The 52514-nt window shown below is 41.1% G+C and overlaps 3 protein-coding genes across 8 annotated transcripts; 2 read left to right on the top strand and 1 right to left on the bottom strand.

Moving 5' to 3' along the window:
* The first annotated feature begins 6847 nt into the window (after nt 1-6847).
* Nucleotides 6848-21625, top strand: GLT8D2 (glycosyltransferase 8 domain containing 2). Its single transcript, XM_077807542.1, has 9 exons — nt 6848-6866; nt 9992-10087; nt 11244-11412; nt 12806-12923; nt 15189-15273; nt 17529-17641; nt 18365-18531; nt 20102-20214; nt 21453-21625. Exons 1-9 carry the CDS (start codon nt 6848-6850, stop codon nt 21623-21625), a joined length of 1053 nt encoding a protein of 350 aa, XP_077663668.1.
* A 641-nt stretch (nt 21626-22266) lies between these two features.
* On the bottom strand, nt 22267-43158 carry TDG (thymine DNA glycosylase). 5 transcript variants are annotated; one of them, XM_077828569.1, is made up of 10 exons: nt 43080-43158; nt 38283-38431; nt 33494-33711; nt 32901-32970; nt 28923-29058; nt 28753-28835; nt 28577-28671; nt 26653-26824; nt 26174-26302; nt 22267-24525 (listed from the first exon to the last, which is right to left on the bottom strand). In XM_077828569.1, exons 2-10 carry the CDS (start codon nt 38374-38376, stop codon nt 24386-24388), a joined length of 1137 nt encoding a protein of 378 aa, XP_077684695.1. In that variant the 5' UTR covers nt 38377-38431; nt 43080-43158; the 3' UTR covers nt 22267-24385. The 5 variants fall into 5 exon arrangements, with proteins under 5 accessions (XP_077684695.1, XP_077684661.1, XP_077684677.1 ...); XM_077828535.1 differs by lacking the exon at nt 43080-43158 and adding an exon at nt 42906-43068; XM_077828551.1 differs by lacking the exon at nt 43080-43158 and adding an exon at nt 42782-43037.
* Nucleotides 43156-47246, top strand: UQCC6 (ubiquinol-cytochrome c reductase complex assembly factor 6). Of its 2 annotated transcripts, none has more exons than XM_077828582.1 (3): nt 43156-43295; nt 43673-43819; nt 46702-47246. In XM_077828582.1, exons 1-3 carry the CDS (start codon nt 43290-43292, stop codon nt 46795-46797), a joined length of 249 nt encoding a protein of 82 aa, XP_077684708.1. In that variant the 5' UTR covers nt 43156-43289; the 3' UTR covers nt 46798-47246. The 2 variants fall into 2 exon arrangements, with proteins under 2 accessions (XP_077684708.1, XP_077684716.1); XM_077828590.1 differs by having other exon boundaries at nt 43184-43295; nt 43669-43819.
* Nucleotides 47247-52514: the final 5268 nt, after the last annotated feature.

Genomic DNA, 52514 nt, shown 5'->3' with positions numbered 1-52514 from the left:
GACACCAAACTCTGTGAGGTGGTGGGGCTTAGCACACACCTCTCTAGGCAGCATCTCCAATTGGCTGGCTTAGGCAGCTCCCCACCTAGAGTGTTGGCTTTTGTGGATCCAACTCTGAGGTCTCTCTCTCTCCCCATTCATTGTATAGGGAGCTTAGGTACCTAACTCATGATTTGTGAATCACAGAGGTGTTCCTGTGACTTTCCTGGTGCTTAAAAGCTAGGCATTATGAAACTGGGCATTGCAATGCCTAAGTCCCTTTGTGAATCTAGCCCTTAGGCTTTTTTCTCCCTGCTAAGAAAGGTGAAATTTGTTTTGTTCAGTATGGGCTAACACTAATGTGTGGATCTCTGTTGAGGTTAAAAACACAGTGAGGGCAGGGCACTTTGATTTTAGAGCAGTGAGGAAAAGGCATAAGAAAACAGAATAAAATCAGGGGGCAATATGCTTATATGTTTGTGCCAAAGTAGAGAAGTGCAAATTTTGTTCTGAAAACTTGATCAATGTGTGTAACAGTGACAATGGGGGCAGAGGCGAAGTTTGTATAAGGAACAATAGTGGATTTTCCACCTGATAGCTTGTGTTTAAAATGTATTCGTTAAGTATTTCAAATACTGTTCACAATGTTTTACAATAGTTTAAATGTTTTGTGTACATTAAATGTTTGTTTACTGTAAGCCATTCAGTTTCTAATCTACACTGGAAAGAGACTAATAAAGAAAATACAATACCTTCATTCAAGATTTAACATATAATAGACTTGTGGTTTAACTCTGTAGAATGCTTTTCCAAATTATAAAAATACCTTTCTTTATTTGTGTCCAAATGTAAAATAGAGATTTCACAATTGCAGTAAATTGTGATGGGTGTCCCCCTAACCATCACAATTTACTACCCCCGATCAGGAGATGGGGAAGGGTAAGAGTTAGCAAATTGTATCAGGTGTATCCCCATTCATCACAATTTTCTATCTCTAGAGCAGAGGATGGGCAAAGATAGAGAGAGCAATTTCTGACAAGTGTACCCCTGTCCATCATAATTTTCTACCCATGGACCAAAGGACAGGGAAGGGTGAGAGGTAGCAAATTGTGCCAAGTGTAACCACATCCATTAATTTGCTACCACTGGATTTGAGGATGGGAAAGGTGGGAAGTAACAAATTATGACTGTAGCAGTTTGTAACATTATACTAAACCTGCGGTGGCCAACCTGAGCCTGAGAAGGAGCTAGAATTTACCAATGTACATTGCCAAAGAGCAACAGTAATACGTCAGCAGCCCTCCATCAGCTCTCACCCACCCCCGCTCCCAGCACCTCCCACCCGATCATCGCCTCCCCCTCCCGCCCCACACCTCCTGATCAGCTGTTTTGTGGCATGCAGGAGGCTCTGGGGGGGAGGGGGGAGGAGCGAGGGCATGGCAGGCTCGGGACGGGGTGGGAAGGGGTGGAGTGGGGGCAGGGCCTGTGGCAGAGCCAGGGGTTGAGCAGTGAGCATCCCCGGCACGTTGGAAAGTTGGTGTCTGTAGCTCCAGCCTGGAGTCGGTGCCTCTACGAGGAGCCGCATATTAACTTCTGAAGAGCCGCATGTGGCTCTGGAGCCACTGGTTGGCCACCCCTGCGCTAAATTGCTGTCTGACGGATTGTGCTACCAGTAGAGATGTTCTTTTGATGCTCTGTAACAATTTGCTACATCTTGCCTTTCTCGTTGGTGGAGAGGTAGCAAATTCTGACGTGGGTTTTTTTGGGGGGGATACTACGCTGGCCATGAGGGGATATGGGTGACGTGATCCTGGGGGCTCCTCAGCAGCCCCTCCCACTAAGTGAGGGTCAGACATCACAGGGGGGACCTGAACACTTGGTCATTGGGAGGAGGGGGCCTGGGACTCCCCAGCTGCCTGCTGTCCCCAGGTGTGGGGCAGAGCTCCGGCTGCTGTTCCCCTTGCAGGCAGTGTCGGGGGAGGCTTTTCCCTGTGTGCTCAGCTCCCTTGCCCCGCCTGGGAAGGAGCCTGGCCACAGATCAGTCAGGGCAGGGAGGGGTGTTTTGAGTCAGGGGAATATTCTGTCCCCAACTGCAAGCGCTTCTGGTGAGTGGGGAAGGGGCTCAGAGACCAGCTTCTCTGTGGCATGGATTGGTCCCCTCTGGCTCTGCCATGCTCTGCCCTCCCATTGGAAAGGCCCAAGTGCCTGACCTCATGACCCTCTCCTGTTTGGCCCAAATGGCTGAAGTTTTTCACCCACTCCGGATACATTTCCTCAAAAAACTTCCAGGTCAGGGCAAATGCTTGAAGCAGAGCAGGGCCCAGCCTTCCTGCCCTGCTGCCCAATGTGCTCACTTCATGGGCAATCAGCCACCTAGGGCTGATCTACATGAGAAATTTATAGGGGCATAGCTACCTCTCTCAGGGGTGTGAAAAATCCACTCCCCTGAGAGGTGTAGTTAAGCCGACCTAACCCCTGATGTAAACAGCACTAGGTTGAATTCTTCTGTTGACCTAGCTACTGCCTCTCAGGGATCTGGGTTATTTACACTGACTGGAGAACCCCTCCCGTCAGCATAGGTAGCGTCTACATCTACGGGCTACAGCTGTGCCTCTGTAGTGCTTTAAGTTTACATATACCTTTAGTTTGTTGCCTGGAAATTAAAAAATTCTATCTTCAGAGGCTCCCTAAAATCTTGCGTTTTGTCTCAAGCTGTATTCGTACTTTAAAAAGAGTTTAAAATAGTATGTACAGTATGATGCTACTGCTATAGAATAGTAGTATAGTATGATACTTCTTTCAATACTTCCTCCTGAAAGCCCCATGGTTTTATTGTAAAGAAAATATTTTAATGGGGAAAGGGCATTTGACTGGTACAAGGGGAGGGAGGAAATTCTAAGCACAAGAGGTGGCATGGAAATAGACATGGAAAAAAAAGTAAGAAAAGGTTCAAAGAGGGTGTCAGGAGGGAAGGTATATCCACATATAGTAATCACTTTTGACATTCCAAATTCCCTTTTTGTTCAAACCAAACCCCCATTCCATAACTTCCCCAAGATTTGGGAGGGACAGAGTTCAAAATCACAACCCTCATTCAGAGCTGAATTTTGTAAATGTCCCCTAGTTTTATAAAGAGACAAACCAACATCATGGATGTGAACGCTTTTGAAAATGTTAGCACGTTTGAAATCCACATTACATTTTTACATCTTGAGCTTGACTGTAATAGAAACTGTGATAAAACAATAGAAAAAATCCGTAATCCAAAAAATAAAAATAAATTGTTTCTGTTACAGTAGTCCAGTGGCAAAGTATCAGTACTAAAGATTCCAGCAAAATTCCAAGGGTAAAAGCCTGGCCCTGTTGAAGTCAATAAGATTTTTGCCATTGATTTCATTGGCGGGAGGCGAGGGAGAGATTTCACTGCAAATGTTCAGGCTTTGCTGTTATTGAGATTACAATTGGTTTATTTTTCTTTTTAAATGTAACCTGTCAATAAGGATGCTAAGAAAAAAGCCAGCCTAATACCTTTAATCCACAGCGATTGTTAAAGACACATGTCATGCTGTCCTTAATTGTGAGTATTTTCTAAGAATTAATATACTTATTGATGTCATATTAGTGTTCACAATAGTCATGTATTATGTTAATACCTTGGATTTGTGCCCATTCTTCTTACTTGATTCTTGCTTACCAATAGTTATCTCTTCATGATTACCAAAAATAACAATTAAATAAAGATATAACTTGAGACCATGTGATTGTTGAAGTTGCTTCTGGAGGTATTTGCTTTTTCCCCCATCTGGACTTTTGTTTCCTATGGGATTTATTTGCAATCTGCCGGAGGAGGATCTGAGGGGAGTTTGCCAGATCTGGGGCTGCATCATTCAGCACATCTGGAAGTGGTTTATGGGGCTCTTTCACTCCGTCAGTGCAATGTCTGGATTCTGAGCAGCTTCTCAGAGGCAGAAAAAGGAAAGAAAAACCAGCACCTCTCCAAAGTACACTTGAAGGATTTGAAAAAGGATTCCCAATTTAAAAGCATTACTGTGGCCCTTTAAGGCTCATGTACCTAGGATTTCCAAGGGGAGTCATGGGCACGGCAGTTTTGGCATGAGTACTTGCAGTTTTGGGTGAGCTAGGAACCGAGTGTTGTCGTCTTGTAATTCTTCTGGAGAAAGAAGCCGTGAGTGCTGTGCTGCGTTTGAAAGGTAAAGACTAATTAAACAGGAAATATCTAAACAGTAATGTCACTGTTTCATGTGCAGCTTTCCCTGCTGCCGCCCCTCATTTTGTTATATGATCTGGCAATTGTGTCTAGAGACGTCAGATTCCAGTAATCCGCGTTTAGGAAAACTAGGGGTAAATGTTTGCAGAGTAACAAATCGTGTTCATTTCTTTCTTCAAAAGCTACAAAATGCAGGCCACTGATATTAAGAATCTTTTCAAATATTGAACTAAAACTTTTATTATATGTGAGTCTTTCTAGGTTTGGATTTTAAAGATTAAAAACTTGGAGTGATTCGGAGTGCTTTAATTATTTCTGGAGCTAGTGTAGGGTTCTGACAGGCCAGCTGCACATCGTAGTGACTGCAAGTTACATTTACAGTTTGGGACAAATTCTAATTGCAAGAGTGACATCCTGGTCCTATTGAAATCAATGTCAAAACTGCCATTGATTTCAGTGAGGCCAGGATTTCACCCCAGGAGTGAGAATTTTGTCCACTTACAAAAATTACTGATTCAAATTTCCAGACTAGAAAGGAAAAAAATATTTTGTGTTCTGTGCTCAAGAGAGGAGATTTCTAAAGGCAAAGCTCTTCTCTTACATATGTAAATCAAGGGGGTTCTGTGCATATGGAGAGAGCAGAATATTGGAGTCTAGATAAACCGTGCAGATCTGATAAGAATTTAGCCCTAAGATAACAATTACCTTACACTATGTTTATTAATCTGTTTTTTTCAAACCAGTCACAATATTTACATGCATACAGACTGTTCTGTTTGTGTTCTGTTTAGAATTTAACTTGTCAATCAAAATTGGAGACTGACTCGAGATCTTTCGTAAACTCAGAATTAACCAATAAGACATAACTGTATTTTGTGACTCAGCTTTCAAGAATTCATACCACTCTAGCCTCCTCTCCCTTCTCAATTAATCAAAATGAATTATATTTAAAAATAACAAACATAATATCTGTATCTCCAGACATGAAAATATGGAAAAAGGGGGTTGAGATGCCATAAATAGCTACATTGCTAGAGGGAGAAATGTCACAAGCGTACATTGTTTTCTTTTTAGCCTGTGGTGCTGTGTAGTTCTTGTTGGTTTTAATTTTTGATATCTCATCTCATGTCTTCAATAACTTGTTTCCTGACATTTCAGTTTGCTTTCATAGGTTTACCAGCCTCAGGAGATTGGAATGTAAAAAGAAATTCCCCTTAAACATATTGCTCCAGGTTATGACTGACCCTCCATAGGTGTAGTAGAGGGGCCAGAAGGCTAGCTGTGCTTGGGAGCACGAGGAATGTGGACTGGCTAGCACCAAAGGCAGCTCTTACTAGGGGCAGGAGAAAGGCCTTGGCTGTGCTCCTGGTACACAACAAACTGTTGTCATCAGAGCCCTTGCAGGAGTGTCAAACTAATTCATCCTTTTTGTTTCCAAATGTGTGCCTAGCGGGGTATTTTATTTTTAAAAAGAACGGTTTACAAGGGATTTTTTTAAAGGCCTATGTCCAGAGAAGAAACAAAATAAGTAATATTATGTTTTTTAAATGATGCAACACAACATCTGTATGATGAGCCCATCATTAAAATCAGTGGGAGTTGTGACAGGTCTGAATTTGGACCCATAAATTTAAAAATAAATCATAATATGATTTTTACTATTAAGATTTTCTAAATTTGTACTCCCTAAAGTACAAAGAAAAAGGTAATTTGGCTTCCAAAATATAAGTAAATGTGGGATTTTTCCATAAATGTCCATTAAGGGGATTTAATAATTTCCTCAGAGGCATCTGATACTGACCACTTTCAGCTCTTGACGACAATGACAGTTTTAAGGAAACTTCTAGTTGCTCCAGTGCTATAGATGATGTGGTTAAAACGCTAGTGGCCAGTCCACACAGCTCTCCCCTTGTTGCTAAGACCTGTTGAATTATGCTGTCCCCTGGTTGCTGTTACCTGTGAAATTACACTGATGTTATCGCAGTGCTGGAAGAGTTCCCTAAAATTGTCAGTGCAGACACAGCCCATGACAGAGACAGGATTCTAGGCTAGATAGATCCTTTATCTGATTTAATATGGCAATATCTATGTTGCTGTGTGTTTGATTATAACAAGATCTAGAAATGGCATTATGGTGTTTACATTTGTTGTTCTGCTGTATGAGGAGTCAAGGATAATTTCAACAGATTAAAATACCTACAGATGCATTTTGTAAACACATTGTATATTTGGATGTGTTTTATTTTCTGTTTTACATTAAGAAAAAAATCTGTGTTAGAAAATGTATGTATTGCTGATATAAGTGACTGTACTGAGTTTATCAAAACATTACTTGTTTCACTATAGTTATATAGCTTTGAAACTGGTTCACATATTTAAAACATTTTTGCATTTTAATTTCTGGATTATATAAAGTCATAAATTGTTGCCCAAACATTGCAAATGTAATATGTTTCCATGAAAAGCTTTTCAACGTTAGGATCCAATCTTGCTTCCATTCAAGTCAAAGGCAAAACTAATGGTGCAAAACTGAACCCATAAAATACTAAAGAAATATTCATCACTGTGTTTATAACTTCTCACTTTCTCTCTCTTTTTTTTTTTTTGATTACAGATCACAGTTCTTAACCAAAGGAACATATGGCTCTGTTAAGGAAAAGTAAGAAAGATTCAGAACATTTCAGTATCAATTTGATTCACATATTTTTTTGAACAGCTAGATAAAGATCATGTAAAAATTTTACAGGAGATTGTATAGGAGGGTTGCATGCTAATTTATTACTCCAATTCTGCAAAGCACTTAAACCATTCCTAACTTTATGATGAGTAACCCCTTCCCTGATCAGCAAAGCTTAAGCGTGTGCTTAACCCCATTGAAGTCAATGGGAATACTCATGTGCTTTGCTGTATTAAAGGCTATAATGACAGCATCTAATCCTGACACATGCTTAGCACCTGCACATTCCATTGAAGTTAATAGGCCAGATTCATAAATGAAGTGTAATGTGGTGTAAATCAGAAGTTAGTAAAAGTGGGTGAGTCTAAACTGATGTAATTTATATACTGAGTGTCTGGTAATAGATCTCAAGGGGAGTAAATTAAAATGTGTGGAAGAGGCTAGTTTAACATTTTCCTTTTATGTGTTTTCCTATGACTTGCCTCTCTTCCAGTCTTCGGTGTGGAAATTATACAAATGTAGACTGTCTTATATCTGCTCATCGATGTGTAACTTGCATCATCTTGCGCATCCGTTCTGAATTTGAATCAATGGAGAAAATCTTGAGAGGTGCCACTCTGTGTTGGCCTGATTGACACTGAGAACAGTGAGGCTGTAGAATGGCTTCTCATCAGGTTCACAGTTAGGTCCGGTGGAGTTATAGAAGCTCTTGCATGTAAGCAATTCCACCTCCTCCTATACCCGTTTGCAGAACCTGATCCTTCTGTCTTCCCCATGGAGGAGCCATGGAAGCTACTGCAGTGTTAAGGCAATATTAAACCGCATAAAGCAGTATGCAAGAGTGAGACAGAGCAATCCAGGGACTGGGGCTCACTCTGAGCCTTCCAAAAAGTGGATGGTTGGGAGTTTGAAGGGGCTATGCTAGCTCCCAAATTCCAGTTTTCTTGGAACATGGTGACCCTCAATGTGGACAAGTCCTTTGCTTGCTTGGCTAACAGCTCTGTTGTGATGCTATCAGTTGGTTCCATAGGCCACTTGCTTCCCTTGTTGTCAGTCAGCTGCTCTCCATCCTCAAGCAGGAACATCTTGAGAGGCACTGCCTCCCACTTGACATCACTTACCAATATAGCAGAGGGGACGGATTCCTGGAATTCTGCCTCTGGGGGAATGGATGGATCTTTTTGGCTATGGAGCAGCTCTGTGGCCACTACTGAGGAGGAGGGCTCCATATTCAAGGCACGATTAATGCCTTCGGGTGCTGAGCTTAGCTTTCCTGCAGAGCTCTGGTGGATGCTCAGCACCATAGTTAGGATTTGGCCCAATGGGATTCAGGGTTCTCAATACCCCTCAGGATCAAGCTAAAGTGGGTCAGATTGTGCCCTCACTAGATCCATGCAACCCCACTGAAGTCAATGGGTGAGATCCTCAGCTGGTGTAAACAAGGATACCTCCACTGACATTCTTGAGCTATGCTAATTTACACCAGCTGACGATCCCGCTCAAAAGATATTTACAGGTGTAACTGAGGGCAGAATTCTGTGTTCTATGTTTTTTGTATATTTTGCCCATTCTGAGAACATTTATGATGCTACATAACTAACAAAATAGAATTGAAGATGACGTTCAGCAAGTTCATTGATGATGATGATTTACCTTTAGCCTTTCCAGTAACATCCTACTCAGTCAGGGGTGATTTATGTTAGATTGCTTAAGCATTCAGTCCAAGACAGACTCTGGTAGAAGGTGAAAAATCCAAATATAGAGTAAGGCATTTGCTTTTTGCTTGCTTTGATTTTGCTAAGTAAAGTACTTGAATCAAAATATTTATACCTTTACAAATATTTGGAACATGCACAGTTTCTGTGGCATGCCGAGTTTATTTTTGTAATGCTTTTAGAGTTATCCTCAAATAGACCTTGAATAGCTGAACTAGTTCATTGACATGATCTAAAATGCTTCACTGTTTGAAGGTCTACCCAAAGAGGTTTGAGGTAAAGGAAAGGGACAGGTAGTGTTAATTCTGAAATCCTATGGCAACTGGAGGACCACAGGGTAGCCAGAAAAAAAGTTCCAAAATCAGTTTACGTCTTTTTATACGTCTTTTACACATTTTAAAATCAGTACATTCAGTTATACAAACAAAGAAAAATGGTGCACTTTTTCGTTACCCTCTAGATATGTGTATTAGACTTCCAAGTGACCTCATAATCATGTTCTCTTCCTCGTCCTTCCACTTTCATCCCCCTCCCTGTGTTGTCAGTTCCTCCTTAGCTTAGGACCTGATTCTGCAAGGAGTTATTACTGAATATAGTACTTATTACCACATATACGGCAGGCTGTATTACCTTTTCCAAGCAATGTCCGCTGGGGATGATGGACAGCATCCTCTCCCCCACCTGCCCACTGCTCCCTCTGCCCACCTAGCCCTACCCATGTTTGGGCCATAGAGTGTATTTTTTGAGGGGTAGAAGAACTGTGAGGTCAGAATCACAAAGGTGGCTGAACCAGCATTCTGTGTGGGACAGAGGATACTCATATTGGTATGAAGTAGATAATATCCCACTCTGGGGATGGAAACAGTTTGCAGCACCACTATAGAAAGTGTGTTTGAGACCATTCCCCACCAAGCCTGTATCTTGCTTTCTGTAACTATGATGAAAATGGATTTCTCTCATCTACAAAAGCAGTTAAAATCATTTTCAACAATAGTTAAGGAGAAAATCGGGATAGAACCTATGGCTGCCAACCATTTTCAGCAACAGGCAATTTTCCTAGGGTAAGTAGCCGTTGAATAAGAGGCTTAACAATTTCACAGTTTTCCTATTTTGGAAGTACTTGCAATCAGAACATCCTTGAAAACCAAAACATCTGGAAAGAACTGACTACAGAGTCCTGATTATACTGGACACAGGCTACAGTGCGAATTTCTAAATAAATGTTACAAGCAGTTTCTGTTTTTAATTCAGTCAAATGGCAAATGAGATGAGATTTTCAAAACAAATACAGAAATACAGTAAATGGCAGTCATGTAGCTGGTAAAATAAAAATACAGATATATGAACGATTAGCATTAATTTTTATACTAACCTTTGTCCTCTTTATTTCAGTTAATCAGATCTTATTATTCCTACTTGTTTTGACCATCTGTGTCATTCTGTATAATAAAGTTCACAAGGTGCCATCTACATTAAATAATGAAACAAGTAAGTAGCTCATTATTTTATTCTATTTAGGTTTCATGGTAACTGAGCACTGGTTTCTGTTCCTGCTGTAGGATAAATAGGAATTTATAACAGAATCGCTTGTGTTATTTTGATGTAATCTAGGACCCAGAACTGTTCATTTCTAGATCAGCTGATTTGAATAATACCAGGTCAGTAGTGGCTAAGAATATCCATTGTGATTCAGGGCTTGATCCAACTCTCCTTGAGGTCAATGAGAATTCTTCCATTGACGTCAATGGGAATTGGGTCACATTCTCAACTTTTGCAGAGACTAACGGAGAAGTCAATTGGTAACAACTGTGAGGATGTTTTTTAATGATGGGAATCTGCCTGCTTGGGAATAGACTGAGACCACTAGTTCATTTCAACAGGCTATCAAACAGCGGCAACAGGTAATAACCAACCTGAGCCAGCCAACCACTAACTAAGGACTTGTCTACACTAGAAAGTTTTTCTGCTTTAACTGTACTGAGTGCAGTTATCCTGGTGTAAAATGTAGGGAATAAACTGTTCCAGTATAAGTCACTTTTATAGGGTATAACTGCTTTCACACTAGGGATTTTACTAGTATAACTATGTTGATTAAAAAATCACACTCCTAAATGACATAGTTATACCAGTAAAACTTTTAAGTGCAGACCAGATGTTAGGGGTGAAAGGCTTCAGATCTTAATCCAGGTCTAAACTACAGACTTCTGCTGGCATAAGTCAGGGTGTGAAAAGGTGTGATTCTTGAGCAACATAGGTGTGTTGGCAGAAGCCCCTTGTGTGGACACAGTTATATTGGGAAACCCGTGTTTTTAGAAGTTATAGCTTGTTTAACTGGTGGGAGGTGATTATAATGTACAATGCACAGCTGCATCCACACAAGAAGAGCTTTGATGGTGGTGTATCTCGGTGCATTCCTATATCAGTAGAGCTCTTTTAGTGTAGACTTAGCCTTGGTGTTTATTTTGGTATTTATGTGCACCAATCGCAGTACTGCTAATCGCGTTCCCCAGCTCTTCACCCCTTAGCAGCTTCCTGAGTGTTGTCACACTTTTGCTCTGTTTCTAGTTTATACAATTCAGAGACTAGGTCTGGTATAAGATGGTGCTGAATTCCGTACAATAATTTGGGTTTTTGCTACATGCAGTTGATTTGGAGAGTCCCGAGGAGATGGAAGAAGAAATTCCAGTGGTGATATGTGCTGCTACGGGTAGAATGGGCGCAGCCGTAGCAGCAATCAGCAGCATCTACAGCAACACGGATGCTAATGTTTTGTTCTACATCGTTGGCCTAAAGAACACAATTCCACATATCCGGTAACGGGATTTACCAAAACCGATTCATTCTGCTGCTTAGTTAGGGCCAGATTGTTACTGGGCTTTGCATGGGTGCACAGGGATTGGGGCAGGGCCCAGGGAGTCATTCCTCCCTGCTGTGCAAAGGCCATCACAGTCACAGATCCTGCAGTCCCCTGGGTACAGGGACTGCTGCCTGCTAGGGGCACCAGCCACCTCAAAAGGGGACTAATCTAAGCCAGCCCTGCACCAACTAGTGGTAGAAGGGAGGCCATGCTGCAAGATGGTACAGTGTGTGTGTTTCTCCTGCACAATCCTTCCCTCTGGCTTTGCACTGCTCCGTATTCAGGGCTGTGCCTTCAGCTTCAGAGGCGAACAACAGAGAGAGTGGGGCTAACACAGAAAAAAGGAGAGGTAAAGGTTATAGATATGGGGTCCAACCATGGTCATACAAAGTTGTAGATATTGTTTAAAGTGGGTGGATTGAACCCAGGTGCATACCAAAGAGGAATGAGTCCATCAATGTAGGGGCCATCTCAATGAAGAAACAAACTCATTCAGGAGTCTCTCTCTTTAGCACTTTTATATAGCCTTCATTACTATAGTTTCTTTACATTCTTTAATGTATTTGTGCTCCCAACACATCTGTGAGGTAGAAAAGCCCTGTTAACACCATTTTACACATAAGGAACTGCGGTCCAGAGCCTCAAAAGTATTTGGGCTTCTAACTTCCTTTAAAATCAATGGAAGGTAGCAGTCAGAGGGCATGTGTACACTTACCTCCAGAGCGATCGATCCAGCGGGGGTTGATTTATCGTGTCTAGTGAAGAAGTGATAAATCGACCACCTAGTGCCCTCCCATCAACTCTGGTACTCCACCGGAGTGAGAAACGCAGGCAGAGTTGATGGGGGAGCATCAGCAGTCAACCTACTGCAGTGAAGACACCACAGTAAGTAGATCTAAGAATGTCGACTTCAGCTACATTATTCATATAGCTGAAGTTGAATAACTTAGATCGACTCCCCCCTTCCCCCCCCAGTGTAGACCAAAGCTAAGTACCTTGGAGGAACTGGGCCAGAGAGAATAAGTGACTTGCCCAGGATGACTCAGGAAGTCTGTGGTGGAGCAGGGACTCGAACCCAGGTCTGGAAGATCATTAAACGGTGCAAATACCTGTCAAGATGAGGCTCAAGAAGAGAATCTCGTATAGAGCTGGTCACAGAATGAAGTAAAAAGTTGTGAAAAAAATACAAAAAATTGTATTTTTTTTCATTGAAAGTTTTTTGTGTTTTGTTTTAAAACCAGTAGTCTTAAATATAGTCAGGGCATGTGCCATTAAGCACTCTGACATTTGATACTGAAGATCTCTGTGGTTTTCTGTAACACACTTTTATCATTTCTCTTTCATCTCAGAAGATGGATTGAAAATACCAAATTGAAAGAAATAAAGTATAAAATTGTGGAGTTCAACCCTATGGTACTAAAAGGGAAAATAAGACCAGATGCATCACGCCCTGAGTTACTCCAGCCTGTGAGTAAGCACATACCACACATATCACCAAAACAGAGCTGTCATAGTCTCCAAGATTTTAATGCACATTGAAGACTTCAAATCTTCTTTTTGTGCTCTGCCCCTTTATACAGAACCACAGGGGTATTAGAGGCACCACACCAGTTGGTAATAATGTTGGATGGTTTTCTTATTAGACTAGCATTCCTCCTGTGGCAAGTACTTCTACTCCACATTGTTGCTCTCCTGCTCTATCTCCTGAGGTACAACCCCCTTTATATGCTGTAGGACATCCTTCCTTGTGGATGACCTGACTTGATTAAACCCTGGTCTGACCTGGGTTAAATCTTGGCCAGGCCATATACTTGGGCTGGCCAGCGGGGAGACCAAGCTTAACTAGCACTTTAGAGATCCATAAAAATAACACTTTTGTAGAGATGTAATCAAAATAATCACTCTTACTGCCTTGCCCTCCGAGACTATAACTCCTAACAGAGGATTACATTTTTTTTTCTTACATATCACTCAGAGAAGAAACCAACAATTAAATGTTGAGACATTACTCAAAGAGAGGAGATCATTGCAGCAAAGTCCCTGCTAATTTGCCCATCTTCTTGCATGGGGATGTTGTCAGTTTGGGAGCTTAACCCTGCGGCTTCTTATTATAACTTTAAGAACTTAAACTCAGCTGCAACCCTGAGCTGACTATGTTGTGGGCTAGTGACTCCCTCCCAGCATAATTTAGAGCCTGAAGGTTACTCTAAATTCCACTGGCTGCCTGCAACTGCTAGTGACTGATGTGGAAGACAAGAACTGCTAAAATGCAAGGAAGCTGCAAACTTGTCCCCTTTCTAGTGTTGCCAACCCTCCAGGATTGTCCTGGAGTTTCCCAGGAATTAAAGATGAATCTTAAATTAAAGATTATGTCGTGTGAAGAAACCTCCAGCCAAAACTGGCAACCCTCGCTACGCTCTTTTCCTCTGCAATGCCCCCTGCTCCCACAGTAGGTACTGTGTGAAGTGTAGGATTTGCTACGTGCCACTGGAGGAGTCCCTTATGCTGGGGTGATTCTCCTGTGGTTGGCTATGCTGCCTTTAGGAACGCTTTGTGCTGAGAGTGCTGTGAAAAGCTGCTACCCTGCAGTGGAAGATCTGGGTAGGGTTGCCACGTGTCTGGTTTTCGACCAGAACGCCTGGTCAAAAAGTGACCCTGGTGGCTTTGATCGGCACTGCCGACCAGGCCGTTAAAAGTCCGGTTGGTGGCACGCCAGGGGCCCAGGGCTAAGGCAGGCTTCCTCGGCGCCACGGTAAGCACCGCTGGGACCCCCACTCCACCCCAACCCCACCACAGAGCTGCACCCCCAGCTGGAGCCCTCACCCCCTCCCGCACACACACCCTGCACCCCAGCCCCCTGCTCCAGTCTAGAGCCCCCTCCTGTACCCCAAAACCCTCCTCCCCAGCCCTCACCCCCTGGAGCCCCCTCCTGTGCCCCAAACCCCTCATCCACACTCCACCCCTAGCTAGAGCCCACAGCCCCTCCCACGCTCTGAACCTCTCGACCGCCTGGAACCCCCGCCTGCACCCCCAGACAGAGCCCTCACCGCCTCCCACACCCCAACCCCCTGCCCCAGCCCAGTGAAAGTGAGCAACAGAAGGAGGGGGGATGGAGCGAGTGGGGGTGGGGCCTCAGCGAAGGAGTGGGGCATAGGAGTTCAGTTTTGTGTGATTAGAAAGTTGGCAAACCTAGATCTGGGCCATTGTGAATAAATACTGACCACTTGGCCTATTGTATTTTTAAAATTAAAGTGGCAGGATAAATCTCTGAATGTAAGCAGACTAAGTCTGAGACAGGGAAAAAGGTGATCTCCTGGGGCATCTCTAACATTATCTTGTGGAATTGTGGGTCAGATGCACGCCTGTTGTGTCACCATTGACTTCATCTGAGTTATACTAAGGAAGAATATGGACCCCATGTGCTTTAGCATAATCCCAACATTTGACAGAGAATCTGTAGTTAATATTTACAAAGTTGTTGAGTGAAAGCTTGGCCCCTCTGAAGTCATTGGGAGGAATTTCCCATTGACTTCAGTGGGGCCAGGACGACATTGTCTTAAAGAAAATATGGAGGCAAGTTCAAAATTGTGGCAATCAGTAAATGGTCGTTGGACAATATACAGTGATGAGGTGACTAAGTCACATTTGAATCCTGAAAAAGACATTCAAGATGACTGCATTAAGCCATTGTGCCACTTACTGTCTGTCATTTTGATTGTTTTTTTTTAACAGCTGAACTTCGTTCGATATTATCTCCCCCTGCTTATCCACAAACACGAGAAAGTCATATATTTGGATGATGATGTGATTGTGCAAGGTAAGCTGTCATCCAAAAATTCTTGGAATGTAGCAGAAGTTTGCCGCAGGAAATTCAGCTGCTTTAATGCTCACCAGGAAATTGAGGATGTTGTCTGGAGTGCTGCACTTATGACAGCTTCACACTCCCCCTTACATAGTATTTAACAAAGGAAAAGCAAAGGGACAATTTCTACTTTTGGATATTTGATCCTGATCGTCGGTGTGTGGGTGACTTTCAGTGTTTATTGCATCTCACCAGTTGCTGTGCATGAGTGTACGAGGCAATTTCAAGAAGCGTGGTTTCACTAGAACAGGCCGCGATACTCCTCTCTAAACAGAAGGACTTGACGTTTCCTATTTTGTTTGGTAGATGTGAAGATGACCTTCAATCCCCCCCATCCTTACCCCAAATAACTGCTTATTCTTGAGAGAGAAGAATTTACTCAGATCAGGTTGTAAAAGACCCTGGATCCTGTTGCTCTGAGCACCCTCAATTCCTATTTATATCAATGGAACTTAAGGGCACTCAGCACCTCACAGAATCAGGCTCATTGATACTGTATCTTACGGTTGATAAAGACAAATCAGGAAACAATTCAAATGCTGGAAAATTCCTCCACATCCATACAGCAAAAGCTAAGTAGAGGCAGAGTTATCTTCTTCAGGTGGATTTCTCAGTCTGTTCATTCCTTTCTTTGCCACTTTCTCTGTTCTTTCTTCCTGCTAGTGTTGATGTCTTCTCTTGTTTTGTCTTTTTTTCCCCTTCAGCATTCTTCCACATCCCTGTTATTTTATAGCACCTTTCATCCAAGGATCTCAGAAGTAACTTTGCAAATGTTAATTAATTAAACCTTATGAAATACATATGCAGTAGAGCGTCCAAGGACATTGGGTCAAATTAATCCCTGGAGTAACACCTTTGAAGTCAGGGGAATTACAACAGCAAAGAGTTTTTGGTTCATTTTGTTTCCAACAGCTTTTGTGCAGTTTTTCTTGCTTTCAGATGTAGATTTCAGAGCAGTAGTACTTAAAAGGGCACTGTTGATCACTTTTTAAAGTTGGATTTGTTTTCTTTGCCTTCCCTTCCCTTTCGATAAGCTTGATAATGCAATTTCTTCCACCTTATACTATTTGGGGAAAAAAATAGATTTCCCCCTCACTTGCATACACTTTTCCAATGGAGTCAACATCTCTGCCTTTTTTATTATCAATAATATTAGCAGGAATATTAAACTGTGGAACAAATTCTGAAGTCTTTGCCTAGTCAAATCTCCCTTTGAAATTAATAGGAGTTTTGCAGAGGAAACACTGAATATGGATTTCAGGATTTAGCTCTATAGAAATAGTATTTGTTAGTTACGTGCTTTCTGCAAAGCAACAAGAGGTTCACACACTGAATTTTGGTGTGTCACACCAAAAGCATTGCTTTTGATTTTCTTGTTGTTTTGTTTTACATCTCACAAAACAGAAGCTGTTTAGAATCTAGAGGAAATTCCTTCCCAGAGCATAACAATTTTAAGGTAGGTCAATTTTGAACCATAAATAGGTTAACAGTGTCCCTTTAATTCAAACACTGTCCCATTGTGGGACATGAATCCTATTTCAGGTTTTCAAACAAACTGGTGAGTTGCCCCTACAAGATGATGTAGTTCCTGCTCATTTCCAGGATTTGTATTACCTCATGCTAATATTGCTCTATTTGGGTTTCCTAGCAAATCAAAACAGATTTACTTCATCATTGGGATAGCCAGGAGCACTGTGAACATTTTAGCTGCTGGTGTTAGTCTATGGATATTGTGAGCCCACTTTTCAAGCAGCGAGGCCTAGTATCTTAATAAGATATAGCGAAATAATGCGCTAAGAAGAAAATCTGCTCCCCTGAACAAAATCCCAGGTAAAAGGGCATTGTGCAGGGGACCAAAGTGGGATGTAAGGGGAAAGGAACACAGTCCCCCATCCAGAGGCAAGGTATGGACATGCACATCTGTGCACCCAGGCTACAGCTCATGTTTGGACCTTCAAATCCGCATGTAGGCACATTAAGTATAGATGAATACATGCAAATATAGGATTTTGACTTCCAGTTACAAGACCTATGTTTGAAACTAATGCCCACAGAGCAAAATTCTGCCTGCCTTACATCCAAGCAATCCCTTGACATTGATAGGGTTGTACCAGTGTAACTGAGAACAGATATTGTCCTAAACAGCTCAAAGGACAGATACATGGCAATGAAACAAAACCATTCTTAGACTCCCAATTCTGTATTATCAGGTGACATCCAGGAACTGTATGACACAAAGCTAGATCCAGGCCATGCTGCAGCTTTTTCAGACGACTGTGATTTGCCTTCTACTCATGAAATGGTGAGAAGTGTAGGAATGCAGGTAAGATGTTAGTTTTAAATTCAGATTGTTGATGGATTTTTTACCTACAGATTTAACATGATTTTCTTCATCCCAAAATGAAAGTTTTCTCAGGGTAAAGTGTAGTATTTGGATTTAGATACATAGTTTAGTAAGGGGAATTGTTTCCTGTAATCATCTTAAGATGTGCTGTCTCCTGATTCTTTTGCAGTATGTTTTGTATTTTACTAAACTCTTCTTGTTTTGGTAGGTCACATGTGCAACATATTTAGAAGAGAGTATTGATAGGATTGATATTAGACTTTCTGTTAACTGAGAGGGAGTGAGGGTTGAACTTTGTGGGCTGCTCAAAAGATATCGTTTGAAAACCAAATCCTGAGTGGTACGGAACATCTGCAACTGCCATTAAAGTCCAGTAGCCTTACGATAACCACACTGGTCTTACGCTAGATCACCTAGAGTAAGGTGTAAAGGGAGAAGAGGAGTGGGTCAAAAGACAAAGCCCTGTAGGACTCCCATGGAAATATCACTAACACATAATGATTAGAATATCCTGTCCTTTAGCCTTGTGCCTCACACTGAAGTCAAGGCAGGTAATAATCATCTAGAAATCAAGTTCTCAGAGCTTATTGTTCAATGCCTATGTATTCTGCATGTGCATGAGGTAGATTCAGCTGCATCTAAGTATATCTAGACATAAATTAGATTTATAGTAGAGATATATATAATTTTCCTTCTCTCTAGAACACATACATGGGATATCTGGACTACCGGAAGCAAACAATTAGAGACCTTGGCATCAGCCCCAGCACTTGCTCCTTTAACCCTGGTGTAATTGTGGCTAATATGACAGAATGGAAGCACCAGCGGATTACAAAGCAATTAGAAAAATGGATGCAAAGAAATGTAGAGTATGTACAGATATCAAAGTCTTCACTTTATCCTGACTGAATGTGCTGTTTAAAGTTGAATTTTCTGTTCGTTTTTCAAAGGTCCATTACTTAAGATGTGCTTCCTTTCACAGATCGTAAGGCAAGATAACCTTATGTTGCACAATTTCCACCTGTTTTAATCCAACTGCAGTCACGAACAACATAAAGTGACCACTCGGGACTCTGCAGTCTTGTGCTGACTCAGCAAGCCAGGCCTAATCCTGAGAGGTGCTGAGCACCTGCAGTTTTCATTGTGGATGATCAGCCCCATTCAGGATCAGGCTGCTTAGGGGGAGGGCTGATCTCTCCTTCTTGCAGTGGGCCCTATAAACTGCAATGTCAGCAATACTGGAAAGGGGACAGTTTTTTTACACAACCCAAGAACCATTTCTTAAACACAAAGAAAAGCCCATTTTTCTTCCTAAAAAGATAAGCCATAATTTACATAAACTGCTGAAAATCAGAAAAAGACCCAACCCTAAGAAGCTGTAAAAAGTGGCAATTCCACTATGAGAAGTGGTGGGGGTGAGGGACGACTATGGCATTCTCTTTAAAAACCAGTGTATGGTCAATGACATGAGTCTATTCACAAAGTATTTGTGGTATCAATCCATTGTCAGCGTGTGTTGGTAACTTGAATGTCACCTGCTGTATTCCGCACAGGGTAAGTCGAACTGCAATAAAGCAGAGCTGAAATGAAAATGGATCACAGTGTTGACCACTTGTCAGTTTTCTGCTACCCTGGGAAAGCAAATGAAAGCTGGGGAAGGAAGCACAGAGAACCAGGGGAGGAAGAATAATATCCTGGGACCAACAGCTACAACTACACTGCATATGAACAGAAGCCTTCCCCAGTTCCCTCCTTCCTCTCTCACTTATTCTGCATGTCTCATTTGGCCTAACACTTGATTTTTTTTATCCCTTTTTAATGCTTAGAAAAATACCCATGAACACTAAAGCAAATTGCTGTAAAGATATAACAAAGGGTTTTTACATTTTGAAGTGCCCACACATTCTCTGTACCTGGCGTTTGAGCCCCCAATAAAAGCACCACTTCCAGGTCTCATGTGGACTACCTTTTGTATCTGTAAATGCTGTGCCAGTCATTTAAACTTTAGCCACTTCTGAACAGGGGTTGGCTTCATTTTAGGTCAGGTTCTGCCACGCTCCGACTGAGTAGCCCCTCATTCTGAGAGGAATCCCAGTGATTTCATTTCTGCCACCCTGAGGCAACCCATTGATTTTGCTGGGACTACTTAGAGTAAGGTACGACTCAGCATGAGTAAGAGTGGTAGACTTTGGCAAGATTTCTTATACAGCACCAAACATTGTCCACAATTAGAAGAAGAAAAATCTGTAAGTGTTGGAATGCCAGTAAAAAGGTGCATATTTCAAATTAGGTAAAGAAGTAGCGTTTCAATCTATACAAAGCAGATTTTAATAGTAAATTAGGTAGAGCATTACTATTTATTGCTTTTGCCTTCTGGTTTTGTAGTAAAGTTCCTTTTCATTTCAGGACTTTGAGCTGCTCTTTTTTGCCTTTTCACAGAGAAAACCTCTACAGCAGCACCCTTGGGGGAGGTGTGGCCACTTCTCCAATGCTCATTGTATTCCATGGAAAATATTCCACTATTAATCCCTTGTGGCATGTGCGACATCTTGGTAAGTATGTTTCATTTCAAAACACTCTGGGCTGGAACAAAATACAAATAAGATTTAAGGACCCTATGGATGATTTTGCTCATCCTCAGTACACTACTTTATGCCTCAGATCCCACATCACTGCTCTACACTCATTCCCCTTCCTTCCAGATTCAAAATTAGCCCTTTATCGCTTTCCTTGTCCTACTATAGCTATTTACTTGAAGCTTCTCCTCCCTCCCAGTCTTCAAATTAACCACATTCCTGGAAGATATTCTTTAACCACACAAGTTATTGGGCTCAATACAGGGGTGAAATGTAACCACCAATGACATGCAGGAGGTCAGGCTAGGTGATCTGATGGGTCCTTCTGGTATTAAGCTCTACAAAGCCAGGGGCTGAGAAGCAGTTGCAGGCTAAATCACCTGTAACAGCCCTTGGGCTGGGGTTAAAGGTGGAATAGGTATTTTACACAAAGAGCTAGCCAGATCTTATTGGCAATAGCGGGCCACCTCCTCCTATTTGTAAAGCAGCTTTTCATTTGTATGGCCCTACCAAATTCATGGTCCATTTTGATCAATTTCATGAGAGTTCAAAAATCATAAATTTCATGATTTCAGCAATTTAAATCAGAAACGTGTTGTAACTGTAGGGGTCCTGACCCACAAGGAGTTGTGGGAGGGTCACAAGGTTACTGTAGGAGGGGGTTGTGGTACTTCTGCCCTGCTGCTGGCGACAGCACTGCCTTCAGTGCTGGGCAGCTAGAGTGGCAGCTGCTGGCCAGGAGCCCAGCTCTGAAGGCAGAGCTGCTGTCAGCAGCAGCTCAGAAGTAAAGATGACCTGGTGTGGTATTGCCACCCTTACTTCCATGCTGCTGCCTGCAGAGCTGGGCCCTTGATCAGCAGCCACCCTGAAGGCAGAAGTATGAGTGGCATGGTATGGTATTGCCAACCTTTTGCACTGCTGCTGCTGGCGGGGTGCTGCCTTCAGAGCTGAGTGCCAGGCCAACAGCCCCCACTTCCCGGCCACTGGCTGTCGCTCTCCGGCCACCCAGCTCTGAAGGCAGCGCAGAAGTAAGTTTATCAACACTCTTTTACAAAATAGCCCATCATGTTTAGTACCAGTAAAAAGTATACTGATTCGTGTATTTTTTCTTTAAATCAGTTTTAATAAAAGTTGTACTTTGTTTAATTGCATAGTATCTTCCAATACCGATCTTTATGAAAGCTAGAGATTTATTTATGTTTAAAACCACACAGGGTGGAGTCCCGATGCCAGGTATTCAGAGCATTTTCTTCAAGAAGCTAAATTACTTCATTGGAATGGAAGGTATAAACCTTGGGATTACCCTAGTGTTCATAATGACCTATGGGAAAACTGGTTTATCCCTGACCCATCAGGGAAGTTCAAAATGATTCGTCCCAATAGCTGATACTGAAAGACATCTAAAACGTTTATGCTTTTAAAAATAAATCCGTTTCCAGCAAGATTGTAATGGATTATTCTATTTCTATACCATACTTTGCAATACAGTTTATCTTCTGTGTAATATAACTATTGTGTAAAACTGTATGTGTAACTGATTTTACAAAACTAACCTTAAGTATTTAAGCTTCACCCTAAAAATAAATGTTGAGTTAATGTACTGGTATGGGGGTAAAACACACATACAAACTTCAGATTAGCTTGAGTTTCTAGTAATATTGTGAGATATGTTTACTTGATTAAAGACATTTTAAAATGTTTACAAATATGAAAATCAGGACTAAACAGAATGGGTTTTCATGCAATGTTTTGTATCCTCTAAAGAAGATTCCACTTGCTTGTTGAATCTATACGAGCAGTGCTTAGTGCTGAGTACAAGATGTTTTAGCTTTCTAGTCCTGTTTTTTTTAAGCAGCATTAAACCAAAATGAATGAAAAACATTTCAATAGGTCTAATTTTCTTTTTCAGTGCAGCCACTTAGTGCTTCTTTTCAAAACACTACAGTGAAGCCATTCAGCAGGTGTTTACATGCATCATAATCAGATCCCATCACTAGTCAGAGGGCAAAATATCACACTTTAACGCAATAAGATATTCCAGTACAATTCCTGATTTTATTGTGAAACACTGGTAGATTTTCAAGATGGGTTTAAAACCTCCATGTTACAGCACCAATTTGAGAGAATGCACACACATTACTTGCCATATTTAATGAAACTGTCATTGTACATTTAACTCTACTTTATCCCTACATAATCTAGTAGGCACCTGTCAAAGAACAGAACTTTCCCTTCAAATTAAAAAGCCACCTTTACAGAATTTATGTACTATTGCACTATCTACTCAGCAATAGTAGTTACATGCTTCACATACTTTTGTTGAAAAATAAATCGAATTGTTACAAATCCCTGATGCAAGGCACTTTTGAGCACCTGCAGGAACATGTCCATGTAAACAGCGATACAGTACATTTTAAATAACAAATGAACAATTTCCATATATCTTTGACCACATAATGAACAGCTTTACACTGAGGCTAACAAACATGATCAGAATCACAATGCACATTTTGTCTTGATTTAAAAATTTCTCTTAGGATTAAGACACACAACTGGGGAAGAGAACTGTAAACATCATGCCTGCCTCCCACTGAGCTGGCAGTGTGCTACCTGGGTGTGTGAGATCCAAAGTTGTTAGCAGGCTTAGGTTCTGCATTGCCTGGTTCCATTCAATCCATGACAGCAACTGCCAAAGCGTGGAAGAAAGGATAAAATCTCTGGTAGTGTAATATCTGACCAGTTTGGATTAAGAAGATACAGTTTGTGCATATTTCAAGTATACAAAGCACCTACTCTCATAAGATCACCAAAACATTAAATGTTTTGATCAGCTTATTGCTTTTACTTCAAGACATATCTTCCCCTCTCTGTTCAAAAGAGGGAAAGAGTGATATTTTATACACAAGCATGGAAAACTCATTTCACTCCCTGAATTGGCCACATAAGTCAAAGTTTGTCTAGAAACACAAACTATTAAGTACTTTAGAAGACTATTTTCCAGGGTTGACTTTATATTCACATAGCAGCTGCCCGTGGCTTTAACTTCATACCATAATTTTTGGGGGGGGGTGGGGGGGAGGAGGGGGAAGAGGAAGCAAGGAGGAGAAACCTCCCTAATCCCTGTTCCAGCCCCATGCTAGTTTTCCCTCTTGGTGACATGTGCAAATAAGGTGTCTGCTTTTATATTTTACAGGGAGTATGGCCTCCCCATTGTCTGAAAGCATGCTCTCTAAGCTGGCCAGTACCAAGGTGTGCTCTCCCCCCATTTAGTGCTACTGTTGCACCATAAGGAGCTGCTCAGTGTAAGCCAAGTGGGAAGTCAGAGACCAGACATGGAGGAGAGGGAGGGCACTTCGGCTCCACAGAGCCCAACCGTGTCCACCTCATTTCTTAGAGGGTGAAGCTGATACTAGGCAGCCTTATTCAAGACAACTAAGCAGGAGTCTTCAAGCCCTGCCCCCGCTCAACAAACTGGATTCTCCTCCCCCCTTTTACAAGGTGGGGGAGATGAGGTCTCAAGTGTCTTAGGCTCCAGGTACCAAATGGCAAATGAGCTAAATGGGGATGGAGCTTGGAAAGCAAAGTGGGAAACTCTCACTTGTGGCAGAGAACAGAAGGCAGGCCTTGAAAATGCACAATTCATGTAACTACATTGACTTTAAAACCCTATTCCCTGTGAGAGCAGGGCTACACTGTCAAGCAACAGTGGTAATCTTAATCAGCAAGTGGCTTTTATGTTCCCATTTTCCACTCTGCATATAAAAGGGTTAAAATATCCCCCCATATGAAGGAATCAGTAAAAAGTAGAATTCCACAAACTACTGCACTACAAATTACAGAATTAAAGTAACCCCAAAAGAAATCAGTCTTCACATACAAGAAAGCAGTTTGTCAAACTGCAAGAAATGGTGTAAGTTAAATATAAAACTCATATACAAAAAGGGCTACTTTTTTTTTTTTAAATGTTGGACATTCCCTTAAAAATTACTTACTTCATAGGATTAAATCTACCACACAACTGATTTGGACTATAATAAAATAACAAGTAAAATACTATTAAAATGCTTCAGTTAGAGAACTGAGGTACCGTTCTTGATAACTGCATTAAAACTGCAGCATTTATGCCTAGCTGCCAAAGAGGCAGCTTTTACACACTGCTTTCTTCTTGCTCTTGTGCCCCACTGTTACTGAATTCTGGAATCTGGTCTGTGAAGGACTGCATCATCCACTGTCCGTTAGGAATGTCACCGAAGGATGACCCCCCACTGTAGTCTAGATTGTTCACTTCTAGTGAAACGAACAGAAGTATTAATAGTTTAGCTGGCATCATACTTGTAGGAAAGTTTCAGAAAAGTTGCTTTTGATGAAAATTTTTTCCAAGCATTTCTCCCCCCGCCTCCCATTTTTCTATTCGCTCTGCTAGCTGTGGTGCGGAGACATGTTTTCAGTTTTTACATTAACTCCTTTTCAATATTTTCTTTTGATTACTCTCTAATCCATGTTAACTTCCTAAAAAATAACTTATATTTATTTGAATTGTGACTGAGCAAGTCTGAGCAGAAATTAGTTGTTTCATTAGCAATGAACACACAGAAAACACATGTAAAAATTCTCAATTTTGTTTGGATCCTGCCTACCCAGTCTTCATAACACCACACCAAACCCCATTGTGTTTCTTAGTTTATTATATGAGACTAAGAAACGAACTCGAAAGATCATGAACAGGAAGCAATCTACATCAGAGCACAAGATTAGGACATGAAATTTAAAGACCATTATCAGAAGTTGGTAATTATTCATTAGTTCCCCTATATAGAATTTAAACCTGTTCTTCAGTTGTGACCAATGGGACCTCCTCCATTTTTGGTTTGAAATGAAAACCAGAATTCGTAATAATGGCTATTCTGCTACAGTCAGAGTTCCAACTCTCATTCTATTCTCCCCTTGAGTTTTTTCTGTTGCTAATAGTTTTCTCAAATTCACTTGGGGCTGAAATTGTGTACTTTGTGAAAGATCTGCAAGATAGCAGCTCTGTCCCAGGTCAAGAAATGTTCAGGCTCCACAGCATACATAAGCTCTATGTTTCTTTTTTTCTCCCCAACACCCAATATCTCTTTACAATTAGAAATCCACAAAAAAGTTAAGTGCAAAACCTAGTTTTGATGTAAAGTTAAAACAATGTTCTCAAAGTTAGGGAATACCAAAAGTTAAGGTTTCCTACACAACATTAAATGGGATACACTACACTCGCTGTGGTTTTGGTGGGGTTTTTTTTGATTTCTCAGTCTTAACAGTGTATTAATACAAAAATGTGCATTTACACTAGCCTTCAAATCAATTTATGAAGTTATATGGGAACCACAAACCATCCTGATACAGGAAAAATACATTTGAATACATCATCCGTCACCAGTAGCAAGATGAACGGGATAACCTTATTTCTCTCTTTTTTTTATCACTTGTCAGGTCTTGCTATTCTTAGAGTATAAATTCAGAGGTAATGACCATTTCTTTTGTAATGAAAAGCCCTATGTAAATTTATGGCAAAAAATGATAATTATGATGCTCTACTAGGTTGATTCCATATATGACTTGTAAATGGTTAGTTATTTTTACACAACAGATTTGTGTAACAATCCCTAAAATCTGATTTTGGGAAAGTCGCTGAAGTTACAGAAGATATTTTATTTAAATACAAATGAGTGTCCAGGAAAAAAGAAAAAAAATGTCTCCCCTCTTCCCCCCCAAACAGAAAAGGGGGCCCTAATGTCCTGATAAAATGATATAGAAGAAATTATAAATTTAACAGTTTAAATGTTGTTCTTCAAAACTTTAAACAAAAACTGTGGAAGCTGCCTGAAATGGTAGAAATGCAGAAAAATAATCCTCGTATGTAAAGACTTGGAGATTAAAAGCCACAAGCATCACTTTTTACCTGTTCCATTTGAAGCAAAGTTACACTGTTCATGCTCATAGGGGGTTTTCTCACTATAAGCACCACCATATGCCGCTTCGTAACCTGGATCATATTTTTCTTCTTTAACTGCCATCTTTTTAGCATCCTCTGGAGAAAAAGGCCTCAAATATCTTAATCTTCAGGATAATAGTAAACCATGAACATTACATCACACAACACAACACTGTATACATGTATTTTTACTTTAAACAAAGTTCTTATCCCACCTTCCATGAGATAATGGGTAATTAAGATTAAGAAAAGATGACATAAGTAACATGCTTAGTTCTACACAGTCTGTTGTAAATTAGAGGGAATATAGTTATGTGTTTCCTATAATTCTTAATTTCCTTCTACCCTGATAACTGCTGGTTCTATATATTATCTATCTCATATCAAACCTGATGATATGGCTACCATATACATTTTAAGAAAAAGATTACCAAAAAGCACTATACCTTGTGCAAGCTGTAAATCAAACGTATAGTGCACCTCCTGCACCTCTGTGTTTGGCGTAATGCCTTTCAGTTGATCCCTTAAATCTTTAAGCTTTATGTAATAATGAACTTTATCCTGTGCACGTGGAAACTGAGCACATCTTGCACTGGATGATGGCATAACATAGCAGAGCTTTACAAAAGAGACAACAAAAAGCAAGCAATGCTAAATTAGAGGTCAGTAAAGCATACAATATGTAAAAACCTCAAGAATAACTAAGCACTTAATCACCTTTATATTTTTAAGCTTTTGTACAAACATTTATTAATCCTCATGAGACTGGGTAATACTTACGTCCTTGTTTTCGCTTACCTGCTGAGGATCTTACCTCGGACAGAGAGGTAAGATCATCAGCTGACAGAGCTATGACAATTTACACCACCTGAGGATCTGCCCTAGAAAAACTAAGATTTAAAACTAACTCAGAAAAATTAAGTGACTTGTCCAATAAATTACAATATTTATTTATGAATAATACAGTATTTGAGTTTATGAATTAGAACACAACCAATATGTTACAATATTAAAATTCAAGGTATCCATCGAAGGGGTATTTTAAGAACAGTTTGTGGATCAAGTCTATGTACATTCCATCCATGCTAGTACTTTATGGTCCACTCATTACTTACAGTCCACCATGAACACTCTTCCTCAAAGAATTGTATTGAAACATCAAAATTCAACAGAGTGCAACTGAAAGTCACCTTTAGAAGGCTGCATTTAAAAGTACTGATCCCCTTGCATGCTCAGATACAGCAGTTTTGTTACTACCACTTATAGCACAGTGCCTGACTACGTGTTCCCTCCCCCATGCTTGGACTAGTGTCATGGTCATCCTTGAGTCCACAAGCACTGACTTCCCCTCTAGCCAGGGGGTGCTCGACACTCCCCTCCACCCCAGGCCCTACCCCCCACTCCACCCCTTCCCCCAAGCCCCTGTCCCTTCCCTGCTTCCTCCCCCAAGCATGCCCTGTCCCCGCTCCTCCCCCACCTTCCTACATGCTGTGAAACAGCTGTTTGTGGCAGGCAGGAGGCACTGGGAGGGAGCAGGAGGCGTGACCAGTGTTGCCGCTGGCAGTGGAGAGGTGCTGCAGGGAGAGCTTGACTGCCGGCAGGTGCTAAACACCCACTAATTTTTCTCAGGTTTCAGAGTAACAGCCGTGTTAGTCTGTATTCGCAAAAAGAAAAGGAGTACTTGTGGCACCTTAGAGACTAACCCATTTATTTGAGCATAAGCTTTCGTGAGCCACAGCTCACTTCATCGGATGCTATTACCAGCAGGAGAGTGAGTTTGTGTGTTACTCTCCTGCTGGTAATAGCATCCGATGAAGTGAGCTGTGGCTCACGAAAGCTTATGCTCAAATAAATGGGTTAGTCTCTAAGGTGCCACAAGTCCTCCTTTTAATTTTTCTTAGTGGGTGCTCCACCCCTGAAGCACCCATGGAGTCGGTGTCTATGCTCGAGTACCTCCTTGTTAACAAAGAAGGTGGTGTGTGTGTGGGGGGTGGGGTGGGGGTTGTTACCGTAGTATTTAGATTGGATTTTTGAGTTTCTGAATGGTATACTTGTTGTCAAGTTATAATATCCTATTTGTGGGTGAATTAGGGGTATTCATGATGGTCAATAATTTTTTTTATTCAGACTACAGATGCCTTTTCAGCATGTAACTTATCCTGCTGACAATAATACACTATTTCCAAAAGCAAACCTATAAACCCCTACAAAAGTCTGGCTGAGGAAAGGATTATATTTGCCCAATCCCATTCTTTTCTGTTTAAATAAGACCCCTTCACTTTCCCACACACATTTTGGGCATAATTCACCACCGGTGTAAGTGGGTTTCATTGGTTTCACTAGTGTTGAAATAACTTTGCAAGAACTTACAGTTTCTGTGTCTGGGACTTTGTGGGGCTGCAATCCAAATTCCAATTTTTTAATCTTTACTCCAAAAACTTCTTTACTAAAAATTTCATAAATACCTAAAATGAAATGAAGATAGATCATTATACGCCACATAGAAGGCTGCTGGAAAAAGAATGATTCAAAATTAAGATTCTCACATTTTCCATTAAAAGCTGCTATGCGAGGTTTATACTTTTGCAATTTCTGCATCAGAATTCGTCCTCCTTCTCGAAACTCTTTGCTAAATGAGAAAAAACAATTGCATTCGAGATTAAGACCTTGGCTACCACTCCTTGTTTAAATATGGTACTATCCTGCATTTTCCTACCTGGAGAGGTCTTTGCTACCTGGTGTTGTTCTTTCCACCATGTTTGTAAATCCAATACCATATTTTTGGGGTAAAGTGTGGTCATCCATATGGTTCAATTGTTCCTCACTCAGCCCAGACATAAAGAGACACTTCCCTGTGAAGAGAGAAGATACAAGTTTACTCATCTGCATTCTGAAATACTTCAAGATGCCAAAATACTATAATGAAGTATTTATTTCTAAGGAGATACTAAAATGAAGAAAAATATGAAAGCTATTTAAAAAAAGGGATTGCCCAGTATATAGTAGTGGAATGCTAAAGAAATACTCCATGTTAAGCGAACATTTCAGAAGATGATTGCCTTGTCTACGTTTATTTATTTTAAAGACTGCTTATAGTGAGCATTGTTTCTATACTGATTCAAGATAGAAAAATCCCTGTTGAAAAATGTAATGCCACCACGGGATTCCTTGTTTCCATAAACAGGGCTTTGTTCCTAAAAGTTAAATTTGTAGCTTTAAATTTTATGACTTAAGTAAAAATGGAACAACTTTGATCAATATCTATTTCCACATTAATTCTATTTGGTTCCTCTTGTGAAGCTCAGGACCACAAAATTAGCATTAGAAACATTATCCTAGATATGGAGAATTCATTGTGGTGCTGGAGAGAACACATTTTCAGCAAGGGCTATAAAAACAAAACAAAAAAACAAACAAACAAAAAGCGGCTCCCAAAACAAAAAGCAACAACAACAACAAAAAAAAACCAGACGACAGACCATTACAGACTACCAGAGGTTCAAAACAAAGAGCATGAAAAGAAAGCAATATTGGTCAAGCAAAACAAACGAAGTTGAAAGGTTAGTTAACTTTATAATGAAAGTCTTCAAAAATCTAGGCTGTTCTAATATTAAGCAAGTTGACACTGTTCATGTTAGGAACCCAAAATGGTGCAAGCCCTGATTAAGTATGAGATCTCCTCAAGGCTCCTTTGAACTGCTACGCACGTTCAGCACATCCCCTGACTTTTACAGATCTCGATATCATGTCTTCAGTCAGCAACCAATCATATCTTTACTATGAAAGCTACTCCCCTTGATGTTCATCTGTTATTCCCCCCCTACTTAAAAACCCACACCAATTACCACCATTTCAGAGTTGTTTTTTCCCTTATATTTTTTGGTATACCTGTTAGTCTAATTTACTACCTTATCCTGTCATCACTTATCTTTTTGTATTGGACATGGATTGTTTGAATTTTAATAAGTAGATTAACATTTTATTTATTTGAGTTATGTGCTGTACACTGCCATGGAGCTCTTTGGCATAAAGTAAGCACACTTACTTTTTCTGTACTTAAGTTCTTATCTTACGTATTTTAGTACTATTTCTACCTCTCCCCAATTTTTGATGTAGCATGAAAAGTTTAAAATGACAAGTTTAGTTTGTCTCACTGTAAAGAAGCATCTTCATATTACGAAATGGTTTTATCAGCATGCACACATTTGGACTGATTCATGATAAAATACACATTAAGTAAAATGCTCATTGTGATGCTGGCAGGTTAGATGCCAGTTCTTGCCCAGGCTGCATACATTAGCTAAGAACTGACAACCTCATAGCTGGGGACCAGACCAGGTCACACGTATGTTTGTTTTGCTCAAAACAGGTATTAGTCTTATAAGAATGTGTTTAGACTCTATGAAATGCTTGTATGTTGCTGCATGCATTAATCTCACTTATAATATCTATAGCCCATATTATCAAGTTAGTATTTAAGTGTTTGCTCTGAAATGTAAATCTCCCTAGTCAGGAGAAAAACATCAAGTGTGAAATACTAGATTGTCACAGGAGGGGTTGTTGCCTGCCAACCAAAGAAGGCCCATAGATACCGGACAAACCACTGTGAAACATCAGAGGACAAAAGACTGTTTATTGCTCCCCCTCCACCTAAACTCATCCCAACATCTTGCACTCTGGGGGAAAGGAATACAAATCCCTGTCAAGAAGAAACTATATCTTTTTGGCTTTTTGAACTCTGAAGGGCCCAGAGACTCTAAATTGAAGCCAGACATCCCCAGAGATCCTCCAGGGTCTGCCCTGAAAGACAATTTGAATAGACAGATCACTACAATTCTGTCACTCTTAAGATTTAGATGGAAACTCATTTGTGTGTACATTTGCTTGCTTTAACCTGTAAATAACGCTTCTTTCTTTCTTAGTTAATAAACGTTTATAGACAGTTTATTACAGGATTGGCTACAGGCATTGTCTTTGGTGTAAGAGCTAGGGTACCAATCAATCTGGGATAAGTGACTGGTCTCATGGGACTTGGAAGCAACCTGAATGTGGTGTGATTTTTTTATATAAGTGACCATTTTTCACTAAGTCCAGTTTGTCTGGGTGGCAAAATAGGCTGGAGAGTCTAAGGGGACTGTCTGTGACTAAGTGTTAAGATTGTTGTAATAATCCAGGAGTTCACATTTGTTACTGGCTTGGTGAAGTCTAATTATAGAACACACGGCCAGTTTGGGGTGTCTGCCCTGAGGTAGGCACTCAAAGTTGTGAGCCATTCTAGACAGTGTCACACTCATTTCAGAGGAAAATAAATGAAAAATCCATTAACACAAAAACCCAGTACAAGATGTGGGCACCAGACTTGTGTCTCATACACAGCCTTTTGTCACTCCTGTTGATGTTAACAGGTGCTCACACAGATCAAGGGCAGACAGTCTTTTATAAAGAACCCAGAAAACAAGCTATGCACCTACCTACAACAGAAAGGGGTAAATGAGCCCTAGTTTGTTTACAGTGAATCACAAATTAAGTCAAATTTTGTACTTCTCCCTTCTACCCCAATAGCAACATTCAGATGAAAAATGAAAGTGTCCAGAATTATTAAAATAAATATGAGGCAGTTGTAAAGATATAGCAGTATTTTTTTTTTTAAATCTCAAATATGGTGTACCATTAATGTTGGAAACTACCAGTTTGAGGGATTGGAAGGTGGGGTGGAAGGGGTTTGTGTTTTATTCAGACATCTAGGAGTTTTGTTAATAAAGAGGTAAATACAGAATTGGTAGGTTTCAGAGTTGCAGCCGTGTTAATCTGTAGCCGCAAAAAGAACAGGAGTACTTGTGGCACCTTAGAGACTAACAAACTGATTTGAGCATAAGCTTTCGTGGGCTACAGCTCACTTCACTGGATGCATAGAATGGAACATACAATAAGAGCACATACAGAGAACATGAAAAAGTGGAGTAAGAAACTAATTAATTAAGATCAGCTACTATCAGCAGGTGAAAAAAACTTTTGTAGTGATAATCAAGATGGCCCATTTAGACAGTTGACAAGAAGGTGTGAGGATACTTAACATGGGGAAATAGATTCAATATGTGTAATGACCCAGCCCCTCCCAGTCTTTATTCAAACCCAAGTTAATGGTATCTAGTTTGCATATTAATTCAAGCTCAGCAGTTTCTGAGAAGTGGGCTATAGTCCACGAAAGTTTATGCTCAAATAAATCTGTTAGTCTCTAAGATGCCACAAGTACTCCTGTTCTTTTTACAGAATTGGTAGGGCATTCAGAAAATTGTATTTGGGAAAGATGGTCTGTTTTTATTCTGAAAGTTGGTGACCGCTGATTTATTTAAAAAAACCATGAAAACACAAATATTTGTAATTTGATTTTGATTTAATTATATGCTGTAATAAACTAAGACTAAACAAAGTCATTTTTTCAATTATATAATCCGTAACTATGTTTACATAATTCTGAACCCGCATTTATAAACAAGACCAGAGGAATCACTGACGATCCATCTTTGTTTTGTGTGTATGGCTTTACAGGATAGAACATAGTAGTATGTGCCTGTCATTAAATTACAGACAATGCTGAGAGTATTTAAAAATACAAACAGCCTCATTTGAATTGTAATCTTATGACAGATTTCTGCAAATCCCAATAAAAAGAAGAAAAGAACAATAAACTTACAAAAGTGGTTTCCAGGTCCAGGGTAATGATGCCCTTTGTAGGCTGCCATTAAACCCGGGTTTATGCCAATCTACAGAGCAAAGCATTAGTAAATTGTAGCTTCAAAAACAGATTAAAATAATGAAGGGAAAAGGGAATACGTTTATCAAACTGATCTAATTACTTGGAAATGCATAATAATGCATTTGTCAAGCCTATTAATCAGAGCTCAATTAACAATTTTCAATTATTTCAAGATTTTAAAAATTTAAGACAAGATCTCAGTTTATAGGTGTAACATTACAGCATTACCGCAACATGTATTTTACAAGTTAGGTGTAGCACTTAGGGGGAAAACAATAAGGAAAGAACACTGAATAATAGTATGAACAGTTTCCACCTTCCCTCATATTTAAATTTAAGATTTTTTCCATAAACTAGAATGCAGTTACTATAATCCTTGGCAGAAAGCGTGAAACTACTGTACACAAACAACAACTTGGATGTTACTTTATCCTGTGAAATCTCATCATGAAAATGCTAGATAAACAATAAAGTAAATAATAATTCATGAGTTACAGACTTCAAAATGTTACTTAAAATGTATGACTTACAATTACAATATCCAGATTGAAGGTCAAAATATCAGGAAGAGTCTTGGTCAAAAGTTCAGCTTCAGATACACCATTAAAACGGTCCACTTTTCTTTTCACTTTGAATGTATCTGTGATCTTCTCTTGTTTGCCTTTTGATTTAGCTGATTTAGCTGCTTTAGCAGCTGGTTTCTTTGGCTCTGTTGATCTGGTTTTTCTCTTCCTTCCCTTTGTAACTTCTGAAACACATATTAATAGTTTCCTTTTTGCATGGCTTTTCTAAAAGTGTAGAACTCTTTTTAATAATATTGATGTCAAACATTAATACAAAAATATGCTGCTCAAATTTTAAATTTGTCTACTAAAAACTGTTCTCATCTTCAAAATATTCATGCAAAATAATCCTTACATAAAACACCCTTCAGCTGAAGCTCTGTATTCCAGGTTTGGTCTGTGAACAGCACTAGCCCATGTCAGAAAGTGACGTTGTGGAGGTTTAGGTTCATACTAACAGACAGACAGTACTGGCATATTTTGCTTTGACAGTTGCTGGACACGTAAAAGGGGAGCATTTGGTTTCATTTGCTAGTGATGAAAATTAGACTCATTATCCAATGGAATGCTACTTTATCTCACGGGGAATATCACTTGACAGGATCACCTAAATCAAAACCATGGTTCTGGCTTAATGAACATCACACACAAAAATGGTTACTTTATAGAAAATTTAAGATGTGCTCAACAAAAGTCCATATACAAGTTCCCTATCATACCTCCTAATTAACTATGTTTATTGCTAATTCTTTGGCCATCTGGGACTTCACTAGGGAATTTAAGTTTTGCAGATAACCCTTTTTCGACACATGTCAGAGTTCAGCTATAAATTATAACTGACTTGAAGAGTTACATGCTTGATAGCCACAGTAAATACTGGGAGTTTTTCCTATTTCCTTATATGCTTAGCTGCCCCATCTTGTCTCACTATTTGAGAATTGTTCAAAACACAAACAAACAAAACCTTTAAAAGTTCTTCGATGTTGAAAATACATGCAGAGCAAAAACTACATGCACATATAATCAGAGTAGCCACTATGAATGCATAGTGATTTATTTAAAAAACAAAAAAGGCCACCAACTCATATTGCTTAGACAGCAGAGCAGACAGCCTCCACGGTTTGCTGACCAGCAGCAGGTAATATTTCAGAGAAGAGGGATCTCAAATAAATTTGAAAATATTTGGTCTGACTTTCTAAAAATCTTTAGTAATTCCAAGCAGATGGAAACTGAGATGTTGCTCTCCTTTCCCCTCCATGCCCCCCTTCCTTTCCTTTCCTGTTCTTTTTGTCTCCCTCCAGTTCTTTTTTTTTTGGGGGGGGGGGGGTCAATATAAATTGAAAAAAAAAAAAAAAGAAACAACTACCCTGAACAAACTACCACTACTTCAGTTCTCACAGTGGAAGAAACTACAATGTTGTGGCTACAGAACACAAATCAAGATGGCAGTAGTCACACAGATAATTTAGGCTAATATGCCATATACAGTACACCATATATGGAAACACTTCAAGAGATAAGAAAATTTCATAAGCTTTTCTTTTGTTTTGTGGGTGGAGGCAGAAGCAGTAAAGTCTAAATTCAAATGAATAATACTGTAAGTTCTACTCTGCTATAGGGGACTTCAGCTTATATATACAAGCAAAGGCCGATGACTAGAGATCAGTTTCTCAGCACCTAGCATACTTCAGGGTGCTGGGTGAATGGTGTATCGAAAGAAAGAGGGAAGATAAATAACACACGATGTAAGATATAAGCTTGCCTATACCACAAACCCAGCCATACAGCATATATAGGAAATTTAAATAAAATTGCACAATCTATTTAGAGTTTATCCTTCTCTGAATAGACATCCTCCAGTGAGGCATAACTTAAAAACTTGAGTGCACCATTATCCTTTCCATTTGACAAAGTGAGACCAGAAGGGAATTTGTTATCCAGGATATATATGAACAGAAAGTAATTCATGCAGTTGAGGAAAAAAAAATCATCTTTATAAACTTCTAGCATAGAATTTCTATACTTACTATCAGTTCTGACACTACTTTGGTCATGACATGTGATCCTAGTGACGACTTTCTACCCACCATCCTAATATTGAGGAGTCCGGTGGCACTTTAAAGACTAACAGATTTATTTGGGCATAAGCTTCCGTGGTTAAAAAATGTCTGAAGAAGTGGGATTTTTTACCCACAAAAGCTTATGCCCAAACAAATCTGTTAGTCTTTAAGGTGCCACCAAAATCCTTGTTGTTTTTGTGGATACAGACTAACATGGCTACCCCTCTGATTCCTGACATCCTAACACTGTGACACTAATGAACAGGGCTTAAAAAACTCAAATGCCCATTTAACAATGGCAAGTGATAAGCCTAACCCCATCAACTAATGCAAAATTTAAGCTTTTATTTTATTTTTTAAGAACTTTCAGCATGAGAATAATCTTGGAGATGAGAAAAATATAATACTCACTGCCTTCCTGAGTCTGCAGACATCCATGATGCATCTGTGGCACTTTGCCAAGCAGTAGCATAACAAAATTAGCACCACAGTAATCTATTTCACTGCTGCTATGCAGAACTGCAGTGGGCAACAGCAAAACTGTCAAGAATCATGTTAATTTCACACTCTTGTTGCTGCTATTTAGGAAAGCTAAAAACAGCAGCAGTCAGGCACTGAGTTATTTCATAAGGAAGGAGGACCCAAAAAATTGAAGTCTGTAGCAGTGATAGAACAACAGATCTCCCTCCCTCTTCCTCTCCTTGCAGGAGCAAGAAATCTTTGCCAGTAGTCACAGAATGGAAGAGACCCACCCCTACTCCCAGTAGGCAGACTCTCAAGGGAGAAGAGCAAGGTCTTTCCCAATCCCAGCAGCAAAAACAGGGTTGAATTTCAAATTTATCAGACACCTACTACCCAGACTATCACTACAGATGGAGCTCCCAAACAGGGTCCAGGGACAGCATCCTAACAGGAAACCCCAACAACCTCTCCCTTCCCAAGGCTGGGAGTTGATGGGCTTCTCACCAGAGGAGTCACACCACCCTGATCTTTCATATCTATCTCCGAAGAGTAGGTTTAGTCTTCTTGTTAGTAGGTGTCTGGTTAGCTTTTCATGCCCTGCTAATGAGCCTGAGGAGACTTCACCTAGTTCTCAGTGTTTACAGCAAGACCTGGAATAGCTCAACAGAACACTACTGGAATACCTAAAGCAAAATGGAAGCGTAATTAAAAGACACTGTTTCCTCATCACAACACGTAACACAACATGAGACGCCTAACTGTACTAAATACAATACTACAGTTTTGCACTAACTGTAGTGAATAATATAGTGTCTCTGTTAGAGTGAGCAGAGCATTTACTGCTTGAACTAGAAGATGGAGAACTATACAATTTAATCTTGCCAAGGGTTACAGCAACTATTGTGAAAGTAAATATTTATGTAGATGTGGCACACAATTAGGCCTGGGATACCATCATCCCAGATTTAACATTCTTGCATTATGTTAATACAGAGAGACTCACACTTATATTCAAAATATGGATAAAGGATTAATTCTGAAATAGTGGAAAAGTACAGTTACTAATGATTTAGAACTAGCATTCAAGTATGGCAGACATTACAAGTAGTAAGCAATAAGGTGACAATATTACACAGGCTCCCATTCTGGCACACTTAGCACCAAAACTAATAAAGGGAAGATATATATGAAGGTTAAAGATAATAGGGCCTACCTAGAAATGCTCAGAGCACCCAACTGAAACGTATCTCAAGACATGTTTTCTAGCCTTCTCATATTTGTAGGTGGGTTAAAGTTCGTTTTTAAAGTAGTAATTAAAAATTCAGATGATTATAATTCACCACAAAAACAAAGTAATTAAATATGTATCCCTAATAAAGACTTTCAGTAAAACAAGATCCTACTATGCTAATTTTACAAAACTGCTATGAACATTTACTAGCTGAAGCAAAAAAAGTCTAGCTGCCGGCCTTTTACCATGATGACTGATTTAGAAAAACCACAACACAAAATCAACTAATCGTAGTTTACTCGCCTATGAAAATTTTCATTCATCATGAAAGATCAGAATTTGGCAAGGCTGAATGTTAGGATATAGATATTTAGGCCTGTTTGTAAAGGCCTATACTTTAAGAATTTAGGTGTATTTTTAGTACTTAGCTAGTTATAGAGGTATAAAAAGAAAGAATTAAAAATTACTGTTTGCTGGTGTAAAGGCCTTTTTTTACTGTGACAGTTTTGAGGCCCTGTTCTTAGGTTCTTAAGCAGCAGAGGCAGCCATAAGCTGGGAAGTGAACGATCACATTTTTACATTTTAAACTAGTTACATTGAAATAAGGTGCTATTGGGCTCTTTGAAATCATGCTTGCTGGAAGTTCACCCCAATAAACATCAATTGTTGCTCTCTGTTCATGAAAGAAGGACCAGGGAAGTAAGCGGGTGAAGGAATACGCCCCTAAGACTGACCAATGTCAAAACTACAACCAGGGTTTGCTTTGTATTTTCCTATATGCATGCAGCAATATTTTCATTATTCTTTTAGAAATATGTTACAAAAAACAAGTTTCTGAACACTTGTTCAAAGAGTGCCAAAAAGAGAAAAATCAGGAGACTAGAGAAGCAAATTATTAAGGCAAATCATCCTTGAAAATCAACTACTAAGTATCAATTTCATTTTCAGCCTTGTTAATCAAGATTTTAAATTTTATTAAGTTATATTAATTTGGTCACACTACCTTGAATAGGTTCTTGAGCAAAGTCTGGATCTGGAATGCCCTCTACAGTCTGTTGTTCATTCATAATTTCCATGTTAGGAGCTGCAGTCATCATTTGATGGAATGGAAATGTATAAAATGCTTGAGCTTGCTGAAGAGGAGAATAATATCTTAAAAGAAAAAAAGTTAGTATTGTTAGCCATATAACATTAATCTTTCAGAATTTTCTTAAGTTTATAACCTGTTCAGTACATTACTTAATCAAAATAAAATCATGACATTCTTAACCAGGGTTGGCACACACTGCATGTTACATTCTCCAGTTACAGTCTATTACAGCAACACGTAGAACATCCAATTCCATTAAATAAATGGTCAATGCTTCTGATCACATAGTGGGAATCAAACATTGCTGAACACCCCATCTTCTTTTTAATTAATTTAATATTAAGCATACAAGAATCAGAATATTCAGATTATTACAGTCACATTAAATATATGCCTTATTTTCTTCCACTTTTCTATAACACAATTATAATTAATGGTTGTGATTCTTTCACGGACATCACGGAAGTCAGAGATTCCGTGACTTTCCAAGACCCCCATGACTTCCACAGCAGCTGGGGCCAGCTGCTTGGGCACCCCACAGCCAGTCGCACTGGCCGCTGCTGGAGTGACCCAGGGCCAGCTGCTCCAGCCACTGCTCGGGAGGCAGCTGGCTCCTGGGACCACGCAAGTAGCAGCCAGTGGGGCTGGTCCCGCGGACCGTCCAAGCAGCGGTCCTGGGGGCAGCCCCGGTGAATGCCAGAGCAGAGATCCCAGGGCTAGTCACACTACCTGCTGCTTGGGCGGCCCTGGGCAGCTGGCTTCGGTGACCACTGGAACAACAGCCGGTGTGGCTGACTCCCCAGGGAGTGCCTGAGCAGCTGTCCTGGGGGTACCCTGGGGACTGCCTGAGCAGCAGCAGCAGTCCAGAGAGCGGTCCCCAGGAGCAGCAACCAGAAGGGTTTGGGGGGAAGTCAACCCCCAGCACTGAAGCAGAGCTCCCCACCTCCCCAGCAGGCCCCCCCCGGGGGCAGTGGGGCCCCAGAAGTAGAGATTTAGTCACAGGTATTTTTGGTAAAAGTTATGGGCCGTGAATTTGTATTTATTGCCCGTGACCTGTCCATGACTTTTACCAAAAATACCTATGACTAAATCTTAGCCTTAATTATAACACATTACACTTTATGTTCTTAAAAGTATACCGTCAAATACACAGAATGTGGGCAATCTAGGTAAGTTAAAGCTATCATCCAACTAACTTTGGCTTTGCCTAAGCTACCAAATTAAGTTGACCTAAGTCAGTAGTTACTGCAGTGGTTCATGTCCACACTACGCCCCCTATGTCTGTGGTGCACATCCTTACCAGGAGTACTTCCACCAGCTTACCTGTGTGGGGCACTGACAGTGATGAGTCCTGTGCAGAGCTGACAACCTACGGGAAATTTCAGTAACGCAGCGTCTACACAGACACTGTGTCACTCTCACTACATCAACCTAAGTGCTATGCCTCTCGCAGAGGTAGAATTGTTAGGTCAGCGTAGTGGTGGACCCACATGACTGGGAGCAACATTGTAATGTAGACACTTACAGAGTTAGCTTGATGTAAGCTGCTTTACAACGACCTAACTCTGTATTGCAGACCAAGCCTTAGATTTATTTGATACAAGGTGGGTGAGATAACATCTGTTATTGGACCAATTTCTGTTGGTGAGAGAGACGAGCTTTCAAGCTTATACAGACGGTCCCCGGGTTACGCAAGGCCCGATTTACGCAAATTCGCACTTACGGAAAAAGTTCCATAAGCTAGAAATAGGAGAGGGTTTTGGGTTGTTTTTTTGCATAATGTTCAGGTATACATTTCCGACTTGCACAAAATTTGAGTTATGCAAGGCTTTCTGGAACGGAACGATTGCGTAAGTCAGGGAGCGTCCATACAGAACTCTGACCTGAAGCAGAGCTCTAGGTGGGCTTGAAAGCTTGTCTCTCTCACCAACAGAAGTTGGCTGAGTAAAAGATATTACCTTACTACGTTGTATCCGGGACCGACATGGCTACAACACTGCATAAAACAATTAGAATTACCTGACTTTTGAAGGAAGATTAAGTAAATTCAAAGTTGGCAAATTATTTTACTTTATCTAACACATACAGAGTGCGTGAAGCACTCTGGTTTGCAAGATGTTATAGGTGCCTAGGTGATTTGAGGCATAATGCACACTGTTTTGTATCTTTAAGCAATACTGTACCAAACACTGGCGAGTGACATCCGAGACACTCCTGCAACCCATACCCATGCACACCAGAGGCGCCTACGCCAGATATGCCTCCCCATATATACTCATAGACCCACCCAACATAGGGTCTCTGCTCAATACAACCCCCATCTATGGGCACAAACTCCCACACAGACACAGATCCCTGATCCATACACCCTTAGCATAAACAGAGAAACAACGAGGAGTCCGGTGACGTTTTAAAGACGAACAGATTTATTTGGACATAAGCTTTCGGGGGTAATAAAATCCAACTCTTCAGATGCAACTGAAGAGACAGAGAGACGCCCCCCCCCCGCTCCATACACCCTTAGTATACACAAAAAGAAAAGGAGTACTTGTGGCACCTTAGAGACCCCCCCCCCCACCGCGCGACGACATCCACAGTCCCCGCCCGCTCTACCCCCCTTCACACCCTGCCACGCGCGGACAGACAGGCCGAGCACCCCCTGGGCACCCTCCCCGCGGCGGCGGCGGCCCCCAGGCCCCGCCCCGCCTACGTCACCATGCGCCGGGCCCGGCCGTTGGGAGCCGGGCAGCCGGCTCAGGGGCGGGGGGAGATGGGGAGGGCAGGGGCCTTCCCCGCGCCAGGCCTAGGCCTAGGCCCAGGCCCAGCTGTCCCGTGTACCTGCCCGGCTCCTCGGCTTCCATCCCCGGCCGCTGGTGCGTCCGGCCTAGCGGGCTGCCGCGAGCGCCAACAGCAGAACCCGTCCGCTGCCCCCTCCCCGCGCAGCCCCCCCCGCCCGGCCCCTTCCGCCTCAAGCGCACAGCGCCGCCGACCTGCCTGCCGAGCGAGCGGTCACGTGGGGAACGGCAGCCAATCCGGATCAGGCACGGGCCATGACCACGAGGCTCGCGGGGGTGGGGAGAAGGCAGAAGAAGAGAAATGGGGTGAAAGGGGGTGGGGGTCTCCCTGCTCCCACCACCACCAGGGACCACAGCAGCCTATTGGATGACTGCCTCCACCCCGCCCCCCAGCCTGTTAGATGACAGACAGACCCAGGACGTTTGCCATGCGCCGGGGTTGTTCCATGGCTCCAGTTTTCTCTGACTCCCTCCCACTTTCCGGCTTTTTCTCTTGGCAGTGCAAGGGGGGCTGGTCACTGGGCAGCATTCGCGACTGGGTCCACGCTAGACACGCTCCCAGCCCAGAAGGCGGGACGCTCTGAGATTCCTGGGGCTGGAGAGAGGGGATCCGCAATCTGCTAACTGACATTCCTAGTAAGCGTGGCTCTCACACTGAGCCACAGTGAAGTCGGACGCGGAGGAGAGGCTGGGCTTTGGTCACAGTTAAGGCATCGCTGACCATAAGACGTTAAAAAGCGCCTGTGTACTTCTTATTGGGGAGACTAAAGACAGAATGTGATCAGTGTTTGCCAGGCAGTCCATCAAACCTGCCCATACTACTGGTTGCTTGCTCTGTGCACATCAATGCAAGTGCATGCCGGAAAAGTAACATAACACAAGGGAAGGAAGAAATCCAATAAGCAGTCTCTAGTAACTGTTAAAAGACATTCCAAAGCCTTTAAAAGAAACCACCACCGTATTCCAAAGTAACAGTTCTTAACGCTGCAGCTTACTATAGAGTTACAACAGAGAACTAGTGTATTTCCGTATGGCTACTGCAGCTCTGATCATGCAAACACTTATACCTATGCCTTCCTATGTGCATGTGACTAGGCCCATTGACGCCAACAGGGCTACTTATGCTTAAAGTTAAGCACACGCAGAAGTGCCTTGCTAGATCATGGTTCACACGCATAAAGTTAAGAAGGCATGTAAATGTTTGCAAGGGTAGGGCCTATATTGTAACAAGGCAACTAGTGTTACCATAGAACTACAATTCTGCTACCACAAAATGCCAAAAATCATGAATCAGGCCCCAAATATGAGACGGACATAAAAATATTTGCCTTATCTTTGAGCCTGTAGTTGTCACATTTCCAAGCTTTCTCCCCACAATCACGAGGGCTAGAAACCTAAAAAAACCCAACAACCCCAAAAGCTGAGACGCTCACATAATCACACAACGCCAAGAACCGGGGACAACCAATGAAAAACACCAAACATTCTGACCCTTGGCCAGTCCTAATACTGTTCCCGGATTGTTAACATAACCACAGTTCCTAGCGTTAGGAGTTACTATCCTATTCCTACAGCATTTCACTGTTAAGGCAATCACTCAGTTAATGCTACTCTTACCTCGGGGGGGTGGGTTGCTACAGTGGGCTAAGCCTTTAGGCCACTGCTGTGTACTACGGGTAGAGCAGAGAGTCTCTGACGGATGCGTTAGGCCATTCAGGGATATGAATGAACACAGACTTACTGAGCCAAACAAGGGAACAGTGAGGGTGCCTCCCTAATCACCGCAGCATCCTCTCTCCCCAGCCAGTTTGGAAGGGGGCCTCGCAGCAGCGGCTCCCTATGGGGGTCTCCCATTTGCGGGGAGGCGAGGACAGACGGGCAATGGACGTAGCTCCGTAGCAGCCGCTATACTCACGTGAGGTATGACCGGCCTGCCCTGAGTCACATGATGTGATGAGAGGCGCTCGGCTCCTCCTTTTCTGCGGAAGGCCGGGTCGCCTGGCTTGTCCCAGGGGTCTTGGGCCTGTTGTGAGCGGACAGCCTGTCATCCGGGACCTCCTCCTAATGTTCAGTGTCCGGGACAGAGCACAAGCGCTGTCAGACCGGTGTAGTGGAGCTTTGCTGCATGCAGGTAGGTGGATTTTCCATGCCTTAATCACCGGTGTAGCATGGTTGGGGAGTGGGGTTCTCTCCAGAGTTTGTGGAGGTGCCTTTGGGGGTAAGGACAAAGAATCCCGTCGGCTGATGTCCACAGGGGGAGCTGTTACCTCTGTAGTGTGTTTAAGAGGTTTGAACATTTTAAAAGCACGGTTTCTTCTTTACTTGCTCTTAAACTTTTTAAGTGAGGCTCCATTGCAAAAGGCTTCCCCACCCCATCTCTATTTCCTGCCGAAGGTGGATGTAGTTTCTTGTTAACAGATTCCAGTAGGGCGAATTGTATTTCAGAGTGGGCTAGTTGGCATACTAATTTATTGCAACTTTTTTTCCCCTAATTTTTCACTCGGTCAGTTGGAGTATTCCAATCTCAAGTGCCGTCTGCTCTTCATCATGCCCGCTGGGGTATCTTGGCCTCGCTACTTGAAAATGCTCAGTGCAAGTACACTGGCTATGTTTGCAGGTGCAGAAGTTGTGCATAGATATTACAGACCTGATCTTGTAAGTGATTTAAGGTTTTGATTTTCATTTCACTTATATAACTGCTAAGTAATATGCGTTTTGAAATTTCTCCTATAGGAATGCTGTTCAGTGGACATAGTTAAGGTCACTGTGGCAAAAATACCAAAACACTTCCATTTCAAAAGGTTGATATGCTTGTTTGTAAGTACAATAATAAGGAAAAAGAGGCAAATATGTGAAGCTGCTAGAAAGTCATGTCTTGGGATTTTCCCTCAGTTTTGAAGAACAATGTGTATTAGAGTGCAATGAAAATTGGTACTCTTCTAAGCGTATTTTTGTCAAAGTTACCTTTTCTCTGGAGTTAAAAGATTCAATTCAGCTCTGGACTAGAAGAGCTAGAATCCCAAGTCGGTAATATCTACAAGATATATTTTGTTTTCTTCTTTCACTTAAATCAGAGTCAGCAGTTAGTTGCTTTCACAGCTTGGTTGGGAAGCAGATTGTAGTAGTAACGCAATACTACATGCGGAGGTAGTAATTTTTCCAGGACCTGAAAGTATATAATAAACCTTTGTTTTTAAAGGAATTGGACACAGAACCAGGAAAAAGTTAACTTGTTTTATTAAGGCCTAAAGCTCCAAAGTGAACTTCTGGGCAAAGTTGGATCTACTTATGATTTGAGTGGAAAGCATGTGACATTTTTGTGAATTCAATCCTAAACCAGGTGAAATGCTTCTAATAAATTTGTTAGTCTCTAAGGTGCCACAGATACTCCTTTTCTTTTTACGGATGCAGACTAACATGGCTGCTACTTTGAAACCAGTCTTGGTAGAGATTTGTAGTTCACTTTGTCTAGAAATGTAAGGGGTGAAAATCCATGCAAATCAAATGTTGAAAAAAGTATTGTAATGGTTTGACATCTGAGTCTTACAGCTTGCTTTTTACCTCCCATATTTTCTCAAGCTGTTGACTCTTACAACCTTTTTTTTTTTTTCTTACTTTGTCCCTTTTACATTAGGAAAACCATTCTCTCTTCCCACAATATTCCTTCGCTTCAAAAAATGGAGCTGAAATTAACTTGGCTTTGTTGCCTTATTTATACACTAGCATAATCTACTATTACTACACCTGTGCAGATGCAAAGTGTGGCTGCATAGAGCGTAAAGTATTTTATGTGGCTCCGATGTAAACAGTTGCTGTCTTATTAACGCAGTGGTAACTGAGCTTTTATTATCTTCTCAGATGGAGCTATTATACACGCTTTTTATTTATTCTTCCATCTTTCCCAAAAATGTAGAGGAAATAGAATCAAAATTTTGCTGTTAAGAACAAATCTATTAAAAAGAAACTGAATTTAATACTTAACATCACTCTTCAGGACTGCAGATTTTTTTTTATCTCCACAGAATAGAAATTATGGCAATACCAGCACAAGGTACTCCACAGTGTCCCACCCATATGTCTTCTCCCTGATCTGGAGGCAATCCTTCGAGGGGAGAGGGGGTAACTTCTGTTTCCATGCCTATTAGAACTTTGGCTTCTCTCCTAAGGCTGCTGATAAAAGTACCAGTTGCGGTGATAGAAGATGCGTCCACATTGCAATCACTAGGTACCGGGTGGTTTCATTTGAACCGATTGTCTTAATCCAGCAGCCATCGGATGGTAACTGGTGACCAGGTTTAAATTTGAACCAATGCCCTAGAGCTTCTGCAACCTATAAGACATCCCACTCCATCTGTATTAGAGCTTTTGTTGTTTAAACTTGTGTAACTTTATTTCGAAAAGTGGTGGGGTAGATCTGCCCTCTAGTAGAGGAAACAAAAGACCAGTTTCACAATGCCCTTTTCAAAATAGGAATTCTTTAAAAAGAAAAATTATCCCTAAAGAATCTTTCCACAGTTTTAGAGTGATACTTTTCCTACCAGTAGATTAGTAATTAGGAAGTATATAGTAATTTTATGAAATGGTTTATTTGACATATAATGACAAAATGTATAGCTGTACAAAATGCTTATCTGTAGTTATTTAAACTAGTGAAGACTCTAAAAGCTTATAGCTTTAAAAGCAGCAAAGGTTAAATAATGTGAAGGGTTGATTTTTTTTCCCCACCTCCAGTGTAAGTGTTTCATCTTCAAGACCAGTGTGAGGGCTGGTGAGGATGAGAATTTCCACAATCACCCATGCTGGTTTGGCGTATAATCTGAAGCTCCCTTTGGCAATTTAAATATATACTGGCCACATAATACAGCTACATTCCTCTTCTGAAGAGTAGAAGAGGCTCTTGTTCCTGTGCACTTCCCATATTCTCCCACCATTTTCAAATTGTATCTTTGGGAGTCCTTGTGCACATGCACCCTGACCTGGTTAACTGGAATGGCAGTTACAAAGGTGGATGACTTAATTGAAGTGAGACAGCTGCTTATCAGGAAACCATGTGGCAATACATGACGATTAAGGGAAGGATACATCAGTTTGAGCTTTATTCTTAAGGGAGATGGTGAAAAAACAGTCCACTTCAGATCTCTAGTAACTAAAATGCCACCCACACTTCTAATGTCCTATAAAATAACCAGGTTTCAGTGGCTCTTCTCCCTCCCTGGAATGGAATTTAGTACTGTGGGAAGGGTTCCTTGGAAAAGAAAAGGTATTCCCCACCCCCCCCAAGATCAAGTTGTTCCAAAGGATTAAAGTCAAATTGCCAGATGTAAGAAGTTGAAGTTGAATTAGAAAGAAATTTGGTTGATGCTAGAGATCAGTTTACAATTAGCTCAAGAAAGAGGGAGACAAAATTGTAACTTGAATGTAGTGTTCTTTTTTGCCTCTCAGGGGATGTCTAATTTTCTGTTTTGTTTAGCTCAGTTTTCTATATATCAGTCACAGATTTTGAGCACTGACACCTCTTTGTTTTATTTATTTTATAGACTATACCTGAAATGCCGCCTAAGCCTGGAGAACTGAAAACGGAACTCTTGGGTTTAAAACAAAGATCAAGCGAAGTTCATACTTCACAACAATGACCATAGAATATTGAAGTCATGAAGGGTAGAGTTTTCAGAAGTGCCTAAATAACTTAGGATCCTGAGTCTCCTTTTCCTAAGTGATTTAGGAAGCCAAGTCACTCGGACTTATGCACTTCTGAAAATTGAACCCAAAGTCCATATATGAAATGCTGTAGTCCTGTAAATCTATTTCTATTTATTTAAAACAAAAAAAAACTTGTATGTAAGAAATAATTGAGGAATACTATTTATCAGAAATCCAGCCAAGTTCTTCGTTAAAACTCCTTGTATTTTTGTTTTCAAACAAATATAAATGTTTTATTTTGATTACTCTGTAAGAATTTTTAAAATCTATTGAAAGTATAATTCATATTGGCTCCCCGTCTAAAGAAATGTTATTAGGAATTTGAAAATTAATAAGATTTTATTAGGATTAATGTAATAAAAATTATTACAATTAAAGAATGCTCTGCAGACTCAGAAGTCCTCTTTAGTACAGTGGCTTGACATTTTCTGTAGCACCACCACATTGAATTAATTAGCCTTTTTTAAAAAAAGAAATTTTATTTAAGTGGACATTTAATACTACAGAGTCATGCTTTAAATATTTTCTCGAGTTGTATGCGCATATATACAAGGTATCTGCAGATGAGGTTAAATATAACTTTGCTTACTATTGCTTTTATGAGCAGTTATGCTAGATTTCTCATCAGAAATTTTGTCAGCAAATCATCTTTTTTCATAATGCTGTTTATGTATATGTATAATTCAGCGTAGCTGCTGTTCTTGTATGGACGGGAAAGGCAGAAACACTGTGGATTTGAGTGTCCTGTTGGTGTGTATGCTTGCAGGGTTTTTTTTTTTTTTTTGGCTGAGCAGTGGAACATCTTAGTATGGGCTGCTTTAAGAAATCTCTCTCAAAATGTAAAGAAGGGAAGAGTAAAAATAAAAGCACTAAGATGATTTAATAAGTATAAAAGACAGAAAGAAAAACTTACTTTAATGAAGGTTTCTCAAAAAGTTGTACATCTTACTGTTGTGAACGTCCAGAACAAACATAACTTCTAGCCAAACTTACACTAATAAGTCATATATATTTAATTATAACAAAAGTATCATGGATGTGATTTCTTACCCCCTTCTGACACTTCCTATGAAGCATGGAGATCATGCCTGAAACCTGTGTGACCCTCTGCAAAATCTTACTGCTGCTGACTTCTATTCCTTCAGGAGGTAAATGAATCAATGGGTGTACACTGTCCTAAAGTTGGTAGTAATACTGCGCCCTGATGGCCAGTAATAAGGAGTCACAATGTATACTAGTCCTCCTTTCTGCAAAATTATGTAAGCGTGAAAGGAGGTCCATTTTTATTTATTTGCTGAAATCTAACAAACTAGGTTTGTCAATTGAATATGTGTTATAGCCAATATAGAATGGAATTTAATAGAATAACCCTTTTTTACTGAGTCCTGGGAGTGTTAGCTAACTAATACTGGGTTCTTTTCAGATCAACTTTTAACTTGAACATTATTCTCAAATCAAGACACTTGCCTATTCTTATCTAATCAATAATTTATTAATCCACCCAGAAGCACATTAGTATACAATCAACTGTTGACCACTCGTGTAACCAAACCAATGTTGTAGGTGTGTACTACACATACACGATACAGTCTTGCAAGCAATTATCAGACATGAGGCTCAACAGTTATATCAAGGAACGATGCAAATTATCAAGGTTTCTTACTATGTTTACTTATGATCATCGATTCGTAATTCTTTAGTATCTAACTCATTTATCACACTTTCAAGGATGCACTTGTTTTTAAGGCACTTTAAAAGTTTGGTTACTCTTGTTCAAATGAATTGGTTGAAAAGGGACAATTGTAGACTACTAAAAACAATTGCTTAAAGGTACTGTTTTCAGTCTCTCTTTGGTTAATTTGCTTGGATTTATAAAGGAGTTACAATCTAAAATATGGTTACTTGAGGTCTCACTAGAATGTATAAACTTAGCAAGAAAATCTATAGTTACTATATTAAAGAAATAGAAGTGGAAATATAATCTTGGTGAGATTTCTTTTCAATTTCTTCTTATCTTCTTAACCCTGGGATGGGGAGGATCCTTTCCACACGGTTGGTCTGAGTGTCAGTCACACTTAGGATTGTGCAACTTCTTGTTGGGTTCAGTTAATGCTCCAGTTGCACATGGTGACCTCAGTTTTAATACCTAATCTTTCTGACATCTGTCAGAGGGAGTAGAGTGGGATTCCTGGATATGTAAATGGGAACATCAAGTAGGAGTAGGAAGGCGATATTTCCGCTGTATAAAGCATAGTGAGACCATTATTGGAATACTGTGTTCAGTTCTGGTGTCCACACTTTAAAAAAATTAAAAAGTTGAAAAATTAGAAGTGGTTCAGCAAAGAGCTACAAGAATGATTTGAGATCTGGAAACATGCCTTATATTGAGAGGTTTAAGAATTTCAGTCTAAGAGGTAACCTGATCAGTCTACAAGTACCTATATAGGAAAGAAATTTCTAATAGTAGAGAGCTCTTTAATCTAGCAGAAAAAGACATGAGATCCAATGGTTGGAAAATAGGGGTTACTTACCATATAGTAACTAGAGTTCTTTGAGATGTGTGGTCCTCAGGAGTATTCACTGTGGGTGTACATGTGCTCCCTGTTCCTGAGACTGGATGCTTTTGCAAGAGCAGTGTTTGTTGGTCTGCACCTGTGCCGTCTTGTACTTGTGCCTCTGCTGAACTGAGGGTTTAAAGGGTGTTGTGGACTGACTGTTTCTCCAGTTCCTGCTTCACTGTGAATCAGGTGACAGTCTGAACAGCAGGGAAGAGGACACATGGACTATACCCATGGGAACCACGCATCTCTAAGAACTCCAGTTACTATAAGGTAAATAACCTCCATTTCTTTGAGTGCTGGTCCCTATGGATATTCACAGTGGGTGACTCCCAAGTAGTACTCATTGTGGAGAAGGGTGCGAGGAAGCTGCATCACAGATTGTAAAATCACTGAATCAAAGGAGGCATCCCAGATGAAATTTCAACACGGGCGCAAAGCCTAGTAATGATGCAAATGAAACCGCAAGTTGTCACGCTACAAAATTCCAAGAGGGGAACTCCCTGCAGGGAGGCCACTGAGACAGCTTGTGCTCTAGTAATGTCTGCCTTGACAGCTGGAAGGGAAGGGAAGGGGCTTCATAATCTCACAGAAGAGGAGAATAGACTCTGAAATCCATCTCTGGAGTCTATGGGGAATGCTGCTTCAAGACTGTTTTCATTGCTGAGAACAGAGACTTCCTAAAGGGCTTAGTCCTCTGCAAGTAGAAGGCTAAAGCTCTGTGGACATCTGAAGAGTGGAGCTTCCTGTCCTCCCTGATTGTTATGAGGTTTTAGATAGAAAATGGGCAAATGAACAGTCTGATTCAGGTGAAATTCAGACGGAACCTTCGAGATCAACTTGGTATGCAATCTTGAGGACACTTTCTCCCAGTGAAACACTGTGTAGGGAGGATCCGCCAGGGGGTCCTTGAGCTCACCCACTCCTCTAGCAGAGGTGATAGCCTGTTTTTATGGAGAGATACAAAAGAGGCCAGAGGCTCGAATGGTGGGTTCATAAGTGCCAAGAGTACCAAGTTCATGTTCCTGGCCAGTGCACATCGTAGTGCTGCTGGAAAGGCTCTGATGATACCTTTCAGGAACTTCACACTGTTGTGGGATGGGTAAAGATGGAGGAGTTCTCCATTGGAGAAGGAAGGCGTTGATAGCTGCCAGATGCACACGCAGGAAACTGGCAGATGAGCCTGATGTCTTCAAGGAAAGAACATAGTCCAGAATAAAAGGGATCCCAGACTCTTCTAGAGATAAGTTATGCTGTTGACGCCAGAGGTAGAACAACTTCCATTTGGCTACACAGTACTTTCTTGTAGAGAGTCTCCTGCTGTTTGTTGAAGATGGAGTGGACCTGTTCAGAGCATGATCTCTAAATCTGTTGACCATCCAAAAACCAGGCTGCCAGATAGAGAGGCCAGGTTGGGATGGTTAGTTCTGCCCCTGTTCTGAGACAGTAGGTGCAGAAGCGGTTGTAGATATATTCATGGGTGAGAGGCTATCTACAGGGTGGTGGTGAACACAAATTGTCTCCGCCACAAGGTACTACCAGGATTACTTTTGCCTTGTCCTGCCTGACATTTTTGAGGATGCAAAATAATAGAGGAATGGAAGGAAAGGCGTCCATGAGTGGATCTGACCATGGTACCAGAAAGACATAGTCCCCTTTGGAGTTGTGCCGCTGTGCAGCTCAGGAGAAGTTGTCTGGGCATTCCTTGTTTGCTTGGGTTACGAAGAGGTCCCAGGATGGGAAACCTCACTGCCAGAAAATGATCTGTGCCACTAAAGAGGGGAGCTCCCATTTGTGATCCTGATGGAAGCGCTTCAGGCTGTTTGATAAGGTGTTCACTGCTCTTGGTCGGTGAACTGTTGAGCATGATCTGATGCCAGATGCACCAGTTCCAGAGTCTGATCGCACCACGTGGAGTAGGGAAGACTTTGCTCCTCCCTGCTTATTTACATAATGTACTATAATGATGTGGTCTGACATGACTTGGACGTGTGCACTGGATGAAAGGGTAGAAACCTCTTGCAAGCTTCACGAAGTGCCTGAAGCTCAAGAAGATCAACGTGCAGTTTGGATTCTGGTGGATTCCAAGCACACTTAGTTATATAGTCACCCAGGTCTCCCTAGGCCAGTAGGGAGGTATCCATAAGTGTCTTTGTGGGTGGTAGAGGGATGAAGGAAATCCCTACACAGACAGTCTGTTTTCCCACCAAGTGAGGGATGTGAGGACACCCTGAGGGAGCAAAACTTGTTTTGTCCAGGGTGTGCCTGCTTGGGATGTAGACTGTCTTCAGCCATGCCTGGAGGCAACAGAGGTGAAGTCTCACAAAAGGTATTACATAGCCACAGAGGTGGGGGGGGGGGCAAGCAGGGGCACACCCACAACAACTGGCATGAGCATAGAACTCCTCCAGCCCCAGGGCTGCGGCGGAGCTAACAGCTCCTCTAGCTCTGGGGCCACAGCAGGGAGAGCGAGCTCTTCCTGCCCTGGCAGGAGCTTACAATTCCTCCAGCCTTGAAGCTGTGGTGGGGACGCAGAACTTGCCCCACCAAAAGCAGGCAAATTTAAATTTCTGCATATGCCCCTGGACAGGTACAGGCAGCCATGTGACCTAGAAGAACCAGGCAGAACCAGACTGTTGTCTGGTGGCTGAGTCGGAGTTGGGCATTGAGATCCCATATCATGAGGAATCTGTCTAGTGGTAAGTATGCTTTGGCTGAAATTGAATTCAGATTCACTCGGATAAAATCTGTAACTGTACATAAGTGTCAAAATAAACTTTTCTAGAGCTGCGTGAAGCCCCAACAAGTGAAAGAGATCGAGTGAGGAGAGGACTGCCATCTGCACCTTCTTGTATGGCTGTCCCTTGAGCAGCCAATTGCTGAGGAAATACAGGGCTGCCTTGGTGCTGCAGATACACTGCTACCACAGAGAGAAACTTTGTAAAAACTCACAGTGCTGCCAATAAGCTGAAGCGAAGAGCCCTGTATTTAAAGTATTCCTGGACCACTGTGAAGTGCAGAATCTCCTGTGTGCTGGATGAATGTCTATATGATAGTAGGCTTCCTTCTAATTGAGGGCTGCAAACAAGTTG

Source organism: Eretmochelys imbricata, chromosome 1 (genome assembly GCF_965152235.1).
Source record: "Eretmochelys imbricata isolate rEreImb1 chromosome 1, rEreImb1.hap1, whole genome shotgun sequence".
Classification (NCBI taxonomy): Eukaryota; Metazoa; Chordata; order Testudines; family Cheloniidae; genus Eretmochelys; species Eretmochelys imbricata.
The sequence above is the reverse complement of the archived record's forward strand: the minus strand, read 5'-3'. Positions and strand labels throughout refer to the sequence as shown.

Bases quoted from the DNA above. Each gene is read 5' to 3' on its own strand.
- UQCC6 (XM_077828582.1), top strand. The intron at 43,820-46,701 runs GTAAGTGATTTA...TTTATTTTATAG, and splicing joins GATATTACAGACCTGATCTT to ACTATACCTGAAATGCCGCC.
- TDG (XM_077828535.1), bottom strand. From the start codon at position 43,018: ATGGGAGACCCCCATAGGGAGCCGCTGCTGCGAGGCCCCCTTCCAAAC. The intron at 38,432-42,905 runs GTAAGTCTGTGT...TTTTCTTTTAAG, and splicing joins CTGTTCCCTTGTTTGGCTCA to ATATTATTCTCCTCTTCAGC. The intron at 24,526-26,173 runs GTAAAAAGTGAT...TCGTTTCACTAG, and splicing joins CTTTGCTTCAAATGGAACAG to AAGTGAACAATCTAGACTAC.
- GLT8D2 (XM_077807542.1), top strand. The intron at 10,088-11,243 runs GTAAGTAGCTCA...TGCTACATGCAG, and splicing joins TACATTAAATAATGAAACAA to TTGATTTGGAGAGTCCCGAG. The intron at 18,532-20,101 runs GTATGTACAGAT...GCCTTTTCACAG, and splicing joins TGGATGCAAAGAAATGTAGA to AGAAAACCTCTACAGCAGCA.